The sequence below is a fragment of the Phoenix dactylifera genome, chromosome 16 (assembly GCF_051530095.1).
Source record: "Phoenix dactylifera cultivar Ajwa chromosome 16, Ajwa_hap1_PhDact_Kaust_v1.1, whole genome shotgun sequence".
In the NCBI taxonomy this organism is placed as follows: Eukaryota; Viridiplantae; Streptophyta; class Magnoliopsida; order Arecales; family Arecaceae; genus Phoenix; species Phoenix dactylifera.
In genome coordinates, this window is record NC_143205.1 from 3127678 (window position 1) to 3199766 (window position 72089).

At 37.5% G+C, this 72089-nt stretch overlaps 3 protein-coding genes and 1 pseudogene across 5 annotated transcripts; 2 read left to right on the plus strand and 2 right to left on the minus strand.

Moving 5' to 3' along the window:
* Positions 1 to 6002: 6002 nt before the first annotated feature.
* On the minus strand, positions 6003 to 18444 carry LOC103695517 (T-complex protein 1 subunit eta). Its single transcript, XM_088712290.2, has 14 exons — positions 18232 to 18444; positions 17887 to 18147; positions 17001 to 17126; positions 16710 to 16913; positions 14526 to 14695; positions 14315 to 14450; positions 14021 to 14137; positions 13733 to 13852; positions 13541 to 13639; positions 13378 to 13467; positions 11949 to 12030; positions 11783 to 11871; positions 11617 to 11691; positions 6003 to 6394 (listed from the first exon to the last, which is right to left on the minus strand). The coding sequence occupies exons 1-14, from the start codon at positions 18244 to 18246 to the stop codon at positions 6293 to 6295; spliced, it is 1686 nt and encodes a 561-aa protein (XP_088568416.2). The 5' UTR covers positions 18247 to 18444; the 3' UTR covers positions 6003 to 6292.
* A 9661-nt stretch (positions 18445 to 28105) lies between these two features.
* On the minus strand, positions 28106 to 29872 carry LOC103695518 (B-box zinc finger protein 20-like). Of its 3 annotated transcripts, none has more exons than XM_088712573.2 (3): positions 29292 to 29872; positions 28731 to 29199; positions 28106 to 28628 (listed from the first exon to the last, which is right to left on the minus strand). In XM_088712573.2, exons 1-3 carry the CDS (start codon positions 29471 to 29473, stop codon positions 28296 to 28298), a joined length of 984 nt encoding a protein of 327 aa, XP_088568699.2. In that variant the 5' UTR covers positions 29474 to 29872; the 3' UTR covers positions 28106 to 28295. The 3 variants fall into 3 exon arrangements, with proteins under 3 accessions (XP_088568699.2, XP_008775100.2, XP_008775101.2); XM_008776878.6 differs by having other exon boundaries at positions 28731 to 29168; positions 29292 to 29854; XM_008776879.6 differs by having other exon boundaries at positions 28106 to 28625; positions 28731 to 29168; positions 29292 to 29850.
* Positions 29873 to 30015: 143 nt separating this feature from the next.
* Positions 30016 to 36777, plus strand: LOC103698287 (putative sugar phosphate/phosphate translocator At4g32390 pseudogene; annotated as a pseudogene).
* Positions 36778 to 53520: 16743 nt separating this feature from the next.
* On the plus strand, positions 53521 to 57327 carry LOC120104736 (uncharacterized). Its single transcript, XM_039116391.3, has 3 exons — positions 53521 to 53764; positions 55961 to 56939; positions 57045 to 57327. Exons 1-2 carry the CDS (start codon positions 53521 to 53523, stop codon positions 56803 to 56805), a joined length of 1089 nt encoding a protein of 362 aa, XP_038972319.2. The 3' UTR covers positions 56806 to 56939; positions 57045 to 57327.
* The last annotated feature ends 14762 nt before the right edge of the window (positions 57328 to 72089 follow it).

Below are 72089 nucleotides of genomic sequence, written 5' to 3' on the forward strand. Positions count from 1 at the left end.
GTGTTTCAGCCAAATATTTGTGAATTTATGTTTAATTGTCTCTAGCTTTGGTTCAATACATTTTGGCTAAGTATGGAACTCAGTTTGAACCAAAGTCTGAAACTCGAGTCGACTCCGAAAGATTTCGAGTCGACTCCAAGTGTTTCAGACGTTCTGGCACAGGCTCGAGTCGACTCCGGCACATTGCGAGTCGACTCCGACTGAGAACAGACAGCAGGACAGAAAGATGAATCTCAGACCCTGTCACCGAGTCGACTCCTGAAGAATTCGAGTCGACTCCGATGCTTGCCGAGTCGACCCCCGATAGTTTCGAGTCGACTCCAAGGAGTAACAGACAGAAAGACAAAGAAGTTGTTTTGGACTCTGAGAGCCGAGTCGACTCCAGAAGAACTCGAGTCGACTCCGACGGTTGGCGAGTCGACTCCTAAAGAAGCAAGAGTCGACTCTCAGAGGAATGCAAGACTAAAAGTCAGAGAGCCAACTTCGGTGTCTAAGAGCCGAGTCGACTCCAGCAAAGTCCGAGTCGACTCCGAGGCAGTTCAACTCCAAAGACAGAAGACCAGTTTTTCGGTGTCTGAGAGCCGAGTCGACTCCAGCAAAGTGTGAGTCGACTCCGAGGCAGTTCAACTCCAAAGACAGAAGACCAGTTTTTCTGGCTCTGAGAGCCGAGTCGACTCCAAGAGAATCCGAGTCGACTCGAGGAAGTAAACCCGAAAGAAAGATCTTTGGATTCCTGAAAAATGAGTCGTCTCCAGAAGGGAGAGTCATCTTCGGACATTGGCGAGTCGACTCCAGGTTTGGCCGAGTCGACTCCAGAACGGGACAGCACTTTATTTCAAATTTTGAACAGTGGGCGAGTCGTCTCCAGTAAAGCATGAGTCGGCTCCAGCAACAGCCGAGTCGACTCCAGATCGAGCGAGTCGACTCCGATCCCAACGGACACTGTGTCAGGAGTTGCAGATTGTGCAGAACGGCACTAAAAGTGTATCTAACGGCTAGTTTTCGATGGAGATTGCTTAAATAGCTAGAGTAAATAGTAATAGAGGAAGGAGAGAGACACTCCATTCAAAGCAAAAGAGATTTCCACCTACCAAAGCTTATAAAGAGTAAATACAAGTGAAAGAAGGACAAGTGCATTAAAAAGTCTATCCTCCAAACGTCTTCCTCGCATTCAAGGCTTCCCTTCTGACAGCAAATCTTCAGCACACTCAAGAGGAGTTGCAGAGTTTGACAAGCCCCCTTCTTCACATTCAAAAATCTGTTTGAGGGCTTCTAACTCTTCTTTATTCATATCATTTATATTTGCTTTTCAAGAAGCTATCCTTGTACTCTTTTCAAACTGCTTTTCTTACTTGATTCAATCAGGGGATTGAATCAAGGGTGTTAAGGTTGGTTGGTGAGCCGAGGGTAAAACCAACGTGTAAGGGTTCGATTGTGATCCCGGAAAAACAATCGGGTGGTTCTAGTCGGTGAGCCTGTGAAAACCGACCGAGTTCGTTGTGATCTCGTAAAACAACAAGTTGGGTTGTGAGCTTGTAAAACAACCGGCTGTAATCCGAGGGATTATAGTGAACTCCCAAGTGAAGCTCGGGGAGTGGACGTAGGAGCAAGGGTTAGCTCCGAACCACTATAAAATCTCTTGTGTTTGTGATTGTTTAATTGTCTCTCCCATTCCCTTCATCCACTGCATATAGTAAACTAATTAATCCACTTGCAATAAAGTTTAATTAGTTACTCATTAAGTTTTAATTTGCAATTATTACTTAAAACCCAATTCACTCCCCCCCCTCTTGGGTTGTCTTCTTGGGCAACATTTTGTACTTATCAAAATCAATCCATTGGGTCAACACTACAACATTCAATTTTTATACATACTGCAATTGATGGTATAAATAGTTACAAATAGAAAACAAATAACCCATAGTTTATTAATGCGAAGAAATACCCAAACGTAGATCAAAAAAAAATCTGTAAATAACGTTCTTTGTTCGTTTTTTATTAAAATTTTGAGATCCTGATGTGAAGTCACGCCTTTAGGTATGTCAGATTGTCAAAATTGTCTTCAAATTTTTGGTAAACTTCCAAAGCAATATTCTGAACATGATTCTTGTTAGGTTTTATATGTAAGTCATTTGGAATTTTAATCCAACTTGCTTCTTCCTCTTTTTCCAAAATAATAGCGGGTTATTTTCAATCACCAGTATCCAAAATCCATTTGCCAAAGCTAACTATTGAATTTTTGATTCATTATCTAAATTGTTATTCAATAATATCATATTTCTTTTCAATACAAAACTTTTGCGGTGCTTCCATAAATACAATTGACTAATCGATGCATCAACTATGTCCGCCCCACTACCCCAACAACAACAGGAATAATTTATCTAAGCCCCCCTCCAAGAAGTACAGTTTTTCCATCAAATTGTTTTTCGTTCTTTTTTGAATCTTCTATTTTCAAAGTATCTCTCAAAACTTTATCAAGAGCTTCAGAACAATTTTCATGATTCATAGAAGCTTCATCCCAAACTATTAAACTTGTACATTCGATCAATTTTGGAAGCTAGGCTTCCCTTTTTATTTCATATTTTGAGCATTTATTATCTTGAATGTAGTGTTGGTCTTCCAAGCAATAAAATCGATGCAATTCCTAAAGAAGCAACAGTTAGAACAATTTATATTTTGGAACGAATTTTGGAAATAATCATTTGCCAAATATAGGTTCTGTCAGTTCCTCTGTGACTATAAACAAAAAATAATTCACCTTTAGGATTATTTACTGCATTCAAAACTTCATTGTAAACAATTCTTTGTTCCTTATTTAAACCTTCGAATAGCTTTGAGTGCTTCTTTTGCAATTCGCAGGCATTATAATCCAACTCTTCTCTTAATAATTTGTTATTTATTTCCCATAACTGTTCTATGAGTCGTTGATAGATTGTACTTAGAGAGAGAACTGTAATTTCTGTTGAATAATTTTTCTAATTCAAGTAGGACATGATTTTTTGATTGCAATTATAGAACTTGTAGGTTAGAACCCCTATAACTTTTCTTAATCCAGAAATGATGTCATCTGTGAATATCTTCAAATATATTTCCAATAATTTAATCAAATTAGCTACTCCATAATAGATAATCAAAGTCTTACCAATTGAAGTTCTGTTTACTGCTTCATGCCATTCCTTATCATCACCTAATAAACCAAGCACATTACATGCAGATTGGAATGTGGGATGAACAGCATCATTCACAGTTTTGATCTCATCATAATTTCTTGGTCCTTTTTTATCATGTTCAAAAGTAATCTCAAATAATATAATTCACTGAAATTGGAATGAATATAAACAACTCTGCTAATTTTCTTTTTTTTTTTGTTGTTTCTTTATAGTCCAAATTTTATCTCTATGATTCCATATTTATTTTGTAGGAATTTATGAATAAGTTAGCTTACGTGCGCCTTTGAGAACTTTATTATTTTGCACCCATTCAGGGAACATAGTTTTTTCCACATTGTTTTTTTTTTGGAACGAATGCCAAACTTTAAGTTTTATGATAAGCAGCTATGTTCATATATGGTATATGAACAACCAATTGCTCAACTGTTAGCTCTCTAAAGTGTATATCAAATTGAAATAATCTCCAAATTTTTATATGCATATAAAAACTGAAATAAATTTTTATGTCATTAACTGCTTCATATCACTATTCTACTAGTATCATTGTTGATTAGTACATTTTCTATTATTACAGCTTTTATTCTATCAGAACCTTATTAACATACTTGAATAAATATTTAATCATCCTCGATTTATTGTACCATTTAACAATAATATATGCTTGGTATCATTTAACCAAATCTAGGTCATAAGGAACAACAAATATGTTATCAAGTTCAACACCATTTCTAACAACTCGACATTCATCAGTTTTTCTTTCATAGATTGCATATCCGTTATCATTAATTGTTGTTTCACTCAGATTTTTTTTTTGGATAGGACGCCTCCCTTGCGGATGGAACTTATATCTTGACATTATGTTACACGCCGCTCATTCCTTTGCCCATCCCTCAAGATGCATCTCTCTTTCTTCCTCTCCCCTGCTCCAAGCCAAAATATTTCCTATTTATTTATGCAAGATTTGTGTTTATTTCCACAGTCTAGATATTTGCTATATGAGGGTTAGCGTTTATCATGGACGCCTGGTACTTATTCCTATAAAGATAATGTTAACTCTCAATAGATTAGTGTTTATTTTTAAGCACTTAGGATTTCCTCATAGCAAGTGGCCTGTTTATTTCTACAATGTTCATGTTTATTCTTGTAGATTAGGTGTTTATCATTTTGGAGTTAGTATTTATCTTAAAGAGCGAGTGTGTGTGGGTGGTATGCATCCGGAAGGATGGGCACAGTTGTGGGTGGCCTGTCCTATCCCATCCCATTAATTATTTCTTTTTTTATGCAATGGACTGGCTGTTTGAATGCCTCAACATCTGCATCGATCGAACAGCAGCAAAGGCGACTGGATCGGGAGTCGGAACTTGGCTATACTCGAGTGTAGCCTAGTCCATCTCTCTCTCTCTCTCTCTATATATATATATATATATATATTTGAATGTACATGTATATATTATTAGCAGTATTAGTCTGTCGGTTCTCCATCTCAAGTGATTGTATATAGAGCTTTGAACGAACAACGCTCAATCACACGAGTACTTTTGATATATAACAAAGATACACATATGCCACTGACCAATGAAACTAGCATGCAAAACTAAACAAGTGACCCGCGCAGCTCAATTTGCAAAAGCTCAAGTAAAGATGAGCTCAAACTAGGCCCTACTAAAGGTCGTTGACCCATGCTTGAACGTGATTCATAGACTCAAAACTAATTTTAAATTAAGCGGGAAATAAGCCCAACTCAATCAAGCTGGACCCATTAAGGCTCAAAAATAAAGTTTGAGAAGGAACACCCAAGAGCAGAACTGAGTTTAATGTTACAACAGATTTGGACCAAATCTCTCTTAACAGGTTATCTGGGCTCATATATTTCTAGAAATTAGAATTGAATTTGCCCTCAAATTTATATAGATATAATGATCATAAGAGTATATTTGATTGCTTTGAAAAGGCTCTCCAAAACTAAGTTTCTGAAAAAAAAAAATGAATTTTTCAACTATTTAGAAAAGAGAGAAACTAGAATGATGCAGAAATGAGTCTATATATTTCTGGAAAAAAAAAAACTTTCCCATTTTCTTTTTTCAGATGCAAAGCTAACTACAATTTGCTGCAGCCAAATTCGACCTGATGATTTTCTTACCTTCTGCTTTCTCCGGCGAATAATTGCTAGCCCTGACATTATTCTATGGCCTTTCCTCTAGTATAAATATATGAGGAGAATGTTCTATAAATTCAACCTTTTATACGACCACATACTGGATACTTGCATCACACTTTCCAACCTCAAGAATATTTATAATGTCATAACCAATTAATCTTTATCTAATATTAAATTAGCATAACAGAAATTGCAACTATGGCATCAGTTGATATTTGTGATGGTCCTAGTTATTTAAATCTATTTGATGAATATGAAATCATAAACCATTTTCTTGGATGCTAAGCCCAAAAATGGAACAAAATCCAAGTACATGCAGCAATTTTTATTTGGCTAAAGCTTACATTCATAGGTGAGAGCACAAGCATCGATTTCCTGATTAAATGGACCATCAGAAAACTTTGCACATTATTCGATCAGTAGAGCCAATGATTGCGACCACATACATTCATACATACATGCCCCCTATCAGCTTCCTCAAAATATTACAAGGCTGCAACCTCCACAGCAAGGAGGGTTCTATTTGTTGACATAAACTAAATGCTTTTGACCCAGGGAATCTATGACCTTTCCTTCTATCAGGGGTGACAACAGACAAGAAGAACCCTCAAAATGAAGATTAGAAATTTCAGAAAAAATAAGAAATCTTGCAGCACCAAAAGAAAATCCCCTAGCAAAATAATTAAATTTGAGAAATAAGATAAATCAAGTGGCAGGTTTACTTTCTTTTCCCCCTCTCATGCAATCCAACATACAGAACGACAGGCTTTTGAACAAAATGATTTGAGACTGCTACGTTAACTAAAGAATTAGCAGCTCCCATCTGTTTCAAGCAGGCCTGGCACATGCCTAAACTCCCACGAGTTACAAGCCGAATGCTAACAGCAGCACCTCAAGAAACATAACTGACTCGAAAAACTTGAGTACCTAAATAAAGTCATACAGCTCTGGTACAGGGAAATCAACGTCTTCGCATGCCTCTTCCACCACGACCACGAAGGGCTGCTCCACGACCCCGGCCCGCCATTGCATTGGCAGCAGCTTCACCTTGTGCACTCTCCGACTGGTATCATGCAATCAGCATATACACAAATTAGTAAATAATCCTTTCAAACAAAATACATGAGACTACTTAAGAGAGAGAATTACAAGAACCGAAAACAACATTGGCCCTGCGGTTCCTGGACTACGGCAAAGAAACTAATCCACAATATTCTTTTGAGATTTCGACAGATTAGTCCATATTTTTACTCTGAAAAAAGAAGAGCTAATCCATTTTTACAAGCTCAAAGCTCAGATAGCCCTATTTTAAATTAAAGACAACAAACCCTATTACTTAATGAATGGGACAAAATAAACCTGGTGGTTTAACTTCCAAGTAACTTCATTGGACTCGTTTTCCTAGATGACTATTATACCTTTAGAACCTCTTTGGAAAGGGCAGGATCTGCCAAGACTGCCTGGTTTCACATCCTAAATACTACAAACCCAGAGCAAATGGGAATAGTTTTTTTGGTTCACAAGGCAAGCAAGTTCAAATCAGTGCAGGAATGCAATATCCTGAATGACTAAAAATAAAAAACTCAAGCCATTTTTTGATCCCACGATCATCGGATCTCATCTCCTCTCGTTTTGCCCTTGGTCCCTCTCTCTCTACCTTGGTGTTCCCATTCTCCACTATCCCTCAACCGATCCTGCTACCGGTCAGGCACTAGCAGGCCACAGACCTCTCTCTCTCTCTCCACCACAACCACTGCCAATGACCACTGACAGCAGGCCCTCTCCACCTCCCCCTCTCCCTCTCACAAATCCCCAGTAATTTTGTGTTGGTTTTGGGTACTGTTTTTCACCACTGTTTGATTTTGGTGAAGGAGATAAGTTTTTTTTTTCTTTGGATTCCTCTATGCAGTCAAGCCCAATAAAATTCGATCTTTATTTGGATCCATGGCAAGATTAAGGAGAAGTTAGGTCTGTTTTTTTTTTCCTTTTTAAATGCGGCACGCCCATTCACCTACTTGTCTATTTTCCTAGTTTTCTAACATAGAGATTATCTTTGTATTGATTCAACAAATTTCGTCTATTTTCCTAGTTCGGTCTTCTTTTACCTAAATCAGAAACCGGCAGTCTATTATATTAGCATGCCTATGATGGGTTTGAAGTAATGCCAAACGCTCCATCAGGACTGCAAATTCCTCTCAAGAACCAATTCCTAAGATATTTGAGACCTTGATGTTTGCTTTTACTTTTTTGATTCTACTATAGGTTTAGCATGTTGATTTATTTACACCTATAATTTTTGTTGCAGGTTTTGCTACAGTCAATCTGATTATACCTTTCCTTCTCCTGCCCATTCATATCTTGATATAATATTTGACCTAGTCCTGACACCCAGTTCATAAATTGTCAACTGCTAAGTTATTGTCTACTAACAGCCAACTTCTCTATCTCATATCTTATGGTCTATAATGAAGGATAAGAATCCAACTATTCGACAACTGAAGTCTTTGAACTTTGAAAACTTGTTTGGGTTTTGGTTTCGGAAATTCTGGTTTTGGGCAAAAAAATGATGAAAAAATTAAAAGAATTTCAAAATATATAAGGAAAACAAAGTTATAGCAACTTATTATATAACATTTTAGAGTATTATGTGTTATAGAGGTTCTTTATTTTTGTCAACTTTCCTTGAAGTGTAATATTGTATATAAGTGAAACTGTAAATGCGTGTCCAATCCACCACCTCCCTTTGGTCCATCAAGAAAGCCTGCTGTCTCTTGTGCTTCTGGAACGGGAATTCTTGTTTCAGTTGCAACAAGTATCCTCCTGGAATGTCTCTTTCATTCGAGCCACATTTCTCATTAATAATCACCAACAAGATTGAAGTTCATTTCTGTCCACACCATTCAATGCATGTTATTCATAATTTGGGAGGGGAGCTGAAGAATGGATCATCTCCAGAACATATGTTATATCAGCAGTGGCTGACAGTGAAATATTTGACTTCACTGCAAAACAAAGACTAAAATCCACTACAACTTGACTTGGCATGAGATAAAATAAACTCAACTCTTAACTCTATTTTAGCTAATGCTAGACTATGGACTTTGTGACAAAGTTTGAGATGGGCTCAGTGACATGTTGAGTATGCTACCATTTTTGAGTCAGGAAGACCCTATTAGACAAACTCTAGGGGTGGCAATCGGGTCGGGTTAGACATAAACGGGTCGGGTCATATGCAGGTCGGGTCAGAAAATCATAAACATGAACCCCATCTGTTTATTAAACAGGTCCGGAATTACAACCTGAACCCGACCTGTTTATTAAACAGATAACCCGACCCGACCTGTTTAACCTGTTTAATAGACCTGACCCATTTAATCTAGTCCATCTAATATAATTTCTCTTCCAGGGCCCCTAACCTAGTCTTCTACCCCATAAAAATAGAGGATGGGGTTCGTGGAGTTGGAGTTGTTAAGAGCGAGGAGGAAATCGCAGGACCAGAAGGCGACGGCGGATGAGCAGCGAAATAGTCGGAAATCCGGCACCCAGTACCAGAAGTGGCAGTGCAAGACTTATAGGGTTTGATGCCGGGGTTGGGACAGGAATATGGAGGGGGCCAGCCGGCCAGCGGGGGCCATAAGAGGGATCAAAACAATGAGATTTTTAAAACCAGAGGGTCGCAAATTCATTACTAAAAAAATATAAAAAGCAAACAGGAAAGGGATCGATCCGTCCCGTTGTACGGGACCTTCCGATGATGCCATTCACCATCACCACTAGATGCGTCGGGATCCTCTACTCCCCTTCCCTGCCTCCTCCTTTGTCTACCCTCTGATCTCCACCGTCAACCATCGCCGGCGGATCGCAGGCCGGTTTGAAGCAACTCGGCCGTCGGAGGTAAGCCGAGTACCTCCTTCCCTTCCTCCTGCTCAGCTCCCCCCCCCCACGGCCTCTCCTCCTCCTCCTCCTCGTGCGGCCGGAGCCATCTCGAGACTTCGATCTCTAACCTTCTCGTTGGATCGATTGGTCTTGGGAGGGGTTTTGTGGAAGGGAATTAGGGGTTTTGCCGGATCATTGGATCTCTGACCAGTTTCCATCTAGATTCTAAAACATCATCTCCTCTCTCTCTCTCTCTCTCTCGCTCGCTCTCTCTCTCGCTATATACATGGCTTTCGCTCGCGATGGGCCTAGCGGGCCTGTAGTCCTTACCTATCAGCTCAATAGTTAAACAGGTTATACGGGTTAAACGGGTCAAAAGAGAGGTAGTGGTGCAGCAGGTGGAAAGAGGAAAGCAGACATCATTTGGTTGATGGTTGGCTGTGGGGCAATTGAGAGGGTCTCTATATTATGAGGAGAAATAACCATGTTCATCAGAACTCTAAGGGTATAACAGGTATTTATGAAGTGCAGCTAACAATATCTTTAGTTGGGCTTGGGGCTTATTTTTCAATTACAATAAATTATAATGGTTCGTTGTATTATTTTCAGAAAAGGAAAGGGGGACTACCCTTTGGTATTCAATGCAAAATAGGCGATCGCCATCACAAATTCCCTGTTCTTTTCAACTAAAATCAGATATATATCACCTATTGGGTAGGACTTAAAGTAACTGATGAATTAAGCAATGGTGAAGCTGGTGAACATCTGAGCAATGTTAATTCAATATAAAAAAGATGTATCCTCACAGTATTATGACAAAACTGACCCACATTGAATATCAGAGGAAATGAATAAAGGCAAATCACACCTAATCACAGGTCCTAACTATATAAGTTTACCTGATTACGAGATTAGGAGTACAATATAATGTATAATAGTAGAAAAGTTAGCATACAGTAAAATTAATATTGGCAATAGGCTATTTCAATCATAGCACCTCCCTAAGTCACATGAAGCTTCCAAGTCCCTTGATCAATAACTTCTTGACGTTTGAAGATTAACATGTAACATGTGCCAATTGCAAAGCGAATATAGGGATCAATCAGAATATCACATCAATGAAATTCTGAATTATCTTTCCGTTAAGCTAATTTCTTCTCTACTTGTTTGCAATGGGGTCACCGAGAAAGAAATAACTCAAAATGAAATGCCTAAAGGAAGATTAAAAATATGTATTGGTATTAGCACTATCCTGCAGCTGAGAACACTTAATAGTTATTCAAGTCTGCTCAACCAATAAGGAAACTCCTACATGACATTATAGAAGGATGTTATCGCAAAAGGCACCATTTTTTATTTAGTTTTCGGACACGCCCCCCCCCCCCCCCCCCCCCACCCCAAAAAAAAAAAAAAAAAAACACAAAGGCCTTTTATTAGCCTGCATATAAACCCAACAAAGCTTCTACATAACAGTCAAGAGAGAGAAAAATAAGACTGCACTAAACCATCTATATTCATTAAAGAACTAATACCATACGAATGGATGACAGACCCACGGCACTTAGAAAATCAAAAGAAAAGAAGGTGGTTAGGATCTAGAGTCCCTTCCCTATGGCATGCCTACGGAGCATGGACATTTGTAATGAGATGAAAATCAAAATGCGACTTTAACTTTTCCTAGAAAAGAAACACCTGGTCCAACTATTTTCCCCCTATTTAACCATACAAATATTTATCAAATCATCGATAGTTGACATAACCTCCAGCATGGGACCTGAGTAGGCTTACTAACACAAACTCCTGGAAATTTTGTTAAATAAATTCATGCATATTGATATCTTGTTACTGCATGTTTTAAAATGAGATATTAAATTTGCTATATAATTTTTCACCTTCCTGCATGGATGTCATAAAGTAGATCTAGTTTCCCCTTGCAAAGAGTTGTAGAATGAAAAATCAACAAAGAAATCTAGGGAAACTACTAAAAGCCCAGAAAGGAGTCAAAGAGTAATACATCCAGGTAGAGAATTGATATCTTTGTCAGCATTAATCACATTAGTTCATGGTTTATAATTATGCATCACTTGATATGCAGTTCCCTTGTGTTTCTTCGAATTGATGAGCAAAACAAGGTGAACGAAAAAAAGAATATAATTATAATCGCAGCAAGCGACGAAGATACAAGATTGAAAGTAAATTGCTAACTAAAAACCTAATTTTAGAAAATCAATGTATACAGATATAACTAAATTTAGCTGTAAGTCTGTAACATTAGTTAATCAAATACATAGACTCAGGAATAAAGACTAGATCTTTCATGTTCATAGAACACAAGTTTGCAATATTTATCAACAATGGTCACTAAAAAAAGTCATCAGATAACATTCCCTTTTCAGAAAGCAAGGTTACCTTTGGATTTTTAACTGTCTCGTCCACACTCAGGATAAGACAGGCAGCTTCTGTCGCAGCATTTATAGCATTAATCTGCAATTCATGTTTACAGTTACTACCAACATTACTTAACAATGTAATATGGCTATTAGGGAGCTAGGTAGAAAACACACATGATGTTTACCTTAACAACTGCAGGTTCCCATACAAAGTTAGCAAAGGAATCTGCGATGCCACCAGTGTTGATATCTACACCATAATTTGCACCTTCACCTGTCACAAGAATGTATTAGTCTATACCAGTATAAGAAAACTTTCTACTGGTGTATAAGGAAAAGGAAGAAGCTAACCAGAAGCATGTTTCTGTCTGAGCTTGTTCAGTACATCTGTTGCATCAAATCCAGCATTGTCACAAAGTTGCCGTGGAATAACCTGCACAACAGGAAAATCATTTAGAACTAATCTAAGAAAATCTAGCATGCTTCCATCCTTCACTGCATACTATAATAATATAAAATTCAGAAAGAGGATTTTTGTTTTTCTTTTTTCCTTTTGTTTTTTATTTTTGGCACATGGGGCGGGGGGCGGGGGGAGGGGGGTGGTTTGGGGAGTTGCACAGGGGAACATACGGGGAAGGTGGTGTTTGAGCCATGACTTGGTGGAGTATAATAGTAAAACTGATAATGAAAAATTACAAGCTATACCAGACCTGTTATTTAGATTCTTTAGTTTCCATATAAGCAGCATCAGAAGTTCAGAATTATTACGCAGGCATAGAAAAGACTTTTTGCCCCACTTACAATACGTTCCCAGCCAATGCAGTTGTTTGGTACAATCTTTGACACTTACAAATGATATGTTTAAGTTTCGGCTCAGGAAAGAGCAAAATGAATATTAAGTCACACCATAGTTGGTTGTGTTTCTCCAGAGGATGCATATATCAGATACATATCCAGCATTATGTGATATAATATTTTGAGCCTAATGATTTGTCAATGAAGTATAATCAAAGGTCAAGTCATAACAGCGAAAAAGAACAAACACAACACATATGCAAATCCATCTTTTGTCATGATTCAAAGCAATTAATGCTGCTCAGTTAATAATCCCCGTCAGTATCAGCTATAATATAGGGCTTAAACTAAGAACAAGGAAGAAAATGCATTGTTTTTTTTGGCTTTAGGTTGCAAGAGTTTGTTATACGATGATGGAAACGTAAAGGAGGTTATCTTTGAGTAGCAAAATTGCCAAGAGATTGTCATGATATTTGTATGATATATATCTTGCCTAAGGAATGCCAGTTCTACAGCTAGTCACTCAAAAAGAAAGGCACTTAACAGGCATTGACCTTTCCCAAGACTCACCTTCCCCAAAAAAAAATAGAATGGAGTAATTGATTACTCTAGATATTTTAAAGACTGATAGTTTATCATTATTGCCACTTGTATCTCTTTTAATTTATTTGCAAGATCTTTTTGATAATTCTTTTGACTTTACAAATTAGATATGCAGGCAAGTTTGATTAACCAACAGTTAAAACTCAAGAAATAAACACATTCACATACTCCTGAAAAAATATTTACCTAAAGCATCATAAGATTATTATAAGCCCAGAGCCTGCTTTAGGGCTAATGCATACCCCAGCACCACAAGAAACAAAGAAATGGAGCAAAGTTGATCGTGCATATTCGCAATTCATGAATGGACAAGATATTAGCGCCAACAAACTTTAGAAGGCAAAAGCAATTAGTTGAACGGAAGAAAGGACTATATGCCTACCTCAAGAGCTTTAGCATATGAATTAATAGACAATTGTGACTTTCCAGCAATTGCCCGAGCATGCTGTCTCAAATATCGGCTTATCTCCATCTGAAATAATGTCAAGAAAATTATCCTCCACGAAAACATAACAAACCATACCAGGTGGCTACAAGTAGCTTACATCTACAGCACCGCCACCGGCCACAACAGTGGAGTTCTTTAAAGCCCTTCTGACAATCATTATGGCATCATGCAGGCTTCTTTCAGCTTCCTCAATGAACTGAAACAGATTGACAACATAAACAAGTAAATGGGCCTACACTATGGTAACGAGGCTCAATTAAGTAGAGAGCAATAATATATAGCAACAAACCTGATCTGCACCACCACGGAGAACTATGGTTGCTGTCTGACCAGAAGGACAACCACTAAAGATGTTAAATCGTTCATTGCCTACTTGTTTTTCCTCAAATACTTCACAGGATCCAAGAACCTTTGGCAAAAACCAGATCACAGAAGGCACATGAGAAAGAGATGTTAAATACTAGTGTTATAATAATGAAAAATGTTAAAGCAATGTTGCTAAGGCCATCCATTAGCCAACCAAGTACCACCAACAAAGACACATCATAAACTAACACTAGAAAGGCATGAGAAAAACCTCATCAATAACGTTGTTGACAGAAGTCTGCACTGTTCCACCTGTTGCTGCAGCAACACGTTGCAGATCCTCTTCTGTTACACGACCAGCACAGAAAATATCCCTATCTGCAAAGTACTGCATAAATGCAAAACTGTTATGATCTTTGACATGCTGCATAAAGCAGTAGACTATCTCATGGGTTGATGATTCTAATCTTTTTTCTTTTCCATTTGCAATTAGGATCTCAGCAAATCTAACTCAACTGAAAGAACAGGGAAAAAAAAGGCAGAAGAAGCAATCAAAGGATTATACCTGTGTTGCAAGGTCGCCAATTGCTAATCGTGAGAGAACAATTTTTGCTGCACTTTGTACACACTTATCTAATTTGTTGTAGATGATATTCCACTCAGCATCAACAATTGATTGATATTGTATAGGGTCTGATAATCTGCAGGAAAAAAAGAGATATGATAAAAGAATAAAGAAAAAAAGAGTCAGCAAGTAATAATACCAACAAGCATACCTGATTTCTGCATTTTCTTTCTCCGATTTCAATTCTAACTCAATGTTTAACAAAAGGATTTTTGGATTCAGAAACTTTTTCGGTTGCTGCTCAAAACCAGCATAAGAAAATGTCTTCTTGAAAGCAACACCATTGACAAGAAATGAATCTCTCATGTTACCCCCAGGGACCTATAGAAAAAGGACCAAGAATTTAGAGTTTGGTATATGTCTTGACAGCTAGATCTACATTATCCATGTCTCGATTACAAAAAACATGTAATTAAATTACATTTTATTCTATTTGATTACAGAGCAATAAAACAGCATTTAAAAAAAAAAAATAGAACCACCAAACGAATACTTCCAACCGAAACAGAAGAAAACAGTTCTGCACATGAATGAAAATGAAAGACAAATTTGTCTAACTTCTACCCAACAAGAATGGCTTTCATTGTTAGATGAATTAGCAAATGGATTTGAGGGCAAATGAAGCTTTTTTCCAGTGAGTTTATTTGATAGCAACAAATGTTCACACAGACCTACCCACACAAATGTGCATGAGAATGTGCACACAGACCTACCCATGCACACAGACATACAAAGATAGAGTCATGGTGCAAAAAATACAACCTATCAGTTCCATTAACAGATACAAGCTACAGCGAAGAAACTAAAAAAGGCAGTACAGAAATTCTTGGAAGATTTATCCACAAAATCAACCTAAGCCAAATATACATCCAACTGTAAGGCATACACACAATATAAATTTAAAGATAAACCTTGTATAGTAGCCTTATCTACATGCAACACAACTCAAATCCTTAAAAAGCGATACTTGGCCTCATCATAGTCCTTTGTACCGATTTGGCTGAGGCAAGTCAAAGAATCTGAGACAAAGGACTCTGAACTAAACTCGAAACACCCTCAGAAGGGTGGTAACTTACAAGCATAGGTAGTAAATATCTGCCTTTATCTTCTTTATTGCACCCCATCATTACAAGAATACACATTGATATCATCAATCAGTGTCCTCATAACTCGAGCTCCCAAATCAATAAAGGTTCGTGGTATATTATACTTCAAAGTGATGGTTGCTGGTACTGAACTTAAGCTATATCGAAAAAAAATCAAGATTTAATGCCATAAGGACACTAATAAATAAATAAACAAAGAAACAATTTCTCAGTAATTCTTGTAAAGAGAGCATTGAACAGTGAACTGTATCCCTCAAGTTGGTCCACGTTTATACACTGCCACTTCCAAAAAAAATTAAGATAAGAAAATCCATCAACATTTTTTATCCTCACCTTTTGTTAACACAACAACGTAGCTTTTAGGTTCCGATTAAGTCAAAACTTCAAACCAAGCCTAAACCTCGAGTTGGACAAGACCATAGAGTTACAGATAACACTTAAAAATGGGAAATCCTGAAGGGCCCCAAAACACAACCCCGAAAAATCCTCTGCCCCCAAACAACCCCCCCCCCCCCCCCCCCCCCAAAAAAAAAAAAAAAGAAGGGACAAAGTCTAATCTAAAAGATTTAGAAAACAAGCAAGCACCATCACCTTCTAGTCCAATAACACCTGTAACAGCATCCTTTTGATAGAGAAGCTCCTATGAATTTTTAATAGAGAACTAAATTGGAAGGACTGGAAGACTCTGGAAGAATAAGAACTGTATGTTTTGGGCAAAGCAAAGGATTGTTGCATCGACGTTGCAGGTGAAGCTCTGGGATGCATGCTGAAGTGATTCAACTGACAAGATAAACTGAAGGATTTAGAAGATCTACAAAAAGGTATATTTTTTTGATTTTTCGATAGATAACCTCAAAAAATCCTATCTTTGTTAGCCTATTCAACCAACTATTTGAAATCCTTCCAAAAGTTTGTAAATAGTATCTATCTTCCTTTAGCAGTCTCTAATTTAACTTCAATAAGTGCAAAAGACAATGGTGCTAGCAAATGACAAGATCTTTCGCCCTCATAAAGATTATTTCTCTAAACGAAAGCAACTCAACATGATGAAACCAATATATTTGGTTATTTCACCTTACCAACAATAAATAAATAATAATAAATGTTTAGAAATTCTTGCTATTACTAAAATGATCGCAAAGTTTTTAGCAATCGCATACATCAACAGACAGGAACATAAAATAAAACACTATCAAACAAGAATAGCATTTCAAGAAGATAAGAATAACCTTCTTAATCCCAATTAAATTTAGCCTATCATCATTGCCAATAGCCATGACAGCATCAACAACCATGGATGCAAAAAACTCCTTCTCACCACCAATAAGCTTGGAGGAGAGAGTTGTAGCGGCACATTTTGCCAATAAATTTTTCTTTTCTTCAAGGCTTTTCCCTTCTATGCTAACAGCAAGTTCTTTGATTTTGTCAACCGCCTGCGACACATTATCCAGTTCGTAAGTTCACAATGTACAATTCGCAATCAATCATACAAAATTGAAAGAAAGCATAGAGATCCTGACCAAATAGGACGCAGTCCGATAACTTCGGATGAGATTTTGAGAGTGGACTCCATCCTCAATGAAAGGTTTCGCTTCCTTTAAGAACTCGCCCGCAAGAAGCACTACGGTAGTCGTTCCATCACCAACCTACATCAAATTTTCGTGTGGAAACTTAATTTAAGTCCCTAGTGTTACTTCAAAGCAGTTGGCAACAAAATCTTAATAGAGATAGAACAGCTTGTGAATAAAATTAGTTAACTAAATGGAAATACAACAAATGTTACTAACTTTAATAAATTGTTTGTCCAAAGGCTCGTTCACCTTTTTTTGTTTGTTGTTATTGACTTACAAACCAACAACATCTGCAATTACAGGAGACCTACCTTACCAAATCCAGTATAAAAGCATGAAATTTCTATCACATGCTCCATAAACAAGAAGTATATGTTTGAGTACAAGGATAAAAATGAAAATATAGAACAAAATAAGGTCATCGAAATCCAACTACGATAAAGATGCAGCTATACTGTTTCTCGGCCAGAAAGCATGTACATAACCATAACCCGTAAAAGAACCAAACTTCCTCACATAGCTGACAGACGATTCTCCCTTATTTGCCAAGTAATTTCCTGCTCATTTCTCTTTTTTTTTCCTATTTTGTACCAGTGTAACAATAGCTTCTTTCACATGTAAGAAGCAACGCTCATCAAATCAGAACTAAAAACCCCAATCGAGTAGGGAAAACAAATAAAGTTTCAATCTTTACCATCAAAACCCCAGAAAATTCCAAACTTTTCCTTCCCACTCGGTGGCATCTGTCCATTAGCACACAGAAGGGGCAAATTTCCTCCTCCTTTCTTAGTTCCAAAATTGTACCAAATGAAGATTATGAGAGCAAGAGAGTTACCTCCGAGTCCTGGGACTTGGCGATGTCGACGAGGATCTTGGAAGCCGGGTGGACGATGTCGAGGAGCTTCATGATGGTGGCGCCGTCGTTGGAGATGGTGGTGTTGCCCTTGTCATCGTGGATGAGCTTGTCCATCCCGCGAGGCCCCAGAGTGGTCCGGACGGCGTCCGCCACCGCGGTGCATGCGTTGATGTTGCTCACCACCTGCGCCTTCCCCTGGGAACTGTCCGTCCCCTCCTTCAGCAGTATGATCTGGGGTTGCTGCAACCATCGAACCAAATCCAGACCATTAGCTGATTAGCTTCTTTTCTATCTTACACCAAGAACCAAGAGAGAGAGAGGTACCAGCATCGCCGCCATTGGAGAATAGGAGGAGGAGATGGAAGGAAGGAAGAAGAAAAGGAAGAGATTTAGGTTTGGGATTGTTAGGGTTTTGGAGAGCTGAGAACAAAGAGAGGAGAGAGCAAGGGCCAAGGGGGCGGATGGGCGGATGGGCGAGAGAAGAAGGTTTCACGCGACGGAGAGCGTACGAGGGTTTTAGTTTGGTTTGTGCCATGCACGCGTTCGGGTGCGGTGCACGTACGAAATTGGTATCCCGTAGCGTGCACATCTGCGGTGTGGTACGTGGTAATTACCAGTCCAGAAGGTGGCTTTTTCTGTTCTGTGTTTCAGATGTTCATATATTAGGAAATATTTTTGTGATTTTCTAGTACAAAGCATTAGATGCATAAAGGACTCAGGTAGCGTTTTCTATTTTCAGAAACATAAAATAAAAAATTGTTTTATTTTTATTTTTTTAAAATTATAATATATTTGATATAATAAATTATTTTTAGAAATATAAATACGGTTATTACAGTGAAGGTGATGAAAAAAGCGGTGGAGATAGTAAAAACTTTAGTAGTGTAGGTGATGGGAGCACCAATCATATGATGTAAAGTAACAATAATGGTAATGTTAGTATGATGGTGAGATTGATGATAGTTATAAAGATGGAGATAGTGGTGACGATAATGGTGGTATGGTGCTCGCGGTGGTAGTAATATGGTGGAGACAGTAATGATGGTGCCCATGGCATGGTGAAGGTGGTGACAGTCTGGAGGTGATGGTGGCAGTAACAACGAGACAGAGATAATTTTATTACTTACAAATTATAGTGCATATAAAAAATAACTATTTATAAAATTATGATATTATATAAAAAAATAGATCAATAAATAAAAGTAATTATTGATTTAATCAATCCAAAATGAATTATTTATATTTTATAATTTTTTATTGAGAAAACTGATATTCATATTACCTATTATTTCATATAAAATATGAAAAAAATTGCCTAAGTCAAAAATTTAGGCAACACTTTCTGAAATTTGGACATTGGGCCTTCTACTAGTGGAAGAGAGGAACAACAAATAGGTTATATATTTTCTAGCACAAAAAAAGCATACCTAAATAACATGTCATAATGTAATCTAGTGATTTATTCATAAGTGAGGGTGCAATTTGTTAAGTATGCTTGGATCCAAAAATGAATGAAATCTATTTATAATTATCTAAAAGATGTAAAATCTAAGACTAAATTATATGTTTAGTCAATGAATTATACATAGATCTTAAAGTAAACGTATATTCCTCGATATTATTTTGGATGGGTATAGAAAAATTAAAATCAATATAAGTAAGTTAAATTCAATATATTATTGATTGGAATAATTGTTTTGGTCTCACTTGTATTATGGATAGTGGGGTGAAGAGGTGGATTCCATGAAGCTTAAGTCCTCACTTCATAGCTAGTTCGATTCAATATAATGTGACCTGCCTGAGAGAAAATGAGTGAGAGCTATTATATTCATAGCTTTTTTTCTGCTTGACCATTTTTATTAATAGATTCAAACAACTTTTCATTTAGATAACAAATCCTTGTAATCATTTGAAGTAAAAGTAGATTGAAGCCATTACATCTAATACATATGTGCATAAGCTTCATTACCGATATGTATAAAAAAAAGAGACAACAAAAGCTATCATATATGGATGTACCTATTTACACCACATCCTTGCTCCAAATAACACGTGAGAAACATGTGCTTGATTAGCTATGTGGTGGGGTGAAAACACAACTGGTATAATGAATTTTAAATGAACATCCTAATAGGAGCTAGGGTTGAAGTAATAAACATAATATAAAAGCTGATTGAGTTGCTTGGGAAATATTATGCTAAAGGCTGAATAGATAGAAGCTATTAGAGCAAACTATTATGGGGAGGCCGAGTCAAGGCTAGCAACGAGTTGGAAACGAATATAATTATCGATCTAGTGGAGCTATGGGATTTGACTATTTTTGATGAATATGAGCAGTGGAAAAATAGTTGGCATGAGTTATCAAAATTATCAAAGAAAATAGAAGCCAGATGTAGGTAACAAATATTAGAAGTAGGCAATTACATATGGTTTATCATTTAGTATAAATAAGTAAAATTGTACTCTGAAAAAGATCTTTCGACTTGAAACATATTAATCAATTCTATTTTATCTTTACATATCTTTGCATTAGTTTTACTATACCATACACTTCATTTATTAGTAGGACTCGACCTTAGGAGTAGTGTTAACTTAAATCTCTCCTACTATAGCCTAGTTTATACCTCATCTCTGTTCAAATCCACCTTCTTCGAATGGTGGTGGGGTGGTGGCGGAAGTTCTTAAAGGTCAAGGCACATGGACCCATACTAATCTCATATTCTCTCTTCGATTACCTTCTTTCTGGCTACTCTAATGATGATAGTACACCCATGTACCTATCTATCCCTAGCTATTAGATTTATCTTGCAACTTCTCTTGGCAAGCCAACTGGAAAATAAGTTTCTTTAGCACACCTAGAGAGAGGAAGCAAAGAGTACTTATATAAACCATGCATTAAAAAAACCTATATTCGAAGCCATCTTTTGGCCCCTTGTTTTCTAGTGCAATTCAATGCCATGAGTAGATGGATGCAAATGATTTGAGAGGGAACATTGATACAAGCTAGCATTAATAAAGCACGTACAAGATTTCAGCTTCTATTTTAGGAAAAATTATCGGGACACTCCTCAACTTAGAGTCATTTTCATGTAATACCCCTCAAATTTAAAGAGTTTCAAATTAATCATTAAAGTTAGTTAAGTAGTTCAATATAATTCCGAGCCCTATTCAACATCCATCGCCATTAAGACATTATCATAAAGGATAATTTTGCCCTCAACATAACTACAGAATTTCTTACCAGGATGCTTAAAAAATGCCTTAATAAAAAAGGGCAGCCTGCTTTCCTCCTTGATCGCATTCACAACATTCCTCTCTTGATCTCTTCTTTTGGAGCCATTACCCTCGCAACCTCTCTTATCCCCGACCTTCTTTCCTTGTCCATGGATTCCAGCTGGTTCTCTAGCCATCGCAACCTTAGCTACGAATTCATTCAAGCCCTCTCAGTTCATATATCGACTGTAAGCGATCAGAGTGGGATAAAGCAACGACGACAGCCGCCTTAGCTTAGTTTCATATGCATTTAAACCGCAGTTCTTTCTACGAAGGAATTGAAGTCTAGGAATTCAGAGTTCTTCTCTTTTAAAGGTAAGCTCTTTTCCTTTTTTTTTTCCATTCTGAAATGCATTTCTATTGTTATTTCCGATCATTATTCCAAGCAAAGAAAGTAAGCTTTTGTAGTGGTTTGTTTGTATTGTAGTGATCTAGTGATCTTGTTTGTTTTTTAGTTAACTAAAATCATGAGTAAAAAACAAAGAAGCTTGTAAAGTAGTCTCTTAGGAGACATTCGATTAAAAAATTAAGTATAAAGCAGTATAATTCTTCAACCTATATCTGCATATCTAGTTTCTCTCTCCTAAACACACATTTTGTTATGGATTCTAGGCATAAATAGCTGCTGCAATGTTGTGTATAATTATAGTATTTAATTTTAGTTTTTTTATTACTGTTTTCATTAAGCATTGCATACTTTATGTTGGATACTTTCAGCCCTATGTTTAATATGCATCCATGCATATGCTGTGTTAGATTGCTATGCCCCACTATCCGTAAAATAGGTAGGTGGGTGGATGGGTGTGTTACTAAGAGCCTTATTTTAATTGGCTTTATCCAACATTCCTGTGTCCATTCCTATGGCCCACAAATGTTTTTGCAGTCATATTTAACTAATAAATGTAAGAAGCTTTGTTAGTGCCAGCTTCTTTTTGCAGATGTTGTGGTCCTTCTTGGATTTAATTAATTATGTTTTATTTCATTGTGTTTATATACTTATTGAGAATGATGTTGTGGTCTCCCTAAGATGTGGTCCCTTTGTATGAAAATTGTATAGTTTCTAGGATATATTGTATTGGACCTTGTGCATTGCGGGTGTGCTTTGTTACTACATATAAGAATGGATTTGTTTACTATAGAGCTGCACCATGCTAATTCAATAAAGTTCTTGCCTCACATGCACCATGGTGGAAACTTGCATAAAGGCCAATGAGCATGTGAATCAACCAGTCCATGGTATGGAGAAAAGGACAGATACTCCATTTAAACTTGTTTCTTCCCCCCTCTAAGGAGACCACCTAGCATATCTAAAAAGGCAAGGAGGAAAGAGAAAAATGAGTCCAAGGACCCTAAAAAGATAAGGAGAAGAGAGAGTCTTTAGATGTTTGGCGTGCAATTCAGTTTCTTAATATGATGGATCTCATTTCTAGATCCTGTCTAGTCCTCCCTGTGATGGCTAGAGTGATCTACATTGATTCTATTGAGTCTCCTAGATCAATGTAAGCATGCACTCTATCCCCATACATCATGTAACCAAATAGCTTTGAATGCAAGTGGGAGATTGTTGGAAGTAAGGTATGCCCTAACAATCATTTAGCATATTAAACATATTATTTTGAGATATTTCATGGGTATCTGTCCTATATATGATTATAAATATTAGAGGGTTGTGTCACATGTAAGCCTTTGGGCTAGAAAAGAGTGCAAGTGTCACTATAGGGTAGTTCAAGTAGATAGTTGTGTATTCCATGTGAAGAATTGGTCCATTTTGGATATTTAAAAATTGGTCATAGCTACAAGTGAGGGGCATTGCACTCATATGACTGTCATCATATATAATGCTCAATGATAAATTGGAGTGGCTATTTTCTTATAATTGCGACAGCAATTGACTTTTGACAGTGGATATGCTTTGTACTGAATAGTCTATGCAATGAGACAAGCTTTTTAAAATAATTATCGGAGTTGGAGATGCCAATCTTATATACAAAACATGCAGGTAGTCCCTTGACCCAAGGGCATGACTATCTATTGTGATTATGGTTCAATTAATTTAGGGCAAGCCCATGTATAGATAATGATAAGAATAATTCCAACAAGAAATCCATCTATCGTATTTTGTCCATATCAAAATATGAACACATCAAACACGGGAGTCCTAATACCAAACAATGTTTTAATTGAATTGATTTCATACTCTAAATATTATTTACTTTGAATATAGTAAAATGTTATTTCCATTAGTTTTTGGTTGTATAGGAAACATAATGGAGGATTCTAATAGGCCATGAAATCGATTAGTAATAGATTGATAGTGCTAATATTTCTTCAATAGACAGTTGAGGATAAAGGAACGTTGAGGGACTAAATTATAAAAATAATTGGTTTTCATGAAGGTAGATTTTTTTTATCCATTCTATCTACCGAGGATTGGCATGATTATGCATCTTTATATATAGGGAGACTGCTCTAACTTGTTTCATTATGAATATGACATAGATATTAAGTAAGATGGAATATGGTAGCTTAGAAATTCAACTTAACCTTGAGGTCCCATACTTGTCCATCATTGTTAGCCTTTCTCTAGATCTCTCTTAAGTCCTCACCAGTCTCACACTCAGTCAATTGAGTAGGTTAATAAGACCCTTGACATAGGAGTTGGTTCATATGGGTGGCATAACATTATTGCACTAGTCTTCATATCGACCCAGACCCAACCTTGGATCAAGTTTTTCTTATAGCCAGCTAGGGTTAACACTAGGTGGATGACCAAGTCATTGAAACCCTAAGATGGCTGAGCACATACTTAGGGCTCTTAAGGGCCACCATATGCTAGAGCTTATCCCCAGTAGGCACCACAAGCCTAGAGTTTTCTAGGCTGGCATGTAAAGTCTTGGTTTTCACAATGGTTCAACTTCTCTCTTATAAATAGGAGTAATAGGGTTTTCAGGTGTGCAACATATTTTTCCAGATATTTAATACAGAGATATCAAGAAAGAGATCTTTAGTGAGCCTCACGCAAAGTTAGAGAAGAAAGAGATGAAGAGACTTTATAATAATTGTTGGAGCATCTATTGGGTACAAATATTCTATATGGTAACTAAAGACGTCATCATCTATCTTTTTCGATCTTCTCGCATTCTCTCAACATCCTTACAGATACTAATCTACCTGAACATGCATATATTTTATTTTTTCATGGTAATTTATTAAAAAAAAGTGATTTGATTCCTTTTCTTTCATTGCATGAAGATGTTGGAATATAGTTTGCCAAATTAATCAAGTCCATCAATGTAGTTGTGAATTGTCAGGTTAAATAGGTTTGGTGCCTTGATAAATGGAATTAAAATCTGCTAGTGAATGCAATTAAATGACAAAGTCAAAACTAATAGGTATGCAAGACCACAAGATAAGATTAATCCTAAAAAACAATTGAGATTACTACCTTGGATGCTCTAAGAGAGATTCATGCTCAAGGCTGGTGAAGAAAATCTATGATACACTCTGCAAGACAGTTGGCATCAACACATATATACAAATATATGTATTGGAGTGAGTGACTTTATATGATAAGTTAGAGAAAAAAGAAATGAGGAGACTTTATAATAATTGTTGGAGGGTCTATTGCATGTAAATATTCTATATGGTGCCTAGAAAAGTTAACTTCTATCTTTTTCGATCTTCTCGTATTCTCTCAATATCCTCACAGATACTAATCTACCTGAACATGCATGTATTCTATTTTTTCATGGTAATTTATTGGAAAAAAGCAATTTGATTCATTTTCTTTCATTGCATCAAGATATTGGACTACACAAGTACCATCATGCTAGTTCGACAAATTAATCAAGTCCATCTATGTAGTTGTGAATTGTCAGGTTAAATAGGTTTAGTGCCTTGATAATTGGAATTAAAATCTACTAGTGAATGCAATTAAATGACAAAGTCAAAACTAATAGATATGCAAGACCACAAGATAATATTAATCCTAAAGAATAATTGAGATTACTGCCTTGGATGCTCTAGGAGAGATTCATGCTCAAGGCTAAAGAAGAAAATCTGCAATACCTTGGAAGACAGTTGGCATCAATACATATATGCAAATATATTTATTGGAGTGAATGACTTTATTTGCAAAGTTAGAGAAGAAAGAGATGAGGAGATTTATAATAATTATTGGAGGGTCTATTGGGTGCAAATATTCTATATGGTGCCCAGAGAAATCATCATCTATCTTTTTGAATCTTCTCGTATTCTCTCAATATCCTTACATATACTAAGCTACCTGAACATACCTATATTCTATTTTTTTATGGTAATTTATTGGGAAAAAGCCATTTAATTCCTTTTCTTTCATTGCATCAAAATGTTAGAATACACAGATATCATCATGCTAGTTTGCCAAATTAATTAAGTCCGTCAATGTAGTTGTGAATTGTCTGGTTAAATAGGTTTGGTGCCTTGATAAATGAAATTAAAATCTACTAGTGAAATTAGTTAAGTGTCAAAGTCAAAACTTACAGGTATGCAAGGCCACAAGATAAGATTAATCCTAAAGAATAACTGAGATTACTACCTTGGATGCTTTAGGCGAGATTTGTGCTCAAGGATAAAGAAGAAAATCTACAATACCCTGCAAGACAATTGGCATAAACACATGTATACAAATATATTTATTGGAGTGAGTGACTTTATATGCAAACTTAGAGAAGAAAGAGATGAGGAGACTTTATAATAATTGTTGGAGCATCTATTGGGTGCAAACATTCTACATGGTGCCTAGAGAAATCATCATCTATCTCTTTTGATCTACTTGGTTTTTCTCAACATCCTTACATGTACTAATCTACTTGAACATACATGTAGTCTATTTTTACATAGTATTTTATTGGAAAAAAGCAATTTGATTCCTTTTGTTTCATTGCATCAAGATGTTGGACTACACAGGCATCATCATTCTAGTTTGCCAAATTAATCAAGTCCATCTATGTAGTTGTGAATTGTTAGGTTAAATAGGTTTGGTGCCTTGATAAATGGAATTAAAATCTACTAGTGAATACAATTAAGTGTCAAAGTCAAAACTTATAGGTATGCATGGCCACAAGATAAGATTAAACCTAAAGAATAATTGAGATTACTATCTTGGATGCTCTAGGAGAGATTCGTGCTCAAGTTTAGAGAAGAAAATCCACAATACCCTACAAGGCAGTTGGCGTCGACACATATATGCAAATATATGTATTAGAGTGAGTTGGTTGAATGTGTGTGTGAAAATGATTATTTCGCCCTAGTTTTATTCTCAAACCATGGAACTTCTACAAACCATTCTGTTCCAAACTACTATGAATTGTTCCTAATTGTCGTCAATGAAACCACTGAACCTATGATAAAGCCTGGCTGCGAAGCAGATTAGGCCACTGCTCGCAGCAGCAGGGATTTTACTAATCAAGGGGCGAAGCGAGAGCATTGCCATCCAGAATCAAACCCCTGACCTCTTGCTTAGAAGGCAAGCAGAGGTATCATGCAGATTAAAGTTGGGTGGCTCATGTTTAGTGCTCTAAAATCAGACATCATCCAGCTTTGTTTTGCTAAGAAAGCAAACTGGGCCCTTGGTTAAGCGCAACATAGTTAAGCCCGGCCCCTTTATGGCCTTGGCCTTTACAAACTGGGCCCTTGTTAATTATTGTCCCATTTGATTCTTTTCTAATTGCTTATTGATTGTTTCTTGCCATGATCCCATGCTAGAAAAGGCAACCATTTCGGTGTCATACTTGGTTGGGCTCGGTTCCGTTTTATGTGAAACGCAAACAGCTATGTCCAGGGTATTTTATGCCAGTGGACATTGACTAATCTGGCCGTGAGCTTGCCTGCATTCTTAGTTTTTTTTGGCAATTCATGTTCTATAAAATTACTTGGTCAAACCTAACCATACATTTGCAAGTAAAATTTCTTTTTTTTAAATAAATAAATAAATAAATTAGTAGTATCATAGTTATTTTTTTGATTAAAAAATAACATCTTTAAAATAATTTTAGCAAGACGGTTAATAATAAAATCCCATACAAATAATTTGTAATAGAAGAGCCAGAAACATTGGAAGGAATATCGCAATCAAAATCTCTACTTGCCAATCAATCCACACCGAAATTAGCTTTTTTGAAAAGATGAAAATTTTAGATCTCAGCATTTTAGACCCTTCTAATTTGTTAACATATATAGTGGCGTACAAGATAACAGCTAAATACTAGTATGTAAGTAATGAATGCTAGAATCTGAACTGTTTATCCCTGCAAATGAAGCTACTATTCAAATGAATAAGAGTTAGGCACATCTTTTTTCGTTGGTATTTTTAAACATATCTTTAAATATAGCCTGATTTTGGACTCAAAATTTCCATAAAACCAATACATTCATGCTACAAACTGTAATTTACACCGATCATACAATTCAAATAAGTTGCAATTTTATTGACTTTATATTACTCCCGATAAGGTTTATATTGTTAAGTTCCTATCATTTTCTTGCAAAATGAATTCATGCAATAATTCATTGTTTTCTGAAGAAAAAAACACAGAAATTATAACAATTTATTGATAATTTCAATGGTGGCATCAGAACCCCAGCCTCATATTTTGCATGCCCCAACCGAAATACCATTCTATCTCTAGAGGTAATTTTCTGAACCACTCTTGGTTTTGAGAGGGACAAGATCAAGTACGAGAGAGACAACTCAAGCTCTTAAACTTTGGAGCCTAATATATGATTTGATGGATACCTGTTACCAAATCATGTGCTTACTACTGTTCTTCTTCTCTGGCATAGCATTTGAAGGAGCCATAAAACAAACTCATACCAGACAGAACACATCAGCAGAAAAGTAAAATTCCAAAAATAAAGAGATCAAGAAAGAAGTAGAACAAGAAGAGGCCGCAGAAATGGGCAGTTCGCCAGTTATTTGAAAAAAAAAAAAATCAGCAAAGTTATACACAGGAAAAAACGCAAAACCAAAACCACGACAAGCAGCTAAAAAAAGATATATATATATATATATATATATATATATATATATATATATATGAAATATTAAGTGCGAGTACAGAGCCACTCTCTTAGAACTACCAAAGAGGCTGCTGCCTCGGTCTCTTGCCGGGATTCGACGATGCGGCGGCGATCTGAGGCACCGTGAACGCGTCGTCGCTCCACCGCTCTCGGCCGGCCGCCTTCGCGCCATGGTGATGGTGGGTGGAGTTTAGATCCTTGGCCGCAACCCAGGGCTGGTAATGCACGCCGGCCGTGGCGGCGGTGCCGCCGGGGACGGCTGGGAGATCCGGCGGCGGGATCTGGGGAACGTGGGGAACCCAGATGGGGAACTCCTCCGCCACCGCCTCCAGCCCGGCCCCCTCCAGATCCACCTCCATGAACGGCAGCATCTCGTCCATCGGCGTCTGCTGCACGACAACAACAAAACAAAAAGAAGCCAATTTTTTCCTGTTTTCCCTCACGGTCGAATCCAATACAATCAATCCGAGAAAGAGGAACTGATCACAGACCTTGGAGAAACCATCCGCGGCGAAGGCGGCGGCGGCGTCGTCGACAAGCAGGTCCTCGACGCGCCACCCAGGGCACATCTTGATGAGATAGTCAGAGATGCTGCTGCCCCCGCCGGTGCTGCTGTCGCCTGCCACCGGGGCGGCCGCGGCGAAGGTGGAGCTGGTGATGCTGCTATCGCTGCTGCACAAGACCAAATCATCCGCCGGCAAGGCCTTATCTTGATTGCTTTCGGGAACGTTGTTGTTGTTACTAGCCGCAACCATCTCTGCCTCCGGAGAGGAGGAGGAGAAGGAGATGGGTGCGGAGGAGAGGCGGAGGCCGGTAAGGAGGAATCTATTGTGCTTCTTGGTGAGATCATTGGCGCTATGGATGGGACCATCGCAGTCTCTGCAGAGGATCGCCCTGTCCTCCTGGCAGAACACAAATCCCCGTCTCTCCTGCAATTCCCAACGCCCCCAAAAACTACTCCTTTTCATCCAAAATCGTTTCTTTTCACCAAATTTCTCTCAGACTTAAAGAAATAATCACAAAGATTTACAAGAAAGGCTCGAGGAGGGAACCTGGCAGATGTCGCAGACGGAGTGGGACTGGAGGGAAGGAGAGGAGGAGGAGGGGAGGAGGGAGAAGCGGCGGTGCTTGCCGGCGAGCTTGTTGGCGTGGTGGACCCGGCGGTCGCAGGGCTCGCAGAGAACCGCCTCGTCGGCGCAGCAGAACACCGCCGCCGCCTCCTTTCCACACACATCGCACTGTACCTTCATCTCTTTGTCCGACTCTTCCACTTCTTGCAAGGAGGAGGACTTGCAAATGGATCGATAAAGCTAAAAAGGTAGCGGCGGAGGAGGAATCAAGGGAGGAAGTGGGGGTGTGGGGAAGAGAGCTCGGATTCGAATAATTTAATCATACTGCTTGGGTGATAGAACGAATTATAGAACGCGGAGATGGTGCATTGGTGCAGCTGAAAGCGAGGGGGCGGGCAGCCTGCTAGCCAATTCAAGGGACATCTCAGGTACTTTTATTACTTTTGTTTACTGATTTCCCCTTCTCCTCCGAGTATCCACACCTTGAAACTCGTACCACTTGATAACTCTGAATGATTTCAAAAAAATCTGGATGAAGTCCTTTTGCCCTTTGTAACATGTTACTTTGCCCATAACCTTCAGCTTCAGGTATGTATTCAAGTCGACAGGATAAGATTCTTTTCCTCGTCAAGGTCGGCAGCCGCATACAAAAGCAAATGTTGGAAGTATTTTAATATAATTACACACACACACACACACACACACACACACACACACACACACACACATATATATATATATATATATATATATATAGAGAGAGAGAGAGAGAGAGAGAGAGAGAGAGAGTGCGCTAAATTTAGCTATATTCGAATGGATCTCCATTCAAATCTAATTAGATCTATATCAGAGAATCAGAGTCTCATATCAACGATCCAAATTATTGGATATGATTTATTATTTTTAAACTACTTAAATGCAAGAAAAAATCATATGATTCGGAAAGGCCTAGCTTATCCATTAAATGATCAAAAGATGTACGTATTTTAGTATTATTTAGATTGTCTATTTTTGGATTAGTTGATGTATAGATCAGATGTCTCCGAATCATATGACTTTTGTTATATAAACAGTTTAGAGATAGCAGATTACATCCAATGATCTGCATCATCGATATGGGGTCCCCATTGTCCAATCTAGATTTGTTTGGATATAAGTGGATATCTACTTGAGTGTAGCTCAATCTAACCCCCCTCTCTCTATAAATATTGGACTTCAGCAAAAAAATTAGAAAGACCAATCAACATGGCATCTTTGCATTCTAGCTATGTATGCCCGTTGTTCCACCAACTTGTTGACTTTGCTACATACATGGTTAAGCTGTTGCCCCCATAATCTTTATAAAGAAGCCAAAATATCAAGCACCAGTGGCTTAATCATCTAAATGTGAAGCAAGGTGAGAGAATCCGACTTGACTTGACTATAAGGCAACTATTACCTTTAGAAAAAATAAATGTACCAGCTGTTCTGAAAACAAAACTAGCCCCCGCCTTATCATGACTTGGATCATAAGGACCATTAGGATTTGCCTTTATCCAAGGAAAGGGAGGAGGACACCAGGTAAGTAGGTATAGTGTGTGTGTGTTTTTTTTTTTTTTACTGAAGCTGATGTATCATATATGACTGGTACGAATACACCTAAAAAAGTCAAAAGATAACAAGTTTCGGAGTACAACGAGTAATCCCCTCTTCCCTAGCCACAAGGTCTCTCCAAAATGGCTAGCCACATACGAGGCTACCCAATTTGTTGCCCCATTGGTCTCTCGATACACGTACTTTGCCTGTAAGGCCATCCCACCATTGATCATAGCCTGAATATCTCTGAGCAGCAGATGGTACTCGCCCACCCCCCACTTCCTGCTGAATCCAACCAATAACTGGAGCTGAATCGCCCTCAAGCACGACAGCATGGGCTCACAGCGCGCGCCAAGCATAGCACACGCCAGTTTAGGCTGCTCACAGCTCTGCTCCGAAAATTGAGGTGTCGAAGATTTGGCAGCCTCCGGCTGCAATCATCTTGGAGTTCGGACTTCTGATGATGAAGCTAGCCTCTCCCCTACTTTCGCCATCCAGTACATATCTGTCAAAATTTACCTTGAGAAAGCTCGAGGGTGGGAGCTCCTAGGTGAAGAATACTATGCGAGATGCTCCATGAGCAGAGGGGGAGCCCTAGATGTCCTGAGCTATCAAAGATTTATCCATTAGATGTGCTTGAGAGATCTCAGATGCTTGGCACCGGGCTCTCTCAGCAACGAACCTCGGGGAGGAGGGGGGTAGCTCTCACCAAACGTTCAAGCATTCCTGGATAGCGAAATTTACTACGCTAGACAAGTTACCATAGTAGCCACCTTCCTGGAATGGGGGGTGATCATCCATTGTCTGGTCATCCGTAAAAAGGACGTCGAATCACTTCAAACCCCAGATGGGATCATGGCAAGCTCTGAGATCCTTCTTGCATGCTGGCAGTGGAATAAGACATGGTCCACAAACTCAACCACCTAGCTCAAGGGGCACTGAGGATGGATATCCAGGCCCCTATTGCTCAAGACGAGCCTCGTCGGGAGCCGGCCCCAGCGACCTTCCAGAGAAATAAGGCCACCCTCGGATGCAGGCCAAATTTCCATATCAAAGCACACTCAAACATCAAGCATCGCGCACTCTGGAGGAAGCCGTAGATATCACCTACCCTGATCCTGGATCTGCAGGTCAAGCTCCACACCCCCACATCAGGGCTGGCACACCCTAGAACTGGCACTGACCGTATCCTCTCAGCAAGCTAGTCTCCAAATATCTAGGCTAAGCGGGTAGTGTCCCATTCCACACCTCCGGGCCAAAGGAGGTCGCAGACCCTCAGTCCTTCCGGAATGTCGACATTAACCATGGTCGACCAACGCCTCACCGAGAGTGAGTCCACCCAAGGGTCTTCCACTGCATCTATGTTCTACCTATCGCTGATCAACCACCTGCAATTAGACACCACAAGAGGCACATACCTGTCAATCTCCCGCCACATGGAAGATCAGTGAATGCCAAGATCAGGGACTAGTTGGTTATGGCATTGTAAATTCCATGGGTTGACTAGTTAAAGTAGTGACTTTCTTGGCTCTTTGTCTTTTCTCTATGGCCATCATGGAGTCAACTCATGTTAAGCAAGAGTGAGCTCAAGTAGTTCATGGGTTGACTCCTCAATATGATAAATTTCTTGGCTTTATGTCTATCCTTTGAGACTTTTCCAGGGTCGACTCGCAGTCTGTTGGAGTCGCTTATGAAGATGCTACAGTCAGCGACAGTGTGCTACGGCCGACTTGTTGCAAGCTTGGAGTCGACTCTTGAGATAGCTTAGGATAAAATCTTTTATGTTTGGATGTGAGCTTTCAAAGAATGTTTTCAAAATCTTTTAGAGTTTGCTTCTTTATGTAGAGCTTTAGATAGATGATCTTCTTCTGAGAGTGGCTGAAGGATTTTTTCTTCTTTGCTATTTAAAATTTGATCACTTAAACTCAAAGAAAATAGATTAATCAACTTTTAACTCAACTGTTTTGCATCATCAAAATCAATCCTTTAGGTTCGACAATTTTTTTCTTTTTGATAATGACAAAATCCTTGAGTTCCAAAAAAAAGATATAATCGATGATAACATCTTTTAGAAAAAAATTCAGATACAAGAGTAAGCATGCATAACATCTGAATTAATGTTGTTCAAGAATTATAGAGTAAAGAATAATTTTATATTATTTGATACCATTCACTCTTTATAATTGCTTTAAACACCAAGTTGTCTATAATAGTAATTCTCCCCCTTTATGATGTAATTATAGGATTTTTTCAAGAGATTTTTTTTAAATATCACTTGCAGAAATTTCTAATTTGCCAAAGGTTAACTTTAATTAGATATCATTGATCATTTTTCTCTCTCCTTTTTCTTTTGGCGTCTTTCCCTTTTTCTTTCTCTTCCTTTTTGTCAGAATCAATAAGGAGGGTACAAGTTTACAGAAAAGGTAGGATAATGTGAGGATTCAGACTAAAATAATCATGCATATTAAATATTCAATAACCATATTTCACAAGCTAAGTGTGATAAACATTGAAGAATACTTAAATATTTAAAGGGACATTTTTATTCATTAAATAGAATTGTAGACTTGAAGCATTGTGAAGTACATTTCGTAGAAACTAGATAGATAGACACGTATCCTCTTAAACAAAGCACAATTATTTTGAATTTAAACTGAGATATTCATTAGTGATAATTGCTAAACACATGTCATTTGAATTCAAATTGTAATCATCCAAACAAATATTACTTGAGGTAAAATATCAAGCTTTTATTAAGAAATAGAGTTGAAGTACAAGTGAGAGTTTCAACCTATGATGTATAAGAGTTTGGTACAATTCAAAAATACTTAGGAATCTAAATAAAAAAAAGATGACAAGGAATCTATAAGAGTTTGGTACAATTCAAAATACTTAGAGATATCATGCCTTGATTCTGCAACCATTTGTATTAATGATGATACATGGGGCTCCAATCTTTGATCTGTCAATAAAGTGTCATGCGGTGACTTAGCGAGGCTACTGTTCTCTTTGACTAGTGAATCTAGAGCTCATAAATCCAACCAATACTTATTCAATTACGGTCTACAACTAATCCTCATCCAATCTAATGGTGTGACTTGAGTTGCTCTATGGATGTTGTAGCTGGAAATCAAAAGAAGCCATAAAGTCTTCACCTTCAGGCTCTTCAGGGGTGTGCAGTTTCATAGGAGCAAGTGGCTCAGCATGTTCTTCTGTAAAGGCTGCAGGCTTACTTGGTCTAGCTTCTACAGCTTCAACTAGTCTGCCACCTCTACCTCTTCTCACTCAATGATTGTCAATCTTAAAGTAACCTATTCGATGTAGGGACCGATCATTGTAGGTGTCAATATATAGCAGTGCTCTTGAAGTTTTTTCTTCAAGCACTACTCTCTGTTCCATGAATACTAAGGGCAGAATCATGCCGTAAGGCAGAGAAGCCTTCGGCCTGGTTGCTGCCTCATGAATATGCTGGAACATAAGAGAGGGCAAGTTCAAGGGACTCACCCTGAACATGTGGTACTTCACTAAGATGTTTCTCTCTGATACAAAATCAAATCTTTCTGTCTTGTGAAAGAAAATCCTACTGATCATATGATGAAAAAGCCTCATTTCGACTGATAGTTAGCTTGTAGTGACTTTCTCTACTTCATTCACTTTCTCTCTTTTTAGGATGAGCTGCAATTCTAACCGGCAATCTTCTAGATATTCATTTGAGAGCCCACTAGTCGGGATATGCAGCAATCTTCCTAGGCTTGGAATATCCAACTAAATGTGGGTTTTTCTTACAATGGACTCTAAATTTTTAATTCCAAACCTCACATTCCCATAGAATTCTTTGACTAGGTTGGGATAAGTAGGAAGACCAAGTCAACACATAAAGTTCCAACCCTTCTCTCTCAACTTGCTTCCAATCGAGAAGTTCTCTCGCTCCAAGAAATCAAAATCAACTTTTTGTCAGGTAGTAATGATTCTAGTGGAGAGAGGTACCTGAGTTGGAGCGGTCTGAGGAGGAGTAGGTGATGGTTCTTTAGTTTGAGAAGGCATTCTATACATTCGAGCTTTTGTCCTTTTCTCAGACAGTAGGGTTTTTGTTCTCTGCAACCGTTATGCAACTTGCTTCTTGGGAGCCATCAAGAATCCAATCAACCCAAAAGGAGGGAATACTAGGTCAAGGGTGGATGGATTTTATGGGAGGAAGAGGCAAAGCAGGGCATCGAATGGAATGAAGAAGAGACAAGATGAAATGGAATAGAGAACATTCGGATTTATTATCCATCTCTCAACATAGGGGTCGGCTCGAACTTATTTTCGAGTCAACTCCTGAGTAGTGGCACTACAGGAAAAACTACCTTTTCCAACTTTTGGCTGCCGACGCTAAGTAGAAGCGTCGGTAAATTTTGCTAAGCGCCCAAAATTTGCCGACGCTTTTAGAAAGCATCAGTAGGTGTGGCCTAAGACGACGTTTACAAGCATCGCAAAAATTATAAGGCTAAAACGACGCTTATAAGCATCGTCGGAAGCCGTTGTGAGTAAAAATCTTGCTTGGGCCGAAGCTTTTAAGCGTCAGCGGAAGCCATCTCTTTTTTTTCCCTCCCAACAACGCTTTAGAAAGCGTCATCGGAGGCCATTATCCCCCCTCCCCCCTCCTCGTTGCAAATTTCTAACCCCTTTCCTCCCGATCCCTCACCCCTCCAGCCGCCTGCCTCTCCTTACAAATCTCTAACCCCCTCCCGATTCTCGATCAGATCCCTTCCAAGAAGCGAGAGAGAGAGAGCGGCCATGCTTCATAGACAATTCGATGGAGCTTCTTCCCTCTTCTCCGGCGTCGGCTTCATGCCTTCTCAGGCCACCCAGGCCCCCGATCCCTCCTTCTTCTCCCCCACCAAGGTACCCATCGTCTCTCTCTCTCTCTCTCTGTAGAGATTGTGACCTCTGAATCCTTGTTCTTGATCGTGCTCTCAATCTCAGATTCTGCTATAAGTGCTGCCTTGGAGCGAATCCCCAAGTCTCCCACTTCACCAAACCTCCCGTCGGTGGTCTCGGCATCCCCATACTGCTAGATCTAGCGATCTACTCCCCTTTTCATTTCACTCTCCTCCTCTTCCGATCCAATCAGGGTTAGGGTTAGGGTTAAGATCTCGCCCGCCTTTCTTCAATCCATAGCGACCCAAGGAGCTGATCGATCCAGCGATCGAGAGAGCTTGTTCGGCGGTGGCCGGAGGAGGAGGAGGAGAGATGGGACGCGACGGCGGTGGGGGAGCAATGAGAGAGGGGCTGGTGAGAAAGGTCCTCCTCTCCTACGCGTACGTTGGGATCTGGATCTTGCTCAGCTTCACGGTGATCATCTTCAACAAGTACATCCTCGACCCCAAGATGTACAACTGGCCCTTCCCCATCTCCCTCGGCTTCAACAAGTACATCCTTCTGCTCCGCCCTCGGCTTCCTCCTCGTCTGCGGCCTCCGCGTCGTCGAGCCCCCCACCTCCCCTCCCATGACCCGCGACCTCTACGTCGCCTCCGTCGTCCCTATCGGCGCCCTCTACGCGTTCTCCCTCTGGTTCGCCAACGCCGCCTACATCTACCTCTACGTCTCCTTCATCCAGATGCTCAAAGCCCTCATGCTCGTCGCCGTCTATTCCATCGGAGTCGTCTTCAAGAAGGATGCATTTAAGACAGAAACCCTGCTCAACATGCTCTCCATCTCCTTCGGCGTTGCCATCGCCGCCTATGGCAAGGCCCGCTTCAACGCGTGGGGCGTCATGCTCTAGCTCGCCGCCGTCGCCTTCGAGGCCACCCGCCTCGTCCTCATCCAGATCCTCCTCACCTCCAAAGGCATCTCCTTGAACCCCATCACATATTTTTTTTCTTTAAAAAAATTTATAACGACGCTTTAAAGCATCGCTAACTTTAAAAATAGGAGTTAAACTCGACGCTTTAAAGCATTACTAGACGGATTTTAGCGACGCTTTTAAGCGTCGCTAAAAATAACCTTTAGCGACGCTTTTCAAACGCGTCAGCAATTTTTTTGCCACCCCAACATAGCCGACGCTTTGGCTACGCTTTGAAAAGCATCGAGAAAAAAATTACGGACGCTTATAAGCATCAGTAAAAGCCTTAAAAAGCATCGCCAAAGCCCCTTTTTCTTGTAGTGTGGGGTCGTCCACTCATTTCTGAGAGTCATCTTATTCACTCCCACAGGACTTTGAGTCGACTCGAAGCTCCCCCTTATTCCTAGGAGTCGGCTCGTCATTTTCTGCAGTAGACTCTTTAAGTTAAGGACTGGCACACAAAGAGATAGAATTCAATATTTTCAATGGAATGCAGTTGAAATAGAATAGAATTAAAGTGAAAATCTGGAGTTCAACAGAAATAAGTAAACATAAGGGATTATAAATTCTCAAATCTTCTTTAATCATAAAAAATGTTTTTTTTATTTAGAGATTTTGCAAAGATGTCAGCCAAATAATTTTCAGAATGTACAAATTCAATTATTTTGCACATGGTGTTTTATGAAATGATGTCTTATTCCAGTGTGCTTGGTTTTTGAGTACTGATTTGCATTCTCAGTTAAATTTATAGCACTTGTTATATTTTATGTGACTGCAAAATATATATGTTCTGCATTTAAATGTGATTCTTTAGAATTAGATACATAAGTAAACATTCAACACCTTATCACGTAGACAAAGAATCTATCAAGCCTCTATACTGGTTTGAATCAATACTTTTATCATGCTCAATTTTGTCTATTTTACAAGAGGGGCTTAAAGGAGTACCAAAATGTTTTGCATTCTTTATGACAAATTTCTTCAAGATTTCTCCTGTACGCTTTCTTTAGTTGATGAAGATCTCATCTCTTATTTGTTTAACTTAGAGATCGAGTAATAATATGAGTTCACGTATTATGTTCATCTCAAATTTTTTCTGCATAAGCTTAGTAAAATCTTGACATAGCATTTCATTAGTAGCACCTTATTAACATAATTTTGTGCAAATAATGTATCATAATCCTTTCAGCTTATGAATAGGGCTCTATCAAAAGTTCCTTTTGAAAGATCATTTTCTAACAAGAATTTGCTTAATCCTCTATGCCAAGCTCTAAGAGCTTGCTTTAAACCAAATAAATCCATTTTTAATTTGAATGCATAGTTTGGAAATTTATCATTTTCAATTACCATAAAAGCTTGCTTAGTAATAAACCATTCCGAAGAAGCACTTTTGACAACCAATAAAATACTTTAAATTTCATGCAGTAAGTAGATGCACATAACAATCAGATATCTTTTATTCTTGCTATAGGTACAAAAGTTTGTATCAGAAATAATGCCTTCTTCTCAGTTATGTCTTTTAACAATCAAACTGACTTTGTTTCATATGACAATTTTATTTTTATTTAATTTGCACCTGTAATCCCATTTTGTTTCAATTTTAAGATAGTCCTTGGGTCTATTTACAAGTTTTCAAACAACCAATATTTCTTTTAAAAAGGTTTGGTCTTTCTTGCATATAACTTAATCAATTATGATCTTGTTAACTTTCTTCAAATGACTTAGGTTCTACTAGTGAAACAAGAGCTAAATAATTTTATGTATCTTTAATGAATGATCTAGTTCTTACCCCATGCGAAGGATCACCTATAATTAATTCTTTAGAATGATTATGTGTATACCTCTATTCTCTAGGTAAGTCATATCTACCTTGAGATTGTTTTGGTTGATCCTATTTTTTTTCTTCTTGATCATTATTACTTTTTTTTTCACTCTCCATTGTACCTTGTATAGATGTGTCTTTTAAGTTGAGGTCCTTTATTTCTTTGCTCAGAGATCTTGCCTCATCATCAAAATCTTTTTTCTTTCTTAAAGGAAGATCATTAGCTTCATCAAAAATGACATGAATGGACTCTTCTACAACTAAAGTTCTTTGTTAAACACTCTATATGCTTTACTGAATGAAGAGTATCCAAAAAAGATGCTTTCATCAGATTTGGCAATAAATTTACCTAAACCATCTTTTCCATTATTAAGCACAAAGTATTTATACCTAAAAATATGAAAATATTCAATTTTAGGTTTTCTATTTTTTTTAAAGTTATAGGGTGTTTTCTTCAAAATAGGTCTTATAGGAACCCTGTTAAAATGTGACAAGCTGTATTGATTGCCTCAGCTCAAAAGTATTTTGGTAGAAGGCTTTCACACATCATAGTCCTAGCCATCTCTTTAAGGGTTCTATTTTTTTCAACCACCTCATTTTCTTGAGGTGTTCTATGTGTAGAAAAATTGTGTTCAATTCTATTTTCATTGCAAAACTTTTTAAATTCAAGATTTTTAAATTTAGTACTATAATCACTTCTTATTTTAAGAACATGTGAATCTTTTTCATTTGAAATTCTTTTATATAGTTTTGAGAATGTAGACAATGCTTTATTTTTGTGTGCAAGAAATAGTACCAATATAAACCTTGAAAAGTCATCAATAATAACAAAGCCGAAATGCTTGCCACCAAGACTTGAAGTCCTTGTTGGCCCATATAAATCCATAAGCAATAATTCTAATGGCCTAGAGATTGAAACCATATTTTTTAGATTTAAAAGAAGCTCTAGTTTGTTTTTCTAGCTGGCATGCATCATAGATTTTATCTATTTCAAAACTTAGTTTTGGCAGTCCTTTAATTAGATATTTTTTAGCTAATTTTGAAATTAGATCCATGCATATGCTAATCTACGATGGCATAACTAGCTAGTCTCACTGATCTTGGCATTTTTGACTACCAAGCATTGTATATTTTTCATGGATATATGGTCAAGATTGACTAAGTATACATTACCATGCCTATACCCTATAAACTTAATACCATTATCATTGAGACTAGACACAAAGCATATAGATAATTCAAAAATTATTTTAAAGCCTTTATCGCATAGTTGGCTAATAATTAATAGATTATGTTTTAAACCATCTACCAACAAAAATTTTTTATATAAATGAGAATGGAGTGATACAAATTTTACCAACTCCAATAATCTTTTCTTCATCATCATCGCCAAAGGTGACCATCCCTCCTTTTCTTTCAAGAAAGATAAATTGAGATTCATCCCCTATTATATGTCTAGAGCACCCACTGTCTAATTACCATTTTCTATTTGCTTCATGGGTGGCTAGACACACTTGCAACATAGAATTTAAGCTTTTATTTTAGGTACCCAATCTCACTTAGGTCCTTGCAGGTTAGCAATAACATTTTTTTTTGGAACCCATATCCTTTTAATAGCTACTCTATCATTTAAGATATTTGTTCGATTATTGCAAGTAAAGTACTTATGCGAGTATTTCCACATTTAAAACATGTTATCATTCTTGTTTGATTAATTGAAGAATTGATAAACATTTTCTTTACTCATTTCTGTTTCATCAGATATTGTAGCCAAGTCCTGCTTTATCAAATACAACTTGTTAGCTATTCAAAATTATGTTTTGTTTTTTAGAAGTTAAGATAAATCTATCGACTATTGGTTTCAGTTATTTACATCTTTACTTAGATTCTAATTTTCATCTAAAAAAGTTTATTTAGTTTTTAATGTATTTTCATTTTCATTTATAAGAGGTTGATTTTTCAGTTTTAATTTTTTATTCTTATGACTAAATTTTTTAAATTCATCTAGTAAGTCACAAAAAGCTTCTTGTAGTTCATCGAAAGTAAAATCATTTAAAGGTTTAGAACTTACCTCATACTTGTAAGTCACTAGACATTAGTTTGTTAATCTTTGATTTTCTTTCTCTAAGCTAGATTCGTCGCTATCAATCTATGTAGCGACTATTGCCTTCTCTTGGCTTTTTCAGGGTCATCTTTAGTAATGGGTAGTCTGCTTTGAAATTTTCAGGTTTCTTACATTCATAATGCACCATCAGCTACTCTTTTTTCTTTTCTTTGCTCTGCACCCCCTTAGCAAAAGATATTTTTCTTTATTCTTGCCTTCTCATAAATCTTCCGAATCTTCTTGTACTGAGGGCCATTTCCTCATCACCCTCAGTATCATCAGATACCTCACTCTCTTCTTCTTATTGAATAGTTGATTTGAGAGCGATTGCGCTTCTTTTCTTTGATTCATCCTCTTTCAGGTTCTGTTTCATGGATAGCTCATGAGCCATTAGTGAACCCAGTAGTTCTTCTAGAGGACCATTGTTCTTTCCATGTTCTTGGCAATGACCTAAGAATCTTCTTTACTAAATCACTGTTAGAATATGATTTTTTAAGACATTTAAGACCATTGATAATGTTAGTGAAGCAAGTAAATATATCAGATATTGGCTCACTAGACTCTATTCTAAATAGTTTGTAATTATGAACAAGCATATTAATTATGAATTTTTTAACCTGGTTAGTGCCTTTGTGAGTTACTTCCAGCCTATCTCAAATTTTTTTAGCAGATGAGCAAGTAGATATTCTATTAAATTTATTAGTATATAAAGAATAATATAAAATATTTATAGCTTTAGCATTCAGCTGAGCCATCTTTTTATCAAATTTATCCCATTTTCCTTTGGGTCTAGAAAGAGGTGCACCATCAATAATCTTTGAGGGTGTGTGAGGGCCATTTACTATGACATTCCACATGTCATAGTTAAGTGATTGAACAAAAATGTGCATGCAAACATTCCAAAAAGATTAGTTGGTACCATTATACAAAGGAGATCTATTGTGCACCGACTCTTAAGGAGAGAGTATCAATAGGGGTTGCCATAAATCCTTAACTCTTGATGGTTAGGCCAATGAGTGGCTCAAGTTTTAGGCTCTAATACTACTTGGTGCCCAGCTATGCAACCCAAGAGGGGGGATGAATTAGGTTTTTCAAAAAACTTTGATAAATAATGTAGTATAATTAATTTCTTAACAAATAAATAATAATTTCAGCAAGTAAGCAGTAACTAAATATGCAAGATATTAAAATTAAAAAAAACAAGATCCTGTACCTACAACTACTCCTCAAGACTTCTTGAGAATTTTGTTATAATCTATAGCCAAATTGTAGCACAGCTATTTTTTGAATTTTGAACCAAACTCAATTGATTTTTTCAGGCCAATCAACCAAAATCTTTGCCGATTATTTTTCAAGTTCACAATCAACCTAGTTGATTTTTCAGGCCAATCAACCAAAACCTATTCTAAGACGTTTTTAGGCTCAATACAGTCCAATTCAATGTTTGGACAAACTTTTCCCCCAAGTTTCAGTTCTAAAAACTTGTTACAACAACTTATACAAAGAATTATATATTATTAAAATAAATATAACTCCAAGATAGAAGATACAAAAATAATAAATGGAGCTACACTAGGTTGTTTGACTTGAATATTTCTTGAAGGTGCTTCCCCAACTCTTTGAAGCCGAGGATGTGATCTTTCAGCTCACAATGAAAGCTCCAAAGAATGATTTGCGTATTGAAGCTCTCTCTTTTTCTCTCTCTTGCTCTTAGTGAATTTTCTTTGTGGTGCCTAAACTTGCTATTTTTCTTGGTGTTCACATACATTTATATTTTTTGAAAATAGTTGGAATATATTTCTAATCGTTAAATAGTTAATAGAGCCATTGAGAGAGAAAAATAATCATTTAGATTTGTAGAGAAACTAGTTGTTGCAGTTGTCAGGCATAGAGGAGTCGACTCATAGATTTTTGGGATTGACTCAAGATTTTTAGGAATCGACTCATGATCTTTTAGAATTAGCTCGAGCTAACTTTTTATTTTTGCTGTGCTTTGTTTTTCATCTGTGATGCTTGTGGAATCGGCTCTCTCAGCTTAGGAGTCAACTAGAGATTTTTAAGTATTGACTCATTAATTTTAGGGGTCGACTCCTTAATCTTGCTCTTTTTAAAAGAGAAATTAAATTTAGGATACCCCAAGTATAGGGTGTAGCAAAGTAATATTCTCGGTGAGTCCGAGATCGAATCCACAGGGATTTGACAGTGATCAAAAACTAAAGGCTAAATAATATTAGAATTGACAAGGATATAACTAAGGCATCAGGATTCAGCCTAGCACTTCATCATGCTTTTCTTAAAATTACCTATTATCTCAGTTAGATATGAGTAAAGACCTAACCGGAAAGTGAAGCAGTGAAAATACCAATTAATCGTTAATAAAATAGATTTAGTTTTATGGGCAGCATTACAGTAATTCTATTTTAAACTACAGGGATTTCTAAGCATCTGTTATACCCGGAGAAAATAACAAATCAAAGAAAATATATAAGTTTGAAATAATTCTTATAAATCTACTGCACCATAAATCAAATCAAAAATATTAAAAACCCATTGATGATTAAAGAAAATACATGAAGAAAATGCTAGGCTTTTCCCTAGCCTTAGCTAAAAGAGATTTAGCTACTCATATGAGATGGAAGTATTTTTGTAAAAGGGATTAGCAAAGAAAAAGAATAAAACATAAACTCTTTCTTCCTTTTTATTTAGAAACAGAGCACTCTGTTTCTTTTCTTTTCCACGCTCCCCATCTCCACCGGATGGCTTCTCTCCTTCAAGGAGATGTAGTGGCCTCCAAAAAGAAATGAAAGGTGTCCTCCTGGATAAAAAGCTTGGAGTTGAATAGGGTGGGGGGTTCCCTTCTGAATTGTTCTCTCCTCCCAAGCACGGCTGCTGCCTCCTTCGCACACTCGGCTGAGTAGATGGATCGGAAGAGGAGGTGCAGATGTTGTGCTTCGGTGGTTCCGTAGCCTCTCCACCTTGCTCCTTCTCTTCTCCCAGGCCTCCCTCTTATAGCATGTTGAAGGCGCGGCCGGTGAGACGCGTGGAGGTTTGGGGATGATCTGGTTGCTTGAGATGCGGGATGAAGTTGAATCGCTTGGGACTCTTCAGCTGGGAACGTTGTAGAAGTTTGAGAACGGATGAGACACGGGGTGGAATGATCCGGTTGGGAGATGAATGCTGGGGACGTTGCAGAAGTTTGGGAAGCTCCAGATGTTGAGAAGGATATCACGAACGTTGCTGATATGCTTGGGAGTTGCGCACGTCGCCACAAATGCTGGAAAACTCCTCACGGATGCGTGCTCTGTTTGTGGGAAGCCACGGGTGGATGGGATGAAACGATCAAATGCCACGAATGCTTGGAGAGCATGGAATACGCGGGGGCGACGCATGCTCTGTTCATTGGGGATGTGCTTCACGGGTAGATGGGATGAGAAGCTGGGAAGACATTTATGTTGAGAAGTTGAGAAGACTCCTCTGATGGCTGGAATTCATTTGCTGTAAAGAAAGTGGAGGACTCGGCTTGGAATGTTGGGTTTGTTCCTAAACAGAGGAGATGGGATGTTGATCCTGTTGCATGTTCTAGGAGGTCACGGATAGTTGAGAAGTTGGGAAATTTCAAAGCCCCCATGCTGCGGACGTTGGAAAATTTGTTGAGCTTGGGCTGCGGGGCATAAGGTTCAAACCCAGAGTTACTGGGTCTCTTGGATTACTTGCACTCAAACACAAATAAAACATTAATTAATTAATTTTATTAATAAAGATTAGCTATAATACTAATTTAAGATGGTATAAAAATTTTACTTTTGTACTCTCATCACACCCCCAACAGAAAACTTTCTAGGAAGGCTCAAATGTTTTTCTTATAATATTTCTATCATGAAAGACTTTCATTTTGTTCTTATAAATTCGAGCATTCTCATATGCTTCATTCCTGATTTTCTCTAGTTCATTAAGTTGAAGTTTGCATAGTGAACTAGCCTTATCCATATCAAAATTAAATCTCTTAATAGCCCAGTAGGCTTTATGCTCCAATTCCACAGGCAAGTGACACGGTTTGCCAAAAATAAGATGGTACGGAGACATACCAATCGGGCTTTTAAAAGCAGTACGATAAGCCCAAAGTGCATCAGTTAAACGTAAAGACCAATCTTTGCGATTTGGGTTAATCGTTTTTTTCAGAATATTCTTAATTGATCGATTGGAAACTTCAACTTGTCCACTTGTTTGTGGATGATAAGAGGTGGCGACTTTATGGGTGATCCCATATTTTCGCATTAAAGCCTCAAAAGGCTTATTACAGAAGTGTGAACCCCCATCACTGATGATGGCTCGAGGCGTTCCAAATCTGGAAAGAATGTTTTCTTTTAAAAATTTTAAAACAGTTTTATGGTCATTATTCTTGCAAGAAATTGCCTCTATCCGTTTAGAGACATAATCTACAGCCACTAAGATGTACAAATTTCCGAATGAAGAAGGAAATGGACCCATAAAATCTATTGCCCAACAATCAAATATTTCGATAATTAAAATTGGGTTGAGGGGCATCATATTCCTACGAGTTATCCCACCTAACTTTTGACAACGCTCGCAAGCTTTGCAAAAGTTATGGGAATCTTTGAACAAGGTGGGCCAATAAAAACTGCACTGTAAAATTTTTGCAGCCATTTTCTTAGTAGAGAAATGACTACCGCAAGCTTCAGAATGACAAAAGAAAATGACACTAATAAATTCGTCATTAGGTACACATCTCCTAATAATTTGGTCTGGGCAGTATTTGAAAAGATAAGGATCATCCCAGAAGAAATTTTTTATTTCGGTCAAAACTTTTCTTTTGGCCTGTTTATTCCAATGCATCGGGAGTTCACCCGTGACAAAAAAATTTGCAATGTCTGCAAACCAAGGTGACGACGTGATCTCAAAGAGTTGCTCATCAGGAAAAGTGTCTCTTATGGGTGAATTGTCTATGGAATCTGGAAGAGTGAGACGGGATAAGTGATCAGCTACTACATTCTCTACCCCTTTTTTATCTCTTATTTCTAGAAAAAATTCTTGGAGCAGAAGGATCCACCTAAGTAAACGCGCCTTAGCATCCTTTTTTGAAAGAAGGTACTTAAGGGCAGCGTGGTCAGTGTAGATAATGATTTTGGATCCAATCAAGTAAGACCTAAATTTATCTAGTGCAAGTACTACAGCGAGTAGTTTCTTTTCTGTAGTAGTGTAATTCATTTGTGCACTATTTAAAGTCTTACTTGCATAGTAGATAACATAAGGCTTCCTTTCCTTTCTTTGCCCTAAAACTACCCCAACTGCATATTCACTGGCATCACACATGATTTCAAAAGGAAGCGACCAGTCAGGTGGTTGCATGATGGGAGCAGAGGTCAGTAAGCTTTTAAGTTTATCAAAAACTTTTTGACATTCTTCAGACCACACAAATTGGGTTTCCTTTTGAAGGAGATTACGTAAGGGTTTAGATATTGAGCTAAAATCTTTAATGAATCTCCTATAAAATCCTGCATGACCCAAAAATGAACGTATATCTTTGATAGTTTTTGGGTTGGGTAAGTTAGCAATTAAGTCAATTTTAGCCTTGTCTACTTCAATCCCTTCAGATGAAATGACATGCCCGAGAATAATTTTCCTAGTTACCATGAAATGACACTTTTCCCAATTTAAGATTAGATTCTTCTCCTCACACCGAATTAAGACTAGCCTTAAATGGTCCACACAGTTTTCAAAAGAGGAGCTGAAAATCAAAAATCATCCATGAAGACTTCCACAAAGCGCTCAACAATGTCAGAAAAAATACTGAGCATGCATATTTGGAAGGTTACAGGAGCATTACATAACCCAAATGACATTCTCTTGTAAGCAAATGTGCCAAAAAGGACATGTAAAAGTGGTCTTTTCCTGATCTTCAAGATCAATTGCAATTTGGTTGTAATCGGAATAGCCATCTAGGAAGCAATAAAATTTATGACCTGCCAACCTTTCTAAGATTTGATCAATAAAAGGTAGAGGAAAGTGATCCTTCCTAGTGATAGAATTAAGTTTTTTATAGTCAATGCATACACGCCAACTAGTGGGGACTCTAGTTGGAACTAATTCATTGTTGGCATTTTTGACTACAGTAACGCCAGATTTTTTTGGGACCACTTGGGTAGGACTTACCCATTTACTATCTGAAATTAGGTAAATCATTCCCGCATCCAGAAGTTTCAGAACTTCTGTCCTAACCACATCCTTCATGATTGGGTTTAATCGACGTTGAGGTTGACAAGAAGGTTTGGCATCAGCTTCTAGGTGGATTCTATGAGTACAAATTGAGGGACTAATTTCCTTGATATTAGCAATTGTCCATCCTATTACTCCCTTATGTTCTTTGAGAATTTCTAACAATTTTAATTCTTGACTTTGTTCGAGTTGGGATGATATGATCACAGGAAAAGTTTCTTCTTGACCAAGGTATGCGTACTTGAGCTCAGATGGCAACAGTTTTAGCTCAAGTTTAGGTGCTTGAATACTAGATGGTAAATGACTATTGTTGTGTGGGGGCAATTCTTCGAAACGAAATTTCCACCTATCTGTATCCAATAAAGGAGCTGAATCTAATATAGTACTGATTTCTCTAAAGTTTTGGTTTATCTCTGTATTTTCGAAATGAGTTAGGCATGTTTCTAAAGGATCAGAAGAAAGAGATGGGACAAGAGCATCTTCTACAATGGAGTCGATCAGATTAAATCCATGAATTTCATCATTTTCGTTGTCATTATCGGGTTGTTTGCAAATGTTAAATATATTAAAATCTATAGTCATATTTCCGAATGACATTTTCATTATTCCATTTCGACAGTTGATCAAAGCATTGGAAGTAGCTAGAAATTGGTGGCCTAAGATGACAGGTATTGGAGTGATACAGTTCATGACATGCTGGGTATCTAATACTATGAAGTCGACTGGGAAATAGAATTTATCAATTTGGACAAGTACATCCTCAACTACTCCTCTTGGTATCTTTATAGATCGATCGGCAAGTTGGAGAGTAACCTTGGTGGGTTTTAGTTCACCAAATCCTAACTGTTCATAAACTGAATAGGGCAGTAAGTTAACACTTGCACCTAAATCAAGAAGGGCTCGTTGTATCCTGAAGTTTCCTATGATGCAAGATATGGTAGGACAACCAGGATCTTTATATTTAGGTGGGGTGTTGTGTTTGAGAATAGCACTCACCTGTTCGGTTAGAAAAGCTTTCTTTTGTATGTAAAGCTTTCGCTTTATGGTACAAAGATCTTTTAAAAATTTGGCATAAGAGGGGATCTGCTTAATGGCATCTAATAAAGGAATGTTAATCTCTACTTGTTTAAAGATATCCAGAATTTCTTAGTCAGGTATTCCCTTTTTAGCTGCAAGCAAGCGCTGAGGGAATGGAGCAACTATCTTGTGATGGGGTATTGATTCATCTTGTTCATTATCATCTTCATCCTTCTTTTCAATAGATTTTTCATGTTTGTCATCTTTTGTCGAAATTTCTTTGTTAATTATTTTTTCGCTACGAAGGGTTGTGACAGACTTAACTTGTTCAAATTTTGGTTGGGATGAACTTCCTTCATGGACCTCATGTTGACCTTTTGGGTTAGATTGAGGTTGGGCTGGAAATGTCCCTTTTTTCCAAACATTGAGTTGAGCCTCAATTCTACCTACAGAATTTTTAAGTTCTTGGAGTGATTGCATTGTATTCTGATTTATTTGAGTCTGCCCTTGCATGAAAGTTTGCAAAGTATCTTCAAGGGATTTCCTATGTGGTGGCATATAAGGAGTAGGAACAGAATTTTCTTGAGATTCATTGGCAGTGGGTCCATGTCTCCAACTAAAGTTAGGATGGTTTTGCTAATTAGGATTATATGTTTCTGGAAATGGTCTTTTATAAGTATTGGTGAAATTTGCTTGATCATGCAACACTTCTTGAGAAGCAGGGATTGTAGGATAATTCTTGGTCACATGTGCATTACTCTCGCAAATTCCACATATACTGTCAACAATAGTTTGTGCTTTTCCTATATTGGCTTTGCTTAATTCCATGGCTTCAACCTTCCTAGTCAGATTAGCAATTTTTATGAGTACAAATTGAGGGACTAATTCCCTTGATATCAGCAATTGTCCATCCTATTACTCCCTTATGTTCTTTGAGAATTTCTAACAATTTTAATTCTTGACTTTGTTCGAGTTGGGATGATATGATCACAGGAAAAGTTTCTTCTTGACCAAGGTATGCGTACTTGAGCTCAGATGGCAACGGTTTTAGCTCAAGTTTAGGTGCTTGAATACTAGATGGTAAAGGACTATTGTTGTGTGGGGGCAATTCTTCGAAACGAGATTTCCACCTATCCGTATCCAATAAAGGAGCTGAATCTAATATAGCACTGATTTCTCTAAAGTTTTGGTTTATCTCTGTATTTTCGAAAATGAGTTAGGCATGTTTCTAAAGGATCAGAAGAAAGAGATGGGACAAGAGCATCTTCTACAATGGAGTCGATCAGATTAACTCCATGAATTTCATCATTTTCGTTGTCATTATCGGGTTGTTTGCAAATGTTAAATATATTAAAATCTATAGTCATATTCCCGAATGACATTTTCATTATTCCATTTCAACAGTTGATCAAAGCATTGGAAGTAGCTAGAAATGGGTGGCCTAAGATGACAAGTATTGGAGTGATACAGTTCATGACATGCTGGGTATCTAATACTATGAAGTCGACTGGGAAATAGAATTTATCAATTTGGACAAGTACATCCTCAACTACTCCTCTTGGTATCTTTATAGATCTATCGGCAAGTTGGAGAGTAACCTTGGTGGGTTTTAGTTCACCAAGTCCTAACTGTTCATAAACTGAATAGGGCAGTAAGTTAACACTTGCACCTAAATCAAGAAGGGCTCGTTGTATCCTGAAGTTTCCTATGATGCAAGATATGGTAGGACAACCAGGATCTTTATATTTAGGTGGGGTGTTGTGTTTGAGAATAGCACTCACCTGTTCAGTTAGAAAAGCTTTCTTTTGTACGTAAAGCTTTCGCTTTATGGTACAAAGATCTTTTAAAAATTTGGCATAAGAGGGGATCTGCTTAATGGCATCTAATAAAGGAATGTTAATCTTTACTTGTTTAAAGATATTCAGAATTTCTTAGTCAGGTATTCCCTTTTTAGCTGCAAGCAAGCGCTGAGGGAATGGAGCAACTATCTTGTGATGGGGTATTGATTCATCTTGTTCATTATCATCTTCATCCTTCTTTTCAATAGATTTTTCATATTTGTCATCTTTTGTCGAAATTTCTTTGTTAATTATTTTTTCGCTACGAAGGGTTGTGACAGACTTAACTTGTTCAAATTTTGGTTGGGATGAACTTGCTTCATGGACCTCATGTTGACCTTTTGGGTTAGATTGAGGTTGGGCTGGAAATGTCCCTTTTTTCCAAACATTGAGTTGAGCCTCAATTCTACCTACAGAATTTTTAAGTTCTTGGAGTGATTGCATTGTATTCTGATTTATTTGAGTCTGCCCTTGCATGAAAGTTTGCAAAGTATCTTCAAGGGATTTCCTATGTGGTGGCACATAAGGAGTAGGAACAGAATTTTCTTGAGATTCATTGGCAGTGGGTCCATGTCTCCAACTAAAGTTAGGATGGTTTTGCCAATTAGGATTATATGTTTCTGGAAATGGTCTTTTATAAGTATTTGTGAAATTTGCTTGATCATGCAACACTTCTTGAAAAGCAGGGATTGTAGGATAATTCTTGGTCACATGTGCATTACTCTCGCAAATTCCACATATACTGTCAACAATAGTTTGTGCTTTTCCTATATTGGCTTTGCTTAATTCCATGGCTTCAACCTTCCTAGTTAGATTAGCAATTTTTACATTGACGTCATTATCATCTTTAATAAGATATATTCCTCCTTTTGCATTAGGTGCTATTTTTGATTTTTTATTTTTATCTGTTGTATCCCAAGCTTGTGCATTTTCTGCTAAAAGATCAAAATAATCCCAGGCTTCATTTGGTTCCTTACTCATGAATTCACCATTACACATCATTTCTACAAATTGTCTCATATTGGAGGACAAACCATCATAAAAGAAACTAATGACCCTCCAAATTTCATATCCATGATGTGGGCAAGCAAGCAGAAGGTCCTTAAATCTTTTCCAACACTGAAAATTGTTTCTCCATCTTTTTGTGCAAAGTTCATGATATTTCTTCTAAGTGTGTTTGTTTTATGTGTTGGGAAGAATTTCTTTAAAAATTCTCTTGTCATTTCTTGCCAGGTAGCTATGGTCCTAGGCCTTAAGGAGTGTAACCATGACTTAGCTTTTTCCTTTAAAGAAAAAGGAAATAACTTAAGCTTAACTACCTCTTCAGTGACATCATTGAAATGAAAGTGTTGAACATACTTCATCAAATTTTTTCAAATGCAAATAGGGACTTTCAGAGTCAAGTCCGTGAAACTTTGGGAGTAATTAGATTATTCTTGGTTTCATGTCAAAAGCTCCCGCAGCAGTAGGAATAACTATACAGGATGGGGTACTGGTCCTAGTGGGTTGTAGATAATCACGAAGCGTTCTAATAGGTAAGTCATCTTGAAATTCATTATCTCCCTAATTACTACCATTATCTTCCATTTGATTATTTAAATTTTGAACAATTAAATTTTTATCTCTTGATTCAACTCGAAATAATCTATTCGTTTTATCTCTCTCCCACAACAGCATATACTGAGATATATATATATATATTATATTATTATTATTATTATTATTTTTGGGTTGGTACAAGTACCACGTAAAGAGATCTAAACAAACTCCCTAACAAAAAAAACTTAATTAAAATTAAACATGCATTAAAACATCACCCAACAATTTCTAATGTTTTCCTAAAAATTCTAGACAGCTCCTAACTGGTTTGAAGAGGACACCTAAGCCTCCAATCCGGTCTAGTAACCTTAGTCGACCAGGTAAGCTCCCAGGTAAGTGGAGGGGTCACGATGCGTATAGCAAAGGTCCCACTTAAAACCCACTTTTCTCGAACAGAAACTGTCTCCCTTCAATCACTTAGAGGGACAAAGCTTGCCTAGACATCGACCGGGCCACAGAGCGAAATTGGTGCAACTTTTAGTGGTCTTCGTCCTATTGAGCTCGAATATCCTTAGGGGCCAACGTCTAGTTGATTTTAATTAGGCTTAGGATATTTATGCACTGGGATGATTTTTGAGCTAAGGACGAGTGATGAAATTCCGACCTTATCTTTTTAATGGGTTCAACCCTTAGATTATTTTATGCAAATGCTTTATATTATATGCAACAATCAAGAAAATTTTTTAACATTTTATGTCATGACATTAAATTGCATTTGAATAGTTGATCAAGCAAACTAGCTAATTTTTTTTTCTTTTTTTAATTTATTTTTTTATTTTTTTATATTTTAATTAATAGTTTTTTATTTTTTTAAACAAGAGTAAAATTCTAATCTAGGAAAAATAGGACTAGTATGAACAAAACAGAAAAATTAATTTAAATACTCACGGCCGGAGTTCGTTCCCTCCGGAAATCCAAAAATGTGATCTTGATCTTCCTCGTTACTGGTCCCGCTTTGTGTCGTCCTTGAATCTGAAAAGATTTGAAATTTCAGCCGTGTTAAAAATAAAGAAAGATTGAAGAACTAGAAATTAAAAGTTGAAATTTGCAGCCTTATTCTCGTTCGCACGTTGCAAATCTCCGGCAACGGTGCCAAAAACTATTTTAATCTTGCTCTTTTTAAAAGAGAAATTAAACGTAGGATACTCCAAGTATAGGGTGTAGCAAAGTAATATTTTCGGTAAGTCCGAGATCGAATCCACAGGAATTTGACAGTGATCAAAAACTAAAGGTTAAATAATATTAGAATTGACAAGGATATAACTAAGACATCAAGATTCAGCCTAGCACTTCATCATGCTGTTCTTAAAATTACCTATTATCTCAGTTAGATATGAGTAAAGACCTAACCGGAAAGTGAAGCGGTGAAAATACCAATTAATCGTTAATAAAATAGATTTAGTTTTATGGGCAGCATTACAGTAATTCTATTTTAAACTACAGGAATTTCTAAGCATCTGTTATACCCGGGGGAAATAACAAATCAAAGAAAATATATAAGTTTGAAATAATTCTTATAAATCTACTGCACTATAAATCAAATCAAAAATATTAAAAACTCATTGATGATTAAAGAAAATACATGAAGAAAATGCTAGGCTTTTTCCTAGCCTTAGCTAAAAGAGATTTAGCTACTCATATGAGATGGAAGTATTTTTGTAAAAGGGATTAGCAAAGAAAAAGAATAAAACATAAACTCTTTCTCCCTTTTTATTTAGAAACAGAGCACTCTGTTTCTTTTCTTTTCCACGCTCCCCATCTCCACCGGATGGCTTCTCTCCTTCGTGGACTCCCAGGGAGATGTAGTGGCCTCTAAAAAGAAATGAAAGGTGTCCTCCTGGATAAAAAGCTTGGAGTTGAATGGGGTGGGGGTTCCCTTCCGAATGGTTCTCTCCTCCCAAGCACGACTGCTGCCTCCTCCTTCGCACGCTCGACTGAGTAGATGGATCGGAAGAGGAGGTGCAGATGTTGTGCTTCGGTGGTTCCGTAGCCTCTCCACCTTGCTCCTCTTCTCCCTGGCCTCCCTCTTATAGCATGTTGAAGGCGCAGCTGGTGAGACGCGTGGAGGTTTGGGGATGATCCGGTTGCTTGAGATGCGGGATGAAGTTGAATCGCTTGGGACTCTTCAGCTAGGAACGTTGTAGAAGTTTGAGAATGGATGAGACACGGGGTGGAATGATCCGGTTGGGAGATGAATGCTGGGGACGTTGCAGAAATTTGGGAAGCTCCAGATGTTGAGAAGGATATCACGAACGTTGCTGATATGCTTGGGAGTTGCGCACATCGCCACAAATGCTGGGAAACTCCTCACGGACGCGTGCTCTGTTTGTGGGAAGCCACGGGTGGATGGGATGAAACGATCAAATGCCACGAATGCTTGGAGAGCATGGAATACGCGGGGGCGACACATGCTCTGTTCATTGGGGATGTGCTTCACGGGTAGATGGGATGAGAAGCTGGGAAGACATTTATGTTGGGAAGTTGAGAAGACTCCTCTGATGGCTAGAATTCATTTGCTGTAAAGAAAGTGGAGGACTCGGCTTGGAATGTTGGGTTTGTTCCTAAACAGAGGAGATGGGATGTTGATCCTGTTGCATGTTCTGGGAGGTCACGGACAGTTGAGAAGTTGGGAAATTTCAAAGCCCCCATGCTGCGGACGTTGGAAAATTTGTTGAGCTTGGGCTGCCGGGCATTGGGCTCAAACCTAGAGTTGCTGGGTCTCTTGGATTACTTGCACTCAAACACAAATAAAGCATTAATTAGTTAATTTTATTAATAAAGATTAGCTATAATACTAATTTAAGATGGTATAAAAATTTTACTTTTGTACTCTCATCACTCCTCAACGAACTATCTTTCACTGCTTTTTTGTCTTTCCAGTATGGCTGTTTTAGGGTCAACTTGACTATTTCTAGTGTTGACTCTAGTTTTGCCAGAGTCGGCTTGTAAATTTTATGGGTTGACTCGTCAAAGCAATGATTTTTTCGGCTTTCTATCTTTTTTTTTGGCCATTCTAGGGTCGATTCGTCTTTATCTGGGCTCGACTCATGCTAATCAAGAGTCAGCTTAAGTAGTTCATGGGTCGACTAGTCAATATGATGAATTTTTTAGCTTTATGTCTATCCTCTGAGACTATTCTACTGAAGTCGGCTCGTGAAGATGCTATAGTCAGCGACAATGTTTTGGGGTCAACTTGTTGCATGGTTGGGGTCGACTCTTGAGGTAGCTCAGAATGAAATCTTCTGTGTTTGTATGTGAGCTTTCAAGAAATATTTTTATGGCCTTTTGGAGTTTGCTTCTTGATATGGAGCTTCATGTGGATGATCTTCTTTTGAGAATGGCTGAAGGCTTTTTTTTTCTTTTCTTTCTGAAATTTATCACTTAAACTCAAAGAAAATGGATTAGTCAACTTTTAACTCAACTATTTTGCATCATCAAAATCAATTCTTTAGCTTCAATAAAGGAGTTTTGTTTATTTTGGAAGGGTTTGTGTTTATTCAAAAGGTATTTGTATTTATTTTTTATAGCGGAGCTAGGAAGGCAGTGAATTGTTACATCTATTTTTGTTTATTGGTTCCTAGTTTGTATTTATTCTGGAGTGGTTCATGTTTATTCTGATGATATTTCTATTTATTACAAAGACATAGCACATTAGTTCACATGTCATGGACAACTAAGCATTTAACATACACATCAAACATAACAAATGAATTCACAACTTAGGAGCAACAAATTAATTCATAACTTAGGAGGAGGCATCCAAATGTATTCACAACTTAGGAGGCTCATCTCTTGGAAGATCGATAGGATGATCCCTTTTGAATAGCAAACCCTTTGTGATATGCATATTGGTTGTATGCTCCAATTAATTGCTTCTTCTGGACTATAGAAGACCATGCTTTCATGCCATGCTAAAAGATCAATGTTGCAATCAAGTGATGGTTGCTCTTCCTCATTAGGGGGTCCATCAATACCATTTGTTGGCTGAGATGGCCTATCTACCTGATCACCATATATGGGAGTGTCGTTGAGTGATACATGCATAATCAGTCACATTGCTTCCTCTATCTGCAATACTACCTCGTATGTTGAAAATGGTTGTTATGTTATCATTGTACATACTTTCTACTTTCATTTGCAGTGTAATTCGATATAATTAGTTCCAATAAAAACAAATAATAAAGTTAAGCTAAGCTCCATGCATGAATATATATATATAGACACACATTCTGGGAGAGGTGTGCCTGTCAATTCCTATAGCTTGGTGTGATTGTTTGGAAAGAGTAGAGTGCATAAATTGTCTACAAAGAAAGATGCAATTCAAATTGCTCAACATATCTAACTTACCAGGATTGAGTTAGAAAGCAAGCTGAAGTCTCTATTCATTGAAGCCTCTATTCATAAAACTCCAGTTTAATGTGGATCGAAGATATACGCAAGTGGTGGATATCAAATGTATTGCAAAATTAGCTAAAAAAAAGGCTGCCTGTTATCTCGCACTACAGGAAAAGTTGGTTTTACTGACGCTTTTTTGCCGACGCTTTTCACAAGCGTCGGCAATTTTTGGTCTAGCGTCAAAATTTGCCGACGCTTTTTAACGATGCTAATAAGCGTCGGTGTAGTCTCCGGCCTAAGACGACGCTAAAAAGCGTCGTCGGAAGCCAACATTCCACCGACATCACCCTAAATCCCAACGAGCCCTCTCTCTTTTTCCGTTTTCCCGGCCACCGCCCTCCACCCTCAACCCATTCCAGAGATCGAAGAGAAAACGGAACCCCCTCCCCATTCCTCGTCCATTCCTCGTCTTCTCTCTCTCTCTCTCTCTCTCATCATCATCGCCCCCCTCCCTAACCCCCTCCAGATTCAAGAAGCAGAACGGCTCCGGCGATGATGTCTTCGCTCGCCTCTTCGCCGCCTCCTTGGATCCCGACTTCGCCCCCCTCTCGCTCGAACCGCGGATCCTCAAGTGCCGCCTCATCGTCGGCAAGACCCTCTACGGCCTCTTCCTCCTGCGCTCCTCCCCGACCCTCGCCGAGATCGCCGGCCTCGCCGGCTACGACTATGTGGTCGTCGACATGGAGCACGGCTCTGGCGGCATCGCGGAGGCCTTCCCCTACCTCCTCGCCCTTGCCGCCGCCCGCACCCCGGCCATCCTCCACCTTCCGGAGCTCTCCGCCGCCTGGGCCAAGAAGGCCCTTGATCTCGGCCCCCAGGGACTCATGTTCCCCATGATCGAGTCCCCCAGCGCCGCCGAGCTCGCCGTCTCATTCTGCCATTTCCCGCCGCGCGGCGTCCGCAGGTCCGTCCACACAGTGGTGCGCGCCTCCACCTACGGCATCGACGACGGCTACCTGGCGCGGGTTGACAAGAAAATGCACTACAAGAAAATGTGTGTTCGTTTAATGCTTCCTGAAGAGATCTCGCTTGTTACTTGCCCTCCAGATTATGCATATGATAAGTTTACAAGGTCAATTTTCTAAACCAATTGGCTATCTTGGTTTCTGAAGAAAACATTTGAAAATACTAATGAGATTTCATGAACAAGCCTTCTAGTGTTCCTAAAGGAGCTTATGTTCAGTGGGAAATTGAGCTACTTGGCTTTGAAATGCCTAAGGTAATGAAGCTTCTTAAGTGCTCCAAACATCTGGAATTCTTATGTATTGTGGTCCTTCCCACTGTTTTGCTTAGAACCTCTAATATGTGCTTTGATCATCTTCAGGTTCTTTTGACAGAGGAAATCTCTGGATCTCTGCGTAAGCTGAAGGTACTCACTAGGTTCTCATTTACATATTGATTCCTTCTAGTTTCAGCTCTTGGCTACATCTGAATTTAAATATTATTTGCAACACCTCGGTGGGTCAGTGGGATTCCAAGCTCTGCTGCTATCCCAGAAGCAGAAGTGATCCCTGTTTTATATGATGGTGGTCAATAGATATAAGGATAACTAATCATGGAAAACACTTTCAGGTTAACAAGTTAGCTAATCAATAGATATAAGTCAGAAACACTGGACTCAGACCCAATAAACACCTCTGATCCAATCTTAGCCAAAATCTCATTGAATTTTTTTGACTGAAACTTTTGTCAGCTATTTCAAATAGACAGCAACCTGGCTTTGTGCCAAGCTGCGGAGTTTAAATAACTTCCTCATGGAACCATCTAATTTATCTTCTATCAACTGAGTGATGTTACTATATAAGTAACTTTCAAATTCATTAGAAAACATATGTATGGTGATTGACCAATGAGTTTGCCTGGCTACAAGCTAAATCCAGCCTACATGCTTTTTCTTTGTGTATCACTTGATGTATGTCTTCATAATCGTATGTAGATTAGCCAACATTAGAAAACACTGACAGTAAATAGCTGAATCTTGCATGCCTTATAATTTACATTCGTATTTTTATTTTTTTTTTTAAAAAATAGCAATCCCGACGCTTTAAAGCGTCGGCGAAAATCCAAAACTGCTTTGGGCTTTCCTAACACTTTAAAGCGTCGGCAAATGTCGTTTTTGCCAACGCTTTTATTAGCATCGGAAAATCTCTGTTTTTGCCGACGCTTTCTCTTAGCGTTGGCAAAAACCGGACTCACACCCACCTGCCCAACGTCTGACCCACGCTTTGGGTTGCGTGGGTTGGAAATTCGCCGATGCTTAAAAGCGTCGGTAAAGACCAAAAAAACCGCCGGAAGATATCCTTTCTTTTGTAGTGTCGGTATAGAAATTAGATATCATTTTTCTTGGATGAAGTTCTTTTTTGTTCTTTCTGTTTGCTGTGACATTGTTCATTATCCTATTATCAGGTAAGAGTGGACTTGACTAGAGAGGAGACACAAAAGGCATTAATAATGTTTTCACAAATATGGCATGTATTGTACCACATATTCCAGGTTTCGTAGAATGAAAGGAGTTAAACTTTTATTTCTAAATGGTAATTTTTTGTAGATATGCTTTAGCAACTTCCTATTTTTTTATTTAACTAACAAGAGGGAGCAAGGGATACCTTGTGAGAGGGAGGTGGAGAATGATGGATTTCGTTGAGTGGCCGAGAAGGATAGTTTGACATTTCAAGGTCTTCCTTTTGGGCAAGAGAGAATATAGATTGCTCTATCTGGGCGAGACAGAGAGAGGTGCTTGCGAGCGAGATAGAGAGATTCAAAATCTTCATTCCGGACGAGAGAAGAGAGGTATTTTCTTCCAGCCGAGAAAGAGAGGTGTGAGAGGGTGGGGGAGACGGACAGGAGAGGTGTGAAAGAGAGGATAGTTTTCCCCCAGGAAAGACACAAAAAGAGGGGTAGGGTATTGGTTCGAAAGGGGTAGAGAGCTGGTTGGAAAGAAAAATACTGAAGGATGGGATCGTGCATGGCCTCCCATGCCGTCTCATTAAATGTTCTTTTTTTTATTTTTCCTTCCCAAACGGCTAGCATTAACGTCAAAGAGGGAAAATGGTGCCTCTGTGGTTTGTGGCGATCAAATGGTTCGAATTTGACCGGATTAATTTGGCCTAAAATACTTTCAAAAGGAGCCCAGTTCATCTCTCTCTCTCTCTCTCTCTCTCTCTCTCTCTCTCTCTCTCTCTCTATATATATATATATATATATATATATATATATATATATATATATATATATATATATATATGTATGTATGTATGTATGTATGTATGTATGTAATATATATGTATGTAATATATATGCACACAAATCAATTATAGCTAACTGTGATTATTAGGACCGCAACTATCTATCAAATATTCTCTCTTACATAAACATGCACCTTCCTGAGGCTTCCACATGCATGGTCATAGGCGAGGTCAAGGGAACATGTTACACCATATTAAGGGCTCCAGAGAGATTCCTCGCACGAGCATATACATCATACATGATATTAATAGAATAATAACTATTCGTTAAATACTTCTCTCTTATATGAACTTGGATCCTCCTAGGGCTTGGCATCTTTGTACGTAGGTGAGACTAGGGAATATGTATCTCGTTAATGACTGTACATAAACTTGGACAAATATAAAATTCACATGAATCCTGACAAACAATTTCAAAATATGAGGACTAGCATCTGCCTAGTGTCCGAGAGGCCAAAATTGGGAGGCCAGGTTCCCAGAAGACAAAATTGGAGCAAATGCTCCGAGTTTCCAAGGTTATACATCAAACTTGGTGCTCGTCCGGCACTGTTTCAGCTAAAATGGAGAAGCCCTTTGGGGAGATTCACTGTGGAGGTGTGTCAGCTAAGAGAAGACCATTCTCATTTCCCTGCATGGTTTGTCGGAAAGATATGATGGCTCCCACTTTCTTTTCCAACTTACTGCAAGCCTGTCACCTTTCTGGCTTCCGCGCAAAGCATGCAGCTGAAGCAATTTTCTCGTGGCCGGCTGGTTGTAGTTCATTGCATGGATTCGAAGTATGGAAGTCCTCGTTATCAAATATTTTATTGATATGAAAGTGGGTGGAATAATATTCTTTTTTTTTTAATCTAAATCTATTTATAGATAAAAATTTGAGCATCTCATTAATATTTATATCCGTATCTATATCTGTCAAAAAATAATAATATAAATATAAATATTTTTCTTTGATGGATATAGATAGACAACTATATAATCTATATCTGAATATTCGATTCAATTTGTAATCCTATTTAATTTTATATAGCATTCATGGACTTTTAAGAAAAATAAATGACTATATTAACATACTATTAACTTCATTTATCAAAACACTTAGTAATATTTTTGATTCCATGGTCATAAAGTTTAATCTGATTTATATCTATATTTATATTCATATTTTTGGTATCTAATTTGTATCCAAGTCCGTTTAAAACAAATATGGACATGAATTGTTGCATTCGACTAGCATCCGTATCCATATCTGTATTTATCAAATAAAATAAATATGGATATGAATATGGATATGCTAGTATCCGATCCATATCCGATCTGATTTCAATCCTAATATTTTAATGTGGTAGCCAGTTTTTCCACCCCTGCATTCTTTTTCACTCACCTGCTATTAGATACTAACTAGTTAGTATAAATACATAAAAGAACTACTACAAATCCTTTATGGTGCACCGGCGATTCGCACCATAGAATATTGTACAATACTCGATGGCCGCCATCAATAGATGAATAGCTATCAAAAAATGATCTTACGTATTTTATACTGCACGTCGCTGTTGATAGCAATTCAATTTCTAATGGTGGCCGTCGAGCATTACATTGTACTATGCCGTGCAAACCGCGCACCGCAGAGGATCCTAGGTCATGGAAGAAAAGGAAGAGTTTTATCAAGAATTCATAGAAGGAATGGAGGGACACGAATAGGTGCTTATGGATGCCAATTGCCAAGATTTACATATAACAAGTGCCTAACGTGTATCTTGTGTTGGGTAAAAACCCACATATCCAACAGGTCATGTGCCATGCTACTACTAAGGCGGAGCTGTGAGAAGAAACAGAAGCATGATAAATTGTGTCAAGCATTCTTCCGAGGAGAGAATATTATCTTTTGATTTGCCTTGTGACCGAGAACTTTGAATTCCAAAGATATTGGGATAATTAAGTTAACAATTACTATGAAAATAAGAGATAAAGAGATAACAATGTAACCAAAGAGAAACCTTCATTACTTCTCCTTGAAAGTAGTATAGATGGAAACTGCTTCAAAAGGTGATTTCTTCCCATCATTGGCACGTTGAAGATACCACAAGGTTACACTAGCAACTAAAATTGTAAAATACCGAGAGTCCATGGTAATTTGGTTGAGTTTTTTGTTTTTGTTTTTGTTGATGCCCCTCATCCTAGCTCATTGTATAGCATATGCCTTTTGGTAATATGATCAAGAACAGCATGTGGCTCCTCCGGTAGTGCATTAGCTACTTTCCTGTACATCTCCATTCCAATAACTGCTATTGTTCTGATGAACTCATCCTTTGAAAACCGTTCCCATCATGTTAACTGCCATCACCTCGGTAGTGTCATGACTAGGGCTATAAACAGGTTGGATACTTGGATTAAAAGGAAAATTTAATTTGGATTCAGATTTGGATCCCTCAAACGAGTAAGCTCCAAACTCGCATCTGATCTAGATTAATAATTGGATACAAATTATCAAATTAGAGTTCGAATTCAAGCTTGTTTGAAGTTCAATTTACTACATGATTGTAGTAAGTCAACCATCCTAGGAGTAACAATTTACCAAACTTAAAGGACTCTTCTCACAATAGTTTCTTTATACTGAATTTGTGGCAGAGTTTGGTAGGAAAGGAGTAGTTATCATATGGAAAGAGAATGATTGGATTTCAAAAAATCCTATTATTTTTGCAATAGATTTAAATTTCTATACATGTTTAGTTTGATTGAAGCATAATTGGCATCTAAGCATCAGCAGGATTTTAAAACTGAAATAGTAGTGAGCAAGAGATAAGGAGAGCAATGTATGAGGTGTTAATCCAAACATGAAGAAAAGAAATTAAGATATCATGTACCTAATTATTACAAAATAATTGGATCGGGTTATTGTGTTTTTAAGTATAATTTATATCTTTAGGATGTTGAGAATTAAACTTGTTCTTATCCTTTATTTATTGTTTTGATAATATATATGTCTTGAGTATTGAAAAGTTGTATTGGAATATGTAGAGCCTCCTAGAAGTATGAGGAGTCAGTCTAGAAAGTTAAAGAGTCATTATGTGGTTCATGAACTTAGTTCTAAAAATTTGGTTCTTGTCTTTTAGAAAGTTATGTGTGAATTTAGTCTAAATTCATATGGAAATTGGTCTATAAATTTTCAGCTTTGTAACTTCATATTACAACACTTGAATCAATAAAATCTGAGTCCATTATCAAGTAGTAACACCCTAGCCTCATTTTCTCTATTGTTTATCAAGAATACACCCTTCTTGATCAGTTTTTTGTATTGGTTATCTCCAACAAATTGGTATCAGAGCTTGGTTTAGAATTATGAACTCAAGTAGTATTCAATCATCGGTTCCCAAGTTATCAAAAGAAAACTATGATATATGGTGTATCCAAATGGAGGCCCTATTGGGTTCTTTTGATGTATGGGAGCTGATCGTTGATGGATATGTGAAGCTAGAATCAGCCGAGGCAGAAGCGGCTTTGGAGAAGGCAAAAAAGAAGTTACTACAAGATTTGAGGAAAAGATGACAAGAAAGCTTTCTATACAATTTATCAAGGGCTTGATGATTCAATGTTTGAAATTGTCTCTGAAGTAAGGACATCAAAGGATGCATGGGAACTCCTCAAGAAAACATACAGTGGAATAGAAAAGGTGAAGAAGGTTCGTCTATAAGTTCTAAGAACTCAATTCGAGACTTTATACAAAGAAAGTACTGAATCAATTTCAAATTATTTTACTAAAGTTTTGTCTATTATGAGGCAATTGAGAAAAAATGGAGAAAAAATAGACGGTGTTTGAGTGATGGAGAAAATCTTGCATTCTCTAGATGCAAGGTTTGATCTTGTGGCTACAGTAATTGAAGAATCAAAAGATTTGGAGGAGATGAGTCTAGAACAACTGATAGGCTCTCTTCAAATTCATGAGCAAAGACTTGCAAAAAGAGGAGAAGAAAATTCTAAGGAGCACGCATTGCAAATGAAGCTCACACATAGAGACAAAAAATCCGAATCAAATAGAGGAGGATTTCAACGAGGATGAGGTAGAAGTTCTCGTGGCAGAGCAAGAGGCGGTAGATAGCAGCAATCAAATGAAACGAAAGAAGGCAATGATAAAGGCAATTCATTTAGAAGCCGTGGACGTGGCTGTAGTCGTGGTCGCGGTCGAGGTCCAGGCCGTAGACGTGGTGGACAGTCAAAATGGAGGTATGATAAATCTGAAATTCAATGCTATTATTATAAGAAGTTTGGTCATTATGCCTCTGAATGTTGGTACAATACTAATAGCAATGAAGAGAAAGTGAATTTTGTTGATAAATAAGAAGAAGAGAAGCAAGAACCAATGTTGTTGTTGGCCTATGACAAGTTTGAAGACTGCAATTCCAGCATGTGGTATCTTGATACGGGTGCCTCGAATCACATGTGTGGAGAAAAGGAGTTTTTCGTTGAGCTTGAAGAAAAACAGTATGACAATATTACTTTTGGTGATTTGTCTCAAAAACCAGTTGAAGGCAAAGGTAAAATTTTGCTTGAATTGAAGAATGGTGAGCAAAGGTATATCTCTGATGTCTATTATGTTCCAAATATGAAAAATAATATTTTGAGTTTGGGACAATTGCTTGAGAGAGGATATGATATACAAATGCAAAATTTGGGTCTTTCTATTCGTGATAAAAATAATACTTTGATTGCTCATGTAAAGATGGCCAAGAATCAGATGTTTTCTTTAACTTTGTCTATTGATCATTTGCATTGCTTTCAGGCTACTGTTGCAGATGATTCTACTCTTTGGTATCTTCGGTATGGGTATCTGAATTTTCAAGCATTGAAGCTTTTGGAGAGGAAGAAAATGGTGATTGGTCTACCAAGGATTGAACACCCAAGCAAGTTGTGTGAAGTTTGCATCTTGGGAAAGCAACATAGAAAGCCATTCATGAAGGGAGGATCAAGAAGATCAAATCAACGCCTTGACTTGGTCCATTCAGATGTATGCAGAACAATTAATCCTACTTCAATTGGTGGTAACAGGTATTTTCTAACCTTTATCGATGATTATAGTGGCAAAACTTGGTTTAGATGTAAAAACAAAAAAGAGAAGTTTTGAGCAAGTTCAAGGATTTCAAAAGCATGGCTGAGAAGCAAAGTGGTTGTTACTTGAAGTGTCTTAGAACCAATAGAGCCGGTGAATACACCTCCGATGAATTCAAAATTTTTTGCAAGGAGAATGGGATTGTGCATCAATTCACTATGCCTCAAACACCGCAACAAAATGGCGTCTCAGAAAGGAAGAATCAAACCATCATGAATTTGGTGAGATGTATGTTGAAGGAACGAAGAGTTCCTAAATAATTTTGGGCTGACGCTGTTGTGTGTACAACTTACTTGATTAACAAGTTCTCCACAAAGAAAATTGGTGATATTACAATAGAGGAGGCATGGAGTTTACATAAGCCAAGAGTTGACCACTTGCAGATTTTTGGGAGTGTTGCTTATGCCAAAATCCAAGAAGAAAAAAGAATAAAGCTTGAAGACAAAAGTCAGAAGTGTGTCTTGCTTGGTTATGGAGAGAATTCTCATGGCTATAAGCTGTACAATCCAACTACCAAGAAGTTTGTGATGTCAAGAGATGTTGAATTTGATGAGGAGCTAATTTGGAATTGGGCAATCAATGACCAACAAAAGCAAGTTGTTTTTATGACGAAAAGGAGCATAAAGACACAAGAGAGGGGCTGAATGTTGCTGAAAAATCGCCCCAACCAACAGCTATTATTTCATCTTCTCCCATAGCGAGGAAGACAAGAAGTATCCAAGACTTGTACAATAATATCACAAGGTGAATTGATACTGATGATGAGTTCAATATGCTATGTCTTTTTGCAGGTTTTGATCCATTAACATTTGAAGAAGCTTATCAAGAATCAAAGTGGAGGAAGGCGATGCAAGAGGAGATACATGCCACTACCAAAAATAATATATAGGAGCTTACTTCACTTCCACAAGGACACAAGGCGATTGGTGTCAAATGGGTTTTCAAGACCAAAAGAAATACAAAAGGAGATGTGGAGAAGTACAAAGCAAGGCTAGTAGTTAAAGGCTATAAGCAAGAATATAGAGTTGATTATAAAGAAGTGTTTGCGCCAGTGGGATCAGATGGAGACGATGAGAATGCTAATTTCGGTGCTGACTCAAAAGAAGTGGAAGATCTAATGGACATAAAGTCTGCTTTTCTCAATGGGCATCTTGAAGAAGAGGTCTACGTTGATCAACCTCCTAGTTTTGTTATGCAAGGAGAAGAAGAGAAAGTTTAAAAGCTAAAAAGAGCTCTCTACGAGCTTTAACAAGCGCCAAGAGTATGGAATTCCAGAATTGATGGATACTTTATTCAAAATGGATTTATTAAATGTCCAAATGAACATGCTATATATATGAAGACTAATCTACTGGATGATGTTATGTTCGTTTGTCTCTATGTGGACGACTTGATTTTTACCGGCAAAAATTGATCCATGATTAAAGAATTCAAGAGCTTGATGGTGAAGGAGTTTGAGATAACTGATTTAGGTCTTATGGCTTATTTCTTGGGCATTGAAGTGAAGCAAGGAAATGATGGAATTTTTATTTCTCAAAAAAAGAATGCAAAAGAAATCTTGGCAAAGTTTGCTATGGATGATTGTCAACTGGTTGATACCCCGATGGAGTGTGGGGTGAAGCTAACACAGGAAGGTGAACGTAAACTTGTGAATCCAACTTATTACAAAAGTCTTGTTGGATGTTGCAATATTTGACTTGTACTAGAACTGATATTTTATATAGTGTTGGTTTGGTGAGCCGATTTATGGAGACCCCGAAGAATTCTCATCTAAAGGCAGCAAAGAGAATTTTAAGATACATCAAAGGTACACTTGATTATGGAATGTTTTATTCTTCATATGCAATTTTGGAGTTGACTGGATTTAGCGATAGCGATTGGGCTGGAAGTTATGATGATCGAAAGAGGACTACAGAGTTTGTGTTCTATCTTGGTGAAGCTGCATTTACGTGGTCTTCGAAAAAGCAAAATGTTGTTGCTTTGTCAACATGTGAAGCTAAATATATAGTAGTATCTTCATGTGTTTGTCATGTTATTTGGTTGAGAAAATTACTTGAAGAGTTGCAGCTGAAGCTAAAAAGTTCAACAAAGAGTTACGTGGATAACAAATCAGCTATTGCATTAGCGAAAAATCCGGTTTATCATGAGAGATCGAAACATATTGATACTCGGTTCCATTTCATAAGGGAACATGTGAAGACTCAAAATGTAAAGCTCATTTATGTGAAGTCACGTGAGCAAGTTGCTGATATATTGACAAAGCCACTCAGTGTTCAAGTTTTTCAGAAGCTAAGAAGGTTGTTTGGAGTGATGGCACCTGGAGGAACAAGTTTAAGGGGAGAGCATGTTGAGAATTAAACTTGTTCTTATTCTTTATTTGTTGTTTTGATAATATATATGTCTTGAGTATTGAAAAGTTGAATTGGAATATGTAGAGACTCCTAGAAGTATGAGGAGTCAGTCTAGAAAGTTGAAGAGTCATTATGTAGTTCATGAACTTAGTTCTAGGAACTTGGTTCTTGTCTTTTAGAAAGTTGTGTATGAATTTAGTCTAAATTCGTATGGAAATTGGTCTATAAATTTCTAGCTTTGTAACTTCATATTAAAATACTTGAATCAATGAAATCTGAGTCCATTATCAAGTAGTAACATCCTAGCCTCATTTTCTCCATTGTTCATCAAGAATACACCCTTCTTGATCAATTTTTTGTGTTGGTTATCTCCAACATAGGACTCACGATGTTTACCTTCTCTCAGATTATCTACTATTTTATCTATACTCAATGGCAACCCAAGATAACTACATTGCATCATCATGCCTTTAAATGTGATTGTGCTTACTTAACTAGTCAAAACTATTGTACCTCTATTTGTTCTGTTGACCTTGGCTGAGAAGCCTAGCATAAGATTCAAAGCTATCTAGTGGAAGATCAAGATATATGTAGAAAACTAAACTAAATCTAGAAATAAAATGTAACTTATAATTTTAAATCTAAAGGCAAAGGAATCTAATAATCTAAACTATTTAAGAATAACTAGTAGCTTATTGCCTCACTACTAAAAGAGTTTCATAGCTGCCAAAGAGTCCTTCAACTAAGACCATCAAAGCATGTCAGGATTAAGGACTCCATCAACTTGCTTGGTTGCCTTTCCCCGAAACCTGCAAAGGTTTGCACGGAATCCGCCATACAAAAAGGTAAAATTGAAAACAAACCCTAGTTAGCATGTACTCAAGAGAAACCAGACTTCATTGATGTGCAAAACAAGATATATATGAAGGATATTTATAAGCTTTGGGTCCTCTTATAATGATAAAGATGAGTGGGCACCTTCAAAGTCCAAGGAAACTCAAAAACCAAGTCGTAAGGTTGTAAGAGCACTTCTAGAAGCAAAATAAATTCGAATAACACACTTACTGTTGTCCACACTGATCTAGAGGCATCCTAAATGGTCCCACATTGACCTAGACCAAATTTGATATGTCTTCAAGGACGTTTAGGACTCAAACTATATTGGACAACACTGGTACGCTATCTAATTATCTGATGGTGGATACCTTTCTATCTGATATCTACTCCCAATTTGAAGTAACATTGCTTAAGATTTTGCTCATCATTTTCTTAGTCAAGCTCTGATTGAGGCAGTTCAAAATATTTGAGCATATTTCAATATATAATAATCAAAGTGAAGCTATCTTTCGAAGTAATATGCAGTGGATTAAACCTAACACCACAATTTGCAGCTAATTTGTAAACTATTGAGCACTTGGAACGCATATGAGTCATGTGTAACCTTGTATTTTCTCTTAGCTGGTTTAAGGGTGGTCTGGAGGTTGCTCAGGAGTCTTGTGACATAAGGATTATGGTCTCAACCGGCATCACTTGCACGCAGCTTGTATGTTTACTTATGGTTTACGTAGGAGCGACCCAATGTATTTCGAGGCCTAAGCCTATTTTGTCTTTAAGGCCTTTTTTACAGTGGGCTGGCCTTTTTTGCGATGGGTCTTCTTTGGACTAGAGCCTTAGGCGACTGTCTAAGTTGCCTAAGAATTGTGCCGGTCCCTGGATTTACGAGTCTATCACTATTATTTAAAGTGTTAAAAGTTGCAAAACCAATTTTTTGGTTTCCAAACTACAACAAAAAGGATGATAGTTCCCTTCAGTTTCTTGCATCATCATTTCTATCATTTTCTAGGGATGTAGAAAATCTTCATTAAATTCCTAAGGAAAAACTAAGTTCTTGTGCAATAGTTTCATAAACGCATGCATTAATATGCATGAGCTCCTTTTCTACACCATCGTGCCATGTAAAATAATAGTGATTTTTCTTTTCTACAAATTGGTTTTAGCATCATATATACAATACTTCTGGTCCAATATAAATTTGTTTAGCACCATGATATTAAATCAACTACTTGTTTGGATAACTAGGTCTTGGTTCATTTCTCAATAAACAAGCTTGAAAGAACCTATTTTGGAGCCACTTACTCAATTATACATTTCTCATTTTCTAAAAAATATTAATTATATATTTATTTACTTACCATTCTTCTTGTGCAGGTCTTCTAATATTTCACTACATTTTTCACCATGCATTTCATAATTTGAAACTTTATCCAAAAAAGCGAGTCCGAAGGTATTATTTGGATTCCTTAATTCTATATAAGCATATAAAAACTATCTAGTGCATGGCCGATGTAAGACTAAACATATATCTGCACAAATTCTCATAATATCTATGGCCAGAAATATTTCTTCATATTAAGTTTGAATTAAGGGTCTCTTGAACCAGATGGAATGTAACCTGGCTCAAACTTATATATGATAAATCATCATCTATTCTTATTTAATTACAATAAATTAGTCCCGGAGTGGGGTTTGGCAGTTTTTTTTTTTCTTTTTTTTTGGTGACCTCCCATAATTAGGGGTGACACGTAGCATATAGTTGCTCGCTTGCTTTATCCCAATTTTCAGTTATTTTAATAAACAAGTAGGCCCCGCTGAGATTTGCCCAATCTTGTTCGTTTGGGGTCATGGTCCGGCTCTTCTACTTATTTAAGTTGGCAGGCCTCCATAAAGATTCATCTACATCTATTGATACGATTATGGCAGTTGTTTATAATAAATAATAGATGGTCCTGCTGGAAGGCTTGTCCTCAAATATACCCCACTTGGTAGGATTATGTCACGGATGACCTCACTGAGACTCTGAGATTCTAGGCCTGTCTTTTGGCTGTTTTTATTTTTCGCCTTTCAGGTTGCTTTGGTTTGTTTTTTATTATTTTATTGTCAACTTAGGGTTAACAAATGAGTGTGCATCCCCACAAGAAAATATTATTTAGGACTGTAAATGGGTTGACCCATGACCCAACCTGATCCCACCAACTCTGCTAAACTCAACTTGATTGAAGATTCATGGATTGGGTCGATTTCAAAATTGGACCTAGGGTGGTCCGGCCCATATATAATCTAGTCTAATTGGATAAAAAAAAAATGAGCCCAACCCAACTCGAACTCAATTCCATCTGATCTAAAAATCTGATTCATATAAACATCTTTATCTTTCACTTTAAATATCTTTCTCAATTTATTGAATAAAATCTATTTTAAACTCATTTCTTTTTTTTCATCTCAACAATCACATGTCCGCTCATCTATTTTCGCTTAATTTTACTTCATATATCTTTATTTGTTTTCGCAGATTCTTGGTGTAGTTTATAATTTAAAAATGAACAATTATTTGATAAAAAATTTTTATTAAAAATTCAAATTTAAGCTGGTTCTTTTAGTATATTTAAATTTTAGTATTTAATATTTAATGAGCACTTATCACATTTTAGCTATAAAAGAAGAGATAGATGCTTGAATTGCAAACGTAACCCGACCTAGTCCCATCTCGAACTCAAGCAATTTGGGTTGGGTGCCGGTCATATTTATCCTTGATCCAGTCAAATTAAATAGCTCATTGGCAAGGAATTGCTTGATGACAAGCCCAAAGGTGGAGAAGAGTAATCATGTTAGTTTGGCCATAATTTTTTGTTGGCATTGTATTCAGATCACATCACCACTCTTATGGGTTCGGTTTGTAACTTTTGCCCCAAAGAATGATTCATCTTCTTTCACAATATTGACCGTTATCATGTCTTGCATAAATGTTAAAGCACTCTGAACTCATTCTTTCATCCATTTGCATGGATCTTAGAGCTATCATTGCGTGATCCAATGGTGGAACTGTCCGAAGGAAGGTGAATCCTTCTTTGGCATGGAAGATGCAACCCCAGCCTGGCTGATATACGGAAAAGAAAAAAAATCCCAATGAAATCTTTCCTTGGATTTGGATTTCTAGAAAATGCTAGCTATTTCTACATAGATCTTATATATTTTTGTATTTTATTTTATTTTATTTTTTTGGTAATGTTAAATTTTGAATAGGCCTCAACGAAAGCCTGATTCAAAATGAATATAGTTTACATCCAAAGAAAGCCTCGCCCACGATTACACCTGGACCACAGCCTCCCCGCCATGACACCATTAGGTAATAGACTTCGAGATCTCTTGCTTGCATGACTGGATTTTCTTATAGATAAGGAACTAAGGAAGCCCCATCCAGCCAACTCAAATGCCAACCCACCTTGTCCCACCTAGGCATGAGACAAATGCTCGGAAGATGGAGTGAAGCTTGCGGAGTTAGGACTTATATGTGGAGAAGAAGACGAGGTTGGAAATACTGATAACAAATACTACTAAGAATTTGAATCGCACCATTCTACAAGAGGCAGGAGATAATATAGACCATCGGAACTACTACTCTATGGTAAGGGACCAGGGTTTTTTACTTCGAGAGCAGTGGCTGGGTAAAAGACTCGGAGGCTTAGAAGCAAGAGGATGTATCATTAAGCTAATATTCAGGTACATTATTTTATATATATCACTAAAGGAGGGCAAGAGTAATGCATGTCTAGTATTCAAGGAGAGATAAGGATATGAAATATATTGAGGGAAATGTAGTATGGCCAGAGAATTCCTAGAGATAAACTTTATTTACTTTTTTTAAGCCAAAATATTGAACATATCTAAAGGCTGCATTTCTTCTAAAGAATTTCTGAGATAACCATATAAGACAAATCTAAAAATATTTGACTATGTTAAGAAAAGAAGTCCAATGAATGGAGATAGAAATATCAAAATCCACAATCTAGGGAAGAAGCTGTCCCAATTAATGAGAAGAACTAAATATTATTAGCTTCTAATAATTTCTTGATCTCATCCAACAGATATGTACTTTTGATGGAGGTGTTAGTTCGACCCAATTTTGGAACAGTGTGTATTTTAGTAGAAACACTGTACCTTCTCGATAATTTGATCAACATGTTCCAATGTCCATGTGATGTTGTGTAGTAGTTCTGCCCACATATAATCTCCAATTTCCTGTCTTAAGAGTAGAAAATTATAGCATGAATTATAAGATAAATTATTTTCTAATGATTATAGTTTTAAATAATAGACATTCAAGAATCCAATTTGAGACTGCATTTTCTTTAGCTAACTTGCTAAACAATGAAACAATTTTGTGGCAATGTTGTAGAATATTTTAAGTGTCACTGATCGAACATGATCCATTATTTCGATTTAAGAACAACATGGCTATAGAGATACAGGTTTGGAGATGAACATTTGATGCATGGATGTCCTGCCTCATTTTTCTTCTCTCATTTCTTGTCGCAAATTGTGCATGTTAAATACCATAGGTTATCATTTCTGTAAATGCTGGAAATTGTAGCCTTCACGGTGTACAGCACATCCTACATGCATAAATCTCATTATGCAATAATAAGAACAAATCTTCAGAACCATAATTAAGTTTGAAAAATTAATGCAGATATATGATAACTTATTTTAAGTAGATCTTCCTCAAACATATTTGACAATTGCTTGAGAGATATACATTCAGCTCTGAGGCCTTCACTGTCGTTGTTGGAGCATCAGCACTTTTTACTCAACTGCTACCTTCTTGTCATTTT

Bases quoted from the DNA above. Each gene is read 5' to 3' on its own strand.
- LOC103695517 (XM_088712290.2), bottom strand. The intron at 13,640-13,732 runs GTTTGTTGCTAT...AATCTGTTTCAG, and splicing joins TCCGTGGTGGTGCAGATCAG to TTCATTGAGGAAGCTGAAAG. The intron at 6,395-11,616 runs GTAACCTTGCTT...GCATGATACCAG, and splicing joins AGACAGTTAAAAATCCAAAG to TCGGAGAGTGCACAAGGTGA.
- LOC103695518 (XM_088712573.2), bottom strand. From the start codon at position 29,473: ATGTGTGTGGAAAGGAGGCGGCGGCGGTGTTCTGCTGCGCCGACGAGG. The intron at 29,200-29,291 runs GTTCCCTCCTCG...TTGGATGAAAAG, and splicing joins CCGTCTGCGACATCTGCCAG to GAGTAGTTTTTGGGGGCGTT. The intron at 28,629-28,730 runs GTCTGTGATCAG...GTTGTCGTGCAG, and splicing joins CCGCGGATGGTTTCTCCAAG to CAGACGCCGATGGACGAGAT.
- LOC120104736 (XM_039116391.3), top strand. From the start codon at position 53,521: ATGCTGGGGACGTTGCAGAAATTTGGGAAGCTCCAGATGTTGAGAAGG. The intron at 53,765-55,960 runs GTAGATGGGATG...CTCCGGCCTAAG, and splicing joins ATTGGGGATGTGCTTCACGG to ACGACGCTAAAAAGCGTCGT.